This window comes from Chiloscyllium plagiosum, unplaced genomic scaffold (assembly GCF_037043375.1).
Source record: "Chiloscyllium plagiosum isolate Xiang-an unplaced genomic scaffold, Cpla_swu_hap1 HiC_scaffold_37, whole genome shotgun sequence".
Classification (NCBI taxonomy): domain Eukaryota; kingdom Metazoa; phylum Chordata; class Chondrichthyes; order Orectolobiformes; family Hemiscylliidae; genus Chiloscyllium; species Chiloscyllium plagiosum.
Window position 1 is genome coordinate 62,791,429 of NW_028270175.1, and position 70,513 is coordinate 62,861,941.

Here is a 70,513-nt window from a genome sequence, read left to right on the forward strand (position 1 = left end):
GATGTATCGTATTTTCATCCTTTACATTTGACTCAAGCATTTTTCCCATCACTGAGGTCAGACTAACTGGTCTATGATTCTCTGTTTTCTCTCTCCCTCCTTTCTTAAAAAGTGGGACAACATTAGCCACTCTCCAATCCACAGGAACTGATCCTGAATCTATAGAACATTGGAAAATGATCACCAATGCATCCACGATTTCAAGAGTCACCTCCTTCAGTACCCTGGGATGCAGACCATCACTCTCTTCAACACCATTTCCAACCTAATATAAATTCCCTTCAGTTCAGGTTCTTCAGCCACTGTTACATCTGGGAGCTTGCTCGTGTCTTCCCCAGTGAATTCAACTCTTCTGCCATTTCTTTGTTCCACGTAATATATTCATCTGTTTCTGTCTTCAAGGGCCCAATTTTAGTCTTAACCATATTTTCGCCTTTCACGTACTTAAAAAAGCCTTTACTACCCTCCTTTATATTTTTGGCCAGTTTACCTTCGAACCTTATTTTTTCTTTGCGTATTTCCTTTTTAGTTATCCTCTGTTGCTCTTTAAAAGCGATGTTAAAAAGGTCTCCCGCCTGAGTCACCTTCACGTCTTTTGTTGCTGACGCAATCAGCAAGAAGGAGTTTCAGCAGAGCTGGTACACGTTAATATTAGTGACTCGATGATAGCATAAGTCCAGAGCTTCTTCTGAGAGTGTTAATTCGTTCATTCTTGTTGCTGGAGTGAGCTGCTGACATGTGAACTACTCCTAAACATGGTTCAGGTCTTCTGAATGCTGATTTTGACACGTTGAAAAACGGCAGACAGCTTCCAAATGAGACCTTTCAGAGACTGCTTTGGCATACATTTGATAGAGAGGCTACATTATGAATCCGTGGTGCACTCTGACACCAGCACATCAGCTTTCTCCTTGGCTTTGAACCGGGCCGCCGGGGCAAGGAATGCAAATGCGTTACTGCTTTTACGGAAGGACCAGAGCACGCGAACTACACTCTTCAACAGAATGACCATCGGTGGTGTACATATCGGCGCATATTCAGAACCAGGGAGGATAACAACTTAACAATGCTTCACACAGTAATTAAACAGAGTTGCATTCATTTTCAGCGCTATAGCAGACACAGGCGAACAAATTCAAAGGCAGGTTTGCTGATGAACGCAGCAAGCAAGAAGTGGCCACTCATGTCAATCTACCAGACTGCCATCAGGAAAAGACTGCTTCTGCTCGGTGTCAGGCCGGGGTCCTTTCGCATGTTAAGCGAACGTGAGAACCACTATACTACAGAAACACATTCCACACACAGCTGCCGCTGCACAAAATCGCCCACCACTGAATTTTGCAGCCGTTTAAAGCTTCACCTTTCCGTTTCCAGTAGGTCGTTGTTGTACAGCGTAATTGGCATCTTTGAAAAATTAAGGAAATCACGTGAAATTGCTCACAAAATACAGACAAGGATGTGGTGAGGGTTGCAAGGGTTGGACTGTAGGGCGAGGCTGAATAGGCTGGGACAATTTTCCTTCCGGCGTGGGGGCTGAGCCATGAGCTTATCAAAGATTGATAAAGTCATGAGTGTTATGAATAAACTAAATATTCAAGGTTGCTTTATTCCCAGAGTGGGGTGATTTCAAATTTCGAGAGCACAGGTTTAAGGTGAGACTTGCTGACACCGGCTTGAAGAGATTATTTTTGACGGGGCTTGCCATCCGTCTGTGTGGCGGTATAGTTGCAGTATTTCCACACGCTAATTCTCTCAGCACCATCCTCCCTGTGACATGGACATGCTGAGTAATATTCTGTTGTGCAGCTGTGTCCCGGCTTTGTCAACATAACAACTATCAAACACCCAACATTCTTTTGACTGGGATTTCCACAGTAAGGAAAAGTATCCCTCTCTTTGTCTCATTCTCTTGCCTTCTCCCTGTAACTCTGCACATTTCTACTTTCAACATAAACGTTGAATACCGTTTTCAATAACTCAGTAGAACCTGCCTCCACTTCCTATCTGTCCCCACACTCTCTGTCGCCATCTCTGTCCCGCTCTCTCTGCCCCCCTCTCTCTGACCCCTCGCTCTCTCTTCCCCCTCTCCCTGTCACCCTCGCTCATCCCCCCTTTCTCCCTCCTCTCTGTTCGCTGCTTTCTTTACGCCTCTGTCTCTCCCCCTCTCTCTGTCCCCTCTCTCTGTCCACCTCTCTCTGTTCCCCTTTCTCTGTTCCTCTGTCTCTGTCCCCCCTCTCTGTCCCCCCTCTCAGTCCCCACTCTCTGTCCCACTCTCTCTATCGCCCGCTCTCTGTCCCCCTCTCTTTGCTGCTTTCTCTGTACTCCCCTCTCTACCCACTCTAACTGTCCCCCGCTCTCTGTCTCCCGCTCTCTGTCCCTCTCTCTCTGTACCCGGTCTCTTCCCACCACTCTCTGTCCCCTCTATCTGTCCCCAAGTCACTCTGTTCTCCCTCTATCAACCCCTGTCTGCCTCTCTCTCTGCCCCCTCTCTCTTTCACCACTCTCTCTCCCCACCTTGCTCTGTCTGCCCCTTACTTTCTTTAATCCCTCTCTCTGTCCACCTATCTCTGTACCCCTGTCTCTCTCCCCCGTCTCCCTCTCCTTGTACCCTGTCTCTGTCCCCCTCTCTCACTCGCCTCTCTCTCTGTCCCACTCTCTCCATCCGCATGTCTCTTCTCCCCACTCTCTGTACCACTCTCTGTCCCCGTGTCACTCTGTGCCCCCTCTGTCAACCCCTCTCTGCCCCCTCTCTCTGCCCCTCTCTCTTTGTCCCCCACTCTCTCTCTCCCCTCTCTCTGCTATCTCTGTCCCTCGCTTTCTGTCTTCTCTGTCCCCCCATCTCTGTTCCCCCTTCTCTCTCTGCCCCCTCACTCTGTACCCTCTCTCTGTCCCCTGTCTCTATCCCCCTCTCCCTCTCGCCTCTCTCTCTGTCCACCTCTTTCAATCCCCCACACTCTCAACTCCACTCTCTGCCCCGCTGTCTCTGTCACCCGACTCTCTGTTCCCCCTCTCTGACTCCCCTCTTCCTGACCACCCCACTCTCTGCCTCCCACTCTCTGTCCCACTACCTGTGCCACACCCCTCTCTGTCCCCCTTTCTCTGTCCCCCCTCTCTCGACCCCCTCTCTCTGTCCCCTGCTCTCTGCCCCCTGCTCTCTGTCCCGTGCTCTCTGTCCCCTGCTCTAGATCCCCTGCTCTCTTTCCCCTGCTCTCTGTCCCCCTCTCTCTGTCCCCCTGTCTCTGACCCTCCACTCTCTGTCCCCTCTCTCTGTCCCCGTCACTCTGTCCCCCCTCTGTCACCCCCTACCTGACGATCCCTCTGACACGCTCTCTCTGTCCCCCACTATCTCTCTCTACCCCCTCTCTCTCCTTACTCTGTCCCTTGCTTTCTGTCCTCCCTCTCTCTGTCCCCCTCTCTCTGTCCCCTATCCCTGTCCCCCACTCGCTGCCCCCCCTCTCTGTTAGCCCTCTCTCGGACCTCCCTCTCTCTGACCACCCCACTCTCGCCCCCCACTGTGTCCCCTCTCTCTGCCCCCCTGTCTCTGTCCCCCACTTTCTGTCCCACACATTCTGCCCCACCGTCCAACCAATCCCTGTCCACCCCACTCACTGTCCCCCTCTCTCAGTCCCACCTCTCTCTTTACCCCTCTCTCTGTCCGCCTCTCTCTCTCTCTCTCCCTTTCTCTGTCCCCCTGTGTCTCTGTACCCCCGGCCTCAATTTCTGCCCACCGTCTCTGCTCCCCCTCTCTGTCCCCTCTCTGTGCCCCCCGCGCTCTCTTCCTCCCCCCGTCCGCCTCTCTCTTCCCCTTCTCTCTCACTCCTCTCTCTGTCCCCCACTCTCTGTCCCCCACTCTCTGACCCCTCCCTCTCTGATTCCCCTCTCACTCTGTCCTCCTGTCTCTCTGTCCCCCCCTCTCTCTCACCCCTCTCACGGTCCACTTCTTTCCATCCCCTCTCTCTGTCCCTCTCTCTCTGTCTCTGTCTGTCTGTTTCCCCTCTCTCTGTTGCTCCTCTCTCTGTTCCCTCTCTCTGTCCCTCTGTCTCTGCCCCCGTCTCTCTGCCCCATCTCTTTTCACCCTCTCTATGTCCCCCCTCTGTCTGTCTCTCCTCTCTCTGCCCCATTTGTCTGTTACCCTTCCTCCCTCAGTAATTTGCCTTCCCACTCTCTCACCCCGCTCTCTCTGTTCCTCCCGCTCTGATTACCTGTCTCTCTGTCCCCTCTCTCTGTCCCCGTCTCTCTATCTCCACTCTCTGTCCCCCGCTCTCTGTCCGCCCTCTCTGTTTCCCCTCTCTGTCTCTTCCCTCTCTCGCTGTCAGTCCCCATCTTTCTATACCTCTCTCCAAACCCCACTCTCTGTCCCCTCTCTCTTTCCCGCTCTCTGCCCCTCACTCTGCCCCCTCTCTCTCGCCCTATACTCTGTCCCCATCGTTCTGTCCCCCACTTTTGTCCGCTGCTCTCTGTACCCCTATCTCTGTCCCCGCTCTCACTCCCCCTCTCTCTCCATTCTGACCGCCTCTCACTGACTCCCACTCTCTGGCCCTCTCTCTCTCAGTCCCCTATCTCTCTGTCTCCACACTCACTGACAACCTCTCTGCCTCCCTCTGTGTCCCCTCTCTCTGCCCCCTCTCTCTGCCCCTCTCTCTGTACCCCCTCTCTCTCTTACCCCTCTCCCTGTCCCACTCTCTCTTACCTCTCTCTCTCCATCCTCTCTCTGTCCCCTGCTTTTTGCCCCCCGCTGTGTGTCCTCCCCTTTCACCCACTCTCTCTGTCCCCACTCTCCGTCTCCCACTCTCTGACCACCCACTTTCTGATCCCCTCTCTCTGTCCCATTCTGACGCTCTCCCCCATCTCATTCTCCTCTCTCTGTCCCCCTCCCTCTGTCCCCGTCTTTCTGTCCCTCTCTCTTTTCCTCACTCTCTGACGTCCCACTCTCTGTCCCCCTCTCTCTGTCACACTCTCTCTTTTCCCCTCTCTCTGTCCCTCTGACTCTGTCCCGTCTCTCTGTCGCCTCTCTCTGACCCACATCTCTGTCTCCCCTCTTTCTATCCCCACTCTCTCTGACCCCCTCTCTGTGTCCCCCTCTCTGCCCCCTCTCTCTGACCTCCACTCTCGTACCACCCTGCTCTCTGTCCCCCTCTCTGCCATCTCTCTCTGTCCCCCACTCTCTGTCTGCCCTCACTCTGTTCCCCCACTCGTTCTTCCCTGTCTCTGTCACACTCTTTCTGTCCCCCTCTCTCTATCCCCCTCTTTTGGTCTCCCTCTCCGTCCCCCTATCTCTGCCCCCACTCTCTCTGCCCCCTTCTCTCTGTACCCCTCACTTTGAGCCCAGCTCTCTGTCCCCTGCTTTCTGTTGCCCGCTCTATTTCTCCCGATCTCTGTCCCCCTCTCTCTGTACCCCTGTCCCCCCACTCTCTAACCTCTCTTTCTGTCCCCTACTCTCTGTCCCCCACTTTCTATTCTCCGCTCTCTGTCCCCCACTCTCTGTCCCCCTCTCTCTCTCCACCGTCACTCAGTACCCCCTCTCACTGTGCCCCTCTCTCTGTCCCCCGTTCTCACCACCCTCTCTTTCCTCTCTGTCCCCCTTCTATGACCCCCACTCTCTGTACCCTTCTCTCTGTACCCCCTCTCTGATGAGCACTTGCTCTGTCCCCCTCTCTCTGTCCCCTCACTCCCTGTCCACTTTCTCTCTGTCCGCACACTCTCTGTCCCCATCTCTGTCCCGCCTCAATGTCCCCCTCTCTCTGCCCCTCGCTCTCTCTTCCCCCTCTCCCTGTCACCCTCTCTCATCCCCCCTTTCTCCCTCCTCTCTGTTCGCTGCTTTCTTTACGCCTCTGTCTCTCCCCCTCTCTCTGTCCCCTCTTTGTTCACCCTCCCTGACCCCTCTCTCTGTCCCCTCTCTCCCTGTCCACTTTCTATCTGTCCCCACACTCTCTGTCGCCATCTCTGTCCCGCTCTCTCTGTGCCCCTCTCTCTGACCCCTCGCTCTCTCTTCCCCCTCTCCCTGTCACCCTCGCTCATCCCCCCTTTCTCCCTCCTCTCTGTTCGCTGCTTTCTTTACGCCTCTGTCTCTCCCCCTCTCTCTGTCCCCTCTCTCTGTACACCTCTCTCTGTTCCCCTTTCTCTGTTCCTCTGTCTCTGTCCCCCCTCTGTCCCCGCTCTCAGTCCCCTCTCTCTGTCCCACTCTCTCTATCGCCCGCTCTCTGTCCCCCTCTCTTTCCCGCTTTGTCTGTACTCCCCTCTCTGCCCACTCTAACTGTCCCCCGCTCTCTGTCTCCCACTCTCTGTCCCTCTCTCTGTACCCGGTCTCTTCCCACCACTCTCTGTCCCCTCTATCGGTCCCCAAGTCACTCTGTTCTCCCTCTATCAACTCCTGTCTGCCTCACTCTCTCCCCCTCTCTCTTTCACCACTCTCTCTCCCCACCTTGATCTGTCTGCCCCTTACTTTCTTTAATCCCTCTCTCTGTCCACCTATCTCTGTACCCCTGTCTCTCTCCCCGTCTCCCTCTCCTTGTACCCTGTCTCTGTCCCCCTCTCTCTCTCGCCTCTCTCTCTGTCCCTCTCTCTCTGTCCCACTCTCTCCATCCGCCTGTCTCTTCTCCCCTCTCTCTGTCCCACTCTCTGTCCCCGTGTCACTCTGTCCCCCCTCTGTCAACCCCTCTCTGCCCCCTCTCTCTGTCCCTCTCTCTTTGTCCCCCACTCTCTCTCTCCCCTCTCTCTGCTATCTCTGTCCCTCGCTTTCTGTCCTCTCTGTCCCCCCATCTCTGGTCCCCCTTCTCTCTCTGCCCCCTCACTCTGTCCCCTCTCTCTGTCCCCTGTCTCTATCCCCCTCTCTCTCTCGCCTCTCTGTCCACCTCTTTCAATCCCCCACACTCTCAACTCCACTCTCTGCCCCGCTGTCTCTGTCACCCGACTCTCTGTTCCCCCCTCTCTGACTCCCCTCTTCCTGACCACCCCACTCTCTGCCCCCCCACTCTCTGTCCCACTACCTGTGCCATACCCCTCTCTGTTCACCGTCTCTCTGTCCCCTTCTCTCTGTCCCGCGCTCCCTATCCCCCGCTCTCTGTTCACCTCTCTGTCCCCCTTTCTCTGTCCCCCCTCTCTCAACCCCCCTCTCTCTGTCCCCTGCTCTCTGTCCCCTGCTCTAGTTCCCCTGCTCTCTTTCCCCTGCTCTCTGTACCCCCCTCTCTGTCCCCCTGTCTCTGACCCTCCACTGTCTGTCCCCTCTCTCTGTCCCCGTCGCTCTGTCCCCTCTCTGTCACCCCCTACCTGACGGTCCCTCTGACACGCTCTCTCTTTCCCCCACTATCTCTCTCTACCCCCTCTCTCTCCTTACTCTGTCCCTTGCTTTCTGTCCTCCCTCTCTCTGTCCCCCTCTCTCTGTCCCCTATCCCTGTCCCCAACTCGCTGTCCCCCCTCTCTGTTAGCTCTCTCTCTGACCTCCCTCTCTCTGACCACCCCACTCTCGCCCCCCACTCTGTCCCCTCTCTCTGCCCCCCTGTCTCTGTCCCCCACTTTCTGTCCCACACATTCTGCCCCACCGTCCAACCAATCCCTGTCCCCCCACTCACTGTCCCCCTCTCTCAGTCCCACCTCTCTCTTTACCCCTCTCTCTGTCCGCCTATCTCTCTCTCTACCTTTCTCTGTCCCCCTGTGTCTCTGTACCCCCGGCCTAAATTTCTGCCCACCGTCTCTCTGTCGCCTCTCTGTGCCCCCCGCGCTCTCTTCCTCCCTCCGTGTCCGCCTCTCTCTTCCCCTTCTCTCTCACTCCTCTCTCTGTCCCCCACTCTCTGTCCCCCACTCTCTGACCCCTCCCTCTCTCTCACCCCTCTCACGGTCCACTTCTATCCATCCCCTCTCTCTGTCCCTCTCTCTCTGTCTCTGTCTGTCTGTTTCCCCTCTCTCTGTTGCTACTCTCTCTGTTCCCCTCTCTCTGTCCCTCTGTCTCTGCCCCGTCTCTCTGTCCCCATCTCTTTGTCCGCCTCTCTCTGCCCCTATCTCTTTTCACCCTCTCTATGTCCCCCCTCTGCCTGTCTCTCCTCTCTCTGCCCCATTTGTCTGTTCCCCTTCCTCCCTCAGTAATCTGCCTTCCCACTCTCTCACCCCGCTCTCTCTGTTCCTCCCGCTCTGATTACCTGTCTCTCTGTCCCCACTCTCCGTCCCCGTCTCTCTATCTCCACTCTCTGTCCCCCGCTCTCTGTCCCCCCTCTCTGTTTCCCCTCTCTGTCTCTTCCCTCTCTCGCTGTCAGTCCCCATCTTTCTGTACCTCTCTCCAAACCCCACTCTCTGTCCCCCTCTCTCTATCCCGCTCTCTGCCCCCTCACTCTGCCCCCTCTCTCTCGCCCTATACTCTGTCCCCATCGTTCTGTCCCCCACTTTTGTCCGCTGCTCTCTGTACCCCTATCTCTGTCCCCGCTCTCACTCCCCCTCTCTCTCCACTCTGACCGCCTCTCACTGACTCCCACTCTCTGGCCCTCTCTCTCTCAGTCCGCTATCTCTCTGTCTCCACACTCACTGACAACCTCTCTGCCTCCCTCTGTGTCCCCTCTCTCTGCCCCCTCTCTCTGCCCCTCTCTCTGTACCCCCTCTCTCTCTTACCCCTCTCCCTGTCCCACTCTCTCTTACCTCTCTCTCTCCATCCTCTCTCTGTCCCCTGCTTTTTGCCCCCCGCTGTGTGTTCTCCCCTTTCACCCACTCTCTCTGTCCCCACTCTCCGTCCCCCACTCTCTGACCACCCACTTTCTGATCCCCTCTCTCTGTCCCATTCTGACGCTCTCCCCCATCTCAGTCCCCCTCTCTCTGTCCCCCTCCCTCTGTCCCCGTCTTTCTGTCCCTCTCTCTTTTCCTCACTCTCTGACGTCCCACTCTCTGTCCCCCTCTCTCTGTCACACTCTCTCTGTTCCCCTCTCTCTGTCCCTCTGACTCTGTCCCGTCTCTCTGTCGCCTCTCTCTGACCCACATCTCTGTCTCCCCTCTTTCTATCCCCACTCTCTCTGACCCCCTCTCTGTGTCCCCCTCTCTGCCCCCTCTCTCTGACCTCCACTCTCGTACCACCCTGCTCTCTGTCCCCCTCTCTGCCATCTCTCTCTGTCCCCCACTCTCTGTCTGCCCTCACTCTGTTCCCCCACTCGTTCTTCCCTGTCTCTGTCACACTCTTTCTGTCCCCCTCTCTCTATCCCCCTCTCTTGGTCCCCCTCTCCGTCCCCCTATCTCTGCCCCCACTCTCTCTGCCCCCTTCTCTCTGTACCCCTCACTTTGAGCCCAGCTCTCTGTCCCCTGCTTTCTGTTGCCCGCTCTATTTCTCCCGATCTCTGTCCCCCTCTCTCTGTACCCCTGTCCCCCCACTCTCTAACCTCTCTTTCTGTCCCCTACTCTCTGTCCCCCACTTTCTATTCTCCGCTCTCTGTCCCCCACTCTCTGTCCCCCTCTCTCTCTCCACCGTCACTCAGTACCCCCTCTCACTGTGCCCCTCTCTCTGTCCCCCGTTCTCACCACCCTCTCTTTCCTCTCTGTCCCCCTTCTATGACCCCCACTCTCTGTACCCTTCTCTCTGTCCCCACACTCTCTGTCCCCATCTCTGTACCGCCTCAATGTCCCCCTCTCTCTGTCCCTCTCTCTGACCCCACGCAATCTTGTCACCCTCTCCATGTCACCCTCTCACATCCCCCATCCTCCCTCCTCTCTGTTCGCTGCTTTCTTTACACCTCTGTCTCTCCCCCTCTCTCTGTCCCACTCTCTGTATCGCCCGCTCTCTGTCCCCCTCTCTTTCCCGCTTTCTCTGTACTCCCCTCTCTGCCCCCTCTAATTGTCCCCGCTCTCTCTCTCCCTCTCTCACTCTGTCCCCCTCTCTGTACCCCGTCTCTTGCCCCCCCTTCCTGATCACACTACTCTCTGCCCCCACTCTCTGTCCCACTACCTGTGCCATATCCCTCTCTGTTCCCCGTCTCTCTGTTCCCCTCTCTCTGTCCCGCTCTCTACGCCCCGCTCTCTGTTCACCTCTCTGTCCCCCTTTCTCTGTCACCCATCTCTCGGTCCCCTCTGTCTGTACCCCTCTCTCTGCCCCCTGCTCTCTGTCCACTGCTCTCTGTCCCCTGCTCTCGTTCCCCTGCCCTCTTTCCCCCTCTCTCTGACCTCCCTCTCTCTGACCACCCCACTCTGTCCCTCCACTCTGTCCCCTCTCTCTGTCCCCCTGTCTCTGTTGCCCTGTCTCTGTCCCCCACTTTCTGTCCCACACTATCTGCCCCACCGTCCATCCTCTCCCTGTCCCCCTCTCACTGTCCCCCTCTCTCTGTCCCTCCTCTCTCTTTACCCCTCTCTCTGCCTGCCTCTCTCTCTCTCTTCCTTTCTGTGTCCCCCTGTGTCTCTGTACCCCCAGTCCCAATTTCTGCCCACCCTCTCTGCTCCCTCTCTCTGTCGCCTCTCTCTGTCCCCCCTCTCTCTTCCCACTCTGCCTGTCTGCCTCTCTCTTCCCCTTCTCTCTCCCTCCTCTGTCTGTCCCCCACTCTCTGTCCCCCACTCTCTGTTCCCTCATTCTCTGATTCCCCTCTCTCTCTGTCCCCCTCTCTCTGTCTCCCCCGCCCCCCCACTCCACCCCTCTCACGGTCCGTTCTTTCCATTCCCTCTCTGTGTCCTCCTCTCTCTGTCCCGCTCCCTCTGTCCCGCTCTCTCTGCCCCTCTCTCTGTATCCGTCTCTCTGTTCCCCCTCCCTCTGTCGCTCCTCTCTCTGTTCCCCTCTCTCTGACCCTCTGTTTCTGCCCTGATCTCTTTGTCCCCCTCTCTCTACCCCATCTCTTTTCCCCCTCTCTATGTCCCCCCTCTCTCTGTCTCTTCTCTCTCTGTACCCCCTCTCTATCCCCCACGTCCATCCTCTCTGTTCCCCCTTCTCTGTGACCGCTTCTCTGTACCCCTCTCTCTCTGTCCCCCACTCTCTGTCCCCCACTCTCCATCCACCACTCTCTGCCTCCCCATTCTCTGAACCCGCTCTCCCTGTTCCTCCCGCTCTGATCACCTGTCTCTCTGCCCCCTCTCTCTGTCCCCGTCTCTCTATCTCCAGTCTCTGTACCCCGCTCTCTGTCCCCCTCTCTCTGTTTCCCCTCTCTGTCTCTCCCCTCTCTCACTCTCTGTCCCCATCTTTTTGTCCCTCTCTCCATGCCCCACTCTCCGTCCCCCTCTCTCTATCCCGCTCTCTCTGCCCCCTCCCTCTCGTCCTATACTCTGTCCCCATCGTTCTATCTCCCTCTCTCTGTCCTGTCCTCTGCTCTCTGTACCCAAATCTCTGTCCCCGCTCTCACTCGCCCTCTCTCTCCATTCTGTCCGCCTCTCTCTGTCTCCCAGTCTCTGCCTCTCTCTCTCTCGGTCCCCTTTCTCTCTGTCTCCACACTCTCTGACAACCTCTCTGTCCCCCCTCTGTGTCTCCCTCTCGCTGTCCCCCTCTCTCTGCCCCTCTCTCTCTGTCCCCCACTCTCTGTATGCCCTCACTCTGTCCCCCACTCTGTCTTTCCTGTCTCTGTCCCCTTCTCTCTGTCCACCTCTCTTTGTTCCCCTGTCTCTTTCCCCCCTCTCTCTGATCCCCTCACTCTCTGACCCCTCTCTTTGTCACCCCTCTCTCTGTTCTCCTTTCCCTTTGTTGCCCTCTATGTCCGCTCTCTGTCCCCTCTCTGTCCACTCTCGCTTTCCCCCTCTCTCTGCCCCCCTCGGTCTTCCCTCTGACTGCCCCCTTTCTGTCCACTCTCTCTCTCTCCACCCCTCTCTCTTCCCCTATCTTCATAGTCCTCTCTCTGTACTCCTCTCTCCCTCCTCTCCCTGTCCCCTGCTTTCTGTTTCCCTCTATCTCCCTCTCTCTGGCCCCCTCTCTCTGCCCCCCTCTCTCCTCTGCTCTATGTCACCGCGCTCTCTGTCCCCCACTCTCTGTCCCCCGCTCTCCGTACCCTGCTGTCTGTCGCCCGCTCTCTGTCCACTGCTCTCTGACCCGCTTTCTGTCCCTCACTTTCTGTCCCCCTGTCCCTCTGTACCCATTCTGTCTGCCCCTCTCTGCCCCTTCTCTGTCCCCCTCTCTCTGTTCCCCACTATCTCTCTTCCCATCTCTCTGACCCAATCTATCCCCCCTCTGTCCCCCTCTCTCTGACCCCCGTCTCTGTCCCCCTCACTCTCCCCTCTCTTTCTCTCTCCCCTCTCTTTCTCTCTCCCCCATTTCTGTACCCCTCTCTCTGTCCTCCACTCTCTGTCCCCCTATCTGTGCCAACCCCCTCTCTGTTTCCCCGCTCTCTGGACCCCTCTCTGTGCCCACCCAACCCTTTGCCCCCCACTCTCTCTCTCACTCTCTCTGACCCCCTCTCTCTGTGCCCCTTTCTCTCTTCCCCTACCCTCTGTCCCCCTGTCTGTCCACTTTCTCTGTCCCCCCTCTGTCCCACCTCTCTGTATCCCCCTCGCTGTCCCCCTCTCTCAGTCCCACTCTGTCTGACCCACTCTCTCTGTCCCAATCCCTCAGTACTCCTCTTTCTCCCTCCTATCTCTGTCCCCTGCCTTTAGTCCCCCGCTCTCTGTCCCACCACTCTCTGTCCGTCTACTCTCTGTCCCCCCACTCTCTTTCCCCCTCTCTTTGTACCCTTCTCTCCCCATGTCTCTCTGTCTCCATCTCTCATTCCACACTCTCTCTCTGTCCCCCGCTCTATTTCCCCCGTCTCTCTGTCCCCTCTCTCTGTCCCCTGTCAGTCAGTACTCCCTCTGTCACCCCCTCTACGCCACCTCTCTCTGTCCCCCACTCTCTGTCCCCCACTCTCTCTGTCCCCCACTCTCTCTGTTCCCCACTCTCTGTCTGTCCGCCATATCTCTGCCCCCTCTCCCTGACTCCTGTCTCTGTCCCCCTCGCTCCCCCCTCTCTTTCTCTCTCCTCTCTCTTTCTCTGTGCTTTCTCTCTCCCTCCTCTCTCTGTCCCCTGCTTTCTGTTCCCCTCACTCTGTCCCAGTCTCTCTGCCCCCCATCCTGTGCTCTTTCCCCCCTCTCTTTGCCCCCCTCTCTGTGTCCTCCGCTCTCCGTAACCTGCTCTCTGTCGCCTGCTCTCTGTCCACAGCTCTCTGACCCCATTTCTGTCCCCCTCTCTCTGTCCCTCTGTCGCTGACCCTCCCCACTCACTGTCCCCCACTCTCTGTCCTCCTGTCCCTCTGTCCCCATTCTGACTGCCCCTCTCTGCCCCCTTCTCTGTCCCCCTCTCTCTGCCCCCCAATACCTCTCTCGCCCACTTTCTCTCTCCCCATCTCTCTGACCCCATCTATCCCTCTCTCTGTCCTCTCTCTCTGTCCCCCTCTCTCTGTTCCCCTCTCTCTGTCCCTCTGGCTCTGTCCCCCTCTCTCTGTCCCCTTCTCTCTTTCCCATCTCTCTGTTTCCATCATCTCTGTCGCCCCCTCTATATCCCCTCTCTCTGTCTCCCCTCTGTAACCCCTCTGTGTCCACTCTGTCCCCCTCTGTTTGCCCCACTATGTCCCCTCTCTCTGTACCCCTTCTGTCCCCCTCTCTCTGCCCCCCACTATCTCTCTCCCACTCTCTCTGTCCCCCCTCTCTCTGACCCCCTCCCTCTTTGTCCACACACACTGTCACCCCTCTCTCTGTTCTCCCTTCCCTCCGTTTCCCTCTCTATGTCCCCTGTCTCTGCCCCCTCTGTCCTAATCTCTCTGCAGCCCTCTCTGTGTCCCCCTGTCTCTCCCCCTCTCTTTGTCCCCCAGTCTCTGTCCCCTCTCTCTACCCTCTCTTTCTCTGTCCCCAATTTCTGTACACCTCTTTCAGTTCCCCCCATCTGTGCCACCCCCCTCTCTGTTTCCCCGCTCTCTGGACACCTGTCGCTGCCCAACCCATTCTCTGCCCCCACCCTCTGCCCCCCTCTCTCTGACCCCCTCTCTCTGTGCCTCCTCTCTCTGATCCCGCTTCCCTCTGTTCGCCCTCTCTGTTCCCCCTTTCACTATACCGCTCTGTCTGTGCCACTCTCTCTGTACTTGTTTTTCTCCCTCCGCTCACCTTCCCCCTCTCTCTGTCCCCATCTCTCTGTCCCACTCTCTCTATTTCCCGCTTTCTGTTCTGCTCCCTGTCCCCCTTTCTCTGTGCCCCTCTCTCAGCCCCCTCTCTCTGAACCCCCTCTCTCTGTCCACCTCTCTCTGTTCCCCTCTCTCTGTCCCTCTGTCTCTGTCCCCCTCTCTCTGTCCCCCTCTCTCTGTCCCCTCTCTCTGTTTCCACCCTCTTTGTCACGCCTCTCTCTGCCCAAACTCTCTGTTCCCCTCTGTTCACTTCCCTCTCTGACCCATCTCTTTGCCACCCCACTCTCTCTTCCCATTCACTCTGCCGCCCCCTCTATATCCCCTCTCTCTGTCGCCCCTCGGTGTCCACTCTCTCTGTCCCCCTCTGTCTGTCCCCCACTATCTCTCTCCCCCTCATTCTGTCCCCACTCTCTCTCACCCCCTCCCTCTCTGAGCACACTCTCTGTCACCCCTCACTCTGTTCCCCTTCCCTCCATCGCCCCCTCTATGTCCCCTCTCTCTGCCCCCCTCTGTCCCCCTCTCTGTCCACTCTCTCTGTCCCCCTCTCTCTGTCCCTCCTCTCCCTCCTGTCCCTTCTGTCTCTGAACCCATCTCTCCCCCCTATCTCTGTTACCCTCTCTCTGTACTCCTCGCTCTCCCTCCTCGCTGTGTCCCCTGCTTTCTGTCTCCCTCTCTCTGTCCCCCTCTCTCTGTCCCCCTGCTCTCTATCCTCCGCTCTCTGTACACCCCTCTCATTTCCCTCGCTCTGTCCCCGCTCTCTCTACCCCCTCTCTCTGTTCCCCGCTCTCTGTACCCCGCTCTCCGCCCCCGCCTTTCTGTCCCCGTCTCTCTGGCCCCCTCTCTCTGTCCCCATGACGCTGACTCCCCCACTCTCTGTCCTCCTGTCTCTCTGCCCCCCATTCTGACCGCCACTCTCTGCCCCCTCTGTCTGCCCCCTCTCTCTGTCCCCCACTATCGCTCTCCGACACTCTCTCTCCCACTCTCTCTGTCCCCCTCTCTCTCTTCCCCCTCTCCCTGTCCCCTCTCTCTTAAACTCATCTCTGTACCTCCTCGCTCTGTCGTCTGCTTTCTGCCCCCCTCTGTCTGTCCCCCTCTCTCTGTCCAATTCTCTCTTTCCCCCACTCTCTCGCCCCAACTCCCTGACCGCCCCCTCCATCTTTCCCCCTCTCTCTGTCCCCGCCCCTCTCTCTCCCCCTTCTTTCGGTTCCCTTCCTTCTGTCCCCCTCTCTCTGTCCCCCACTCTATGCTCCCTCTCTCTGTTCCCCTCAGTCTGTCTCACTCCCTCAGTAATCCTCTCTCTCCCTCCTATCCGTCCACTCTCTGTCCCCCACTCGCTTTCCCACCTCTCTTTGTCCGCCACTTTCTTTCCCCCTTTCTCTGTCCGCCTTTATCTGTCCCCGTCTCTCTGCCCACTCCCTGCCTCCTCTGTGTCCCCCCTCTCTGTGCCCTTACTCTGCCCCCTCTTTGTCCCCTTCTCTCCCTCTCTCTGCCCCCCTGCTCTCAGTCCCCCTCTCTCTGTACTCCTCTCTCTCCCCTCTCTCTGTCCTCCTCTCTCTGTTCCCCAGTCGTTGTCCCCCTCTCTCACTCCCCACTCTTTGTCTGTCCCCTATTTCTGTACCCCTCCCTCTGTCCCCTACTGTCTGTCCACCCCCCCCCCCACGTCTGTTCCAGCCCCCTCTCTGTTTCCCCGCTCTCTGGACCCCTCTCTCTACTCACCCCATTCTCTGCCCCCCACTCTCTGTCCCTCTCCCTCTGATCCCCTTTCTCTGTGCCTCCTCTCTCTGTTCCCCCTTCCCTCTGTTCCCCCTGTCTGTCCTCTCTCTGTCTCCCCTCTGTGTACCCTCGCTTGTCCCCTCTTTCTGCTCCGCTCTCTCTGTCCCCCTCTCTCTCTGCCCCCGTGCTCTGTCCCCCTCTCTCTGTCTCCTCTCTCTGCCCCCTCTTTCTGTCCCCTGTCACTCTGTACTCCCTCTGTCACACCCTCTCTGCCACTGACTCTCCCCCTCTCTATGTCTCCTCTCTCTGCCCTTTGCTTTCTGTCCCCCTTTTCTCTGTCCTCCATATGTCAGACCCCCCACTCCCCTTCTCTCTCCTCCTCCGTCTGTCCGCTTGTCTCAGTCCTCCTCTGTCTCTCGCCTCTCTCTCTGTCCCCTCTTTCTGTTCCTCACTCTCTGACCCCCACTCTCTGTCACCCTATCTCTGCCACACCACTCTCTGTTCCCCCTCTCTCTGGCCACCCCATTCTCTACCGCCCAACTCCCTGTCACTCTCTCTCTGTCCCCCTGTTTCTGTCACCCGTCTCTGTCCCCACTTTCTGTCCCACACTCTCTATTCCCCTCTCTCTGTTCCACCTCTCTCTGTCGCCCCACTCACTGTCTCCCTCTCTCTGTCCCACCTCTCTCTTTCCTCCCTCTCTGTCCGCCTCTCTGTCCCCATGAGTCTCCCTAGACCCCGGCCCCCTTCTCTGGCCCCCTCTCCCTGTCCCCTCTCTCTTACTCCATTCTCTCTCCCTCCTCTCTCTGTTGCCTGCTTTCTGTCCCCCTCTGTCTGTCCCCTTCTCTCTTTCCCCCACTCTCTGACACCCCTCTCTCTCTATCCCCCTCTCTGTCCCCGCCACTCTCTCTCTCCCCCCTCTTTCGGTCCCCTTCTTTCTTTCCCCATCTCTGTTCCCCTCTTTCTGTCCCTCTGTCTTTGTCCCCCTCTCCCAGTCCCCATTCTCTGACCCCCTATCTGTGCCAACCCCCGCTCTGTTCTCCCACTCTCTGAACCCCCTCTCTCTGACCACCCGACTCTGTGCCCCCCACTCTCTGACCCCTCTCTCTGACCCCTTATCCCTGTCACCCCTCTCTCTGTTCCCCTTTCCCTCTTGTTCCCCCACTTTGTCCTCTCTCTCTCGATCCCTCCTCTGTCCCAACTCTCTGCCCCCGCCTCACTGTCCCCCTCTTTCTGTGCCCCTATCTCTGTCCCCCACTCTCTCTGCCCCCTCTCTCTGTTCCCTTCACTCTGTCCTACTCCCTCAGTAATCCTCTCTCTCCCTCCTATCTCTGCCCCCTGTTTTCTGTCTCCAGCTCTCTGTCCCCCCAGGCTCTGTCCGTCCACTCTCTGCCACCCACTCTCTTTTCCCCTCTCTCTGTCCTCATCTCTCTTTCCGCCATTCTCTGCCCACCTTTATTTGCCCCCGTCTCTCTGTCCACCCTCTGCCCCCTCTCTGTCCCATTCCTCAGTACCACTCTCTCTGTCCCGCCTCTCTATCCCCTTCTCTCCCCCTCTCTGCCCCCGCTCTCAGTCCCAATCTCTCTACTCCTCTCTCTCCCCTCTCTCTGTCCCCCTCTCTCTGTACCCCTCTCTCTGTCCCCCACTTTCTGTCCTCCCCATCTGTGCCACCCCCTCTCTGTTTCCCCGCTCTCTGTACCCCTCTCTCTGCTCACCCCATTATCTGCCCCTACTCTCTGTCCTCCTCTCTGTGACCCCCTTTCTCTGTGCCTCCTCTCTTTGTTCACCATTCCCTCTGCCCCCCCTCTGTCCCCATCTGTGTCCCCCTCTATGTCCCCCTCTCTCTGTCCCCCTCTCTCTGCCCCTGTCCCCCTACTCTCTATCCCCTCTCCCTGTCCCCTGTCACTCTGTACCCCCTCTGCCACCTCTCTCTGTCCCCTCTCTCTGTCCCTGACTATCTCCACCTCTATATGTCCTCCTTCTCTCTGCCCGCAATATGTCAGCCCCCCCTCGCTCTCCCGCTTCTCTGTCCCCCCGCTCTGTCCGCTTGTCTCTGTCCTCCTCTCTCTCTCGCCTCTCTCTCTGTCCCCTCTTTCTGTCGCCCACTCTCTGACTACCCCACTCTCTGCCGCCCAACTCCCTGTCACCCTCTCTCTGTTCCCTGTCTCTGTTCCCTTGTCTCTGTCCCCATTTTCCGTCCCACACTCTCTGTTCCCCTCTCTCTGTCCCTCCTCTTTCTGTCCCCCACTCACTATCTCCCTCTCTCTGTCCCACCTCTCTCTTTCCCCCTTCTCTGTCCGCCTCTCTCTGTCCCCCTTTCTCTGTTCCCCTGTGTCTCTGTAGCCCCCGGTCCCATTCTCTGTCTCCCTCTCTCTGCCCCCCACTCTCTGCCCCCTCTCTTTGACCCCTTCTCTCTGTCACCCCTCTCTCTGTTCCCCCGTCCATCTTCTTCCCCCCTGTCCTCTCTCTCGATCTCCCTCTGTCCCAACTCTCTGCCCTTGTCTCTCTGTCCCTCTCTCACTGTCCCCCTCTCTCTGTTCCCCTCACTCTGTCCCACTCCCTCAGTAATCCTCTCTCTCCTTCCTATCTCTGTCCCCTGTTTCCTGTCCCCGCTCTCTGTCCCCCCACTCTCTGTCCGTCCACTCTCTCTCGCCCCACTGTTTCCCCCCTCTCTTTCCGCCTCTCTCTTTGCCCCTTTCTCTGTCCGCCTTTATCTGTCCCTGTCTCTCTGTCCACCCTCTCCCCCCTCTCTGTCCTCCCTCTCTGTACCCTCTCTCTGTCCTCCCTATTTCTGTAAACCTCTCTCTGTTCCCCAATTTCTGTACCCCCGCCATCTTTGACACCCCCCTCTCTGTTTGCCTACTCTCTGGACCCCTCTCTCTGCCCACCCCACTCTCTGTTCCCCCTTCCCTCTGTTCCGCGGTCTGTCCCCTCTCTCTGTCCCCCCTCTGTCCCACCTCTCTGTCACCCCTCTCTGTCCCTCTCTCTCTGTCGCCCTCTCTCTCTGCTCCTCTCTCTGTCCCACTCACTCTGTCGCACTCCCTCAGTACTCCTCTCTCTCCCTCCTATCTCTGTCCCCTGTTTTCTGTCCCCTGCTCTCTGTCCCCCCACTCTCTGTCCGTCCACTTACTATCCCCCTCTCTCTCTGTCCCCCTCTCTCTCTTCCCCCTCTCCCTGTCCCCTTTCTTTTACTCTCCTCTCTCTCCCTCCTATCTCTATCGTCTGCTTTCTGTCCCTCTCTGTCTATCACCTCTCTCTGTCCCCTCTCTTTCTCTGTCCCCTATTTCTGTCCCCCTCTATCTGTCCCCGCGCTCTCTGTCCCCCTCTCTCTGTCCCCCGCTCACTGTCCCCCTGACGCTGACCCCCCTTCTATCCCCCACTCTCTGTCCCCCTGTCTCTCTGTCCCCCATTCTGACCCCCCACTCTCTGCCCTCTCTCTCTGTCCCCTCTCCGTACCCCACTCTCACTTCCTCTCTCTCTCTGTCCCCCTCTCTCTGCCCCCCTCTCTCTCGGCCCTCTCTCTGTCCCCTCTCTCTGCCCCCCCTCTCTCTCCGCCCTCTCCCTGTCCCCCTCTCTCTGTCCCCCAGTCTCTGTCCCCGTCTCTCTCTCCCCACTATTTCTTTGTCCCCTATTTCTGTAAACCTCTCTCTGTTCCCCAATTTCTGTATGCCCGCCATCGGTGACACCCCCCTCTTTGTTTCCCCACTCTCTGGTCCCCTCTCTCTGCCCACCCCACTCTCTGATCCCCCTTCCCTCTGTTCCCCCTGTCTGTCCTCTCACTCTGTCCCCCCTCTGTCCCACGTCTCTGACCACCCTCTCTGTCCCGCTCTCTCTGTTGCCCTCTCTCTCTGCTCCTCTCTCTGTCCCACTCACTCTGTCGCACTCCCTCAGTACTCCTCTCTCTCCCTCCTATCTCTGTCCCCCTCTCTCTGTCCCCCACTCTCTGCCCCCCTATTTTGCCACTCCGCTCTGTTCCCCCACTCTCTGACCCCCCTCTGACCACCCCACTCTCTGCCCCCCTGTCTCTGACCCCTTCTCTCTGTCACCCCTCTCTCTGTTCCCCTTCCCTCTTTTTCCACTCTGTCCCCCTCTCTCCCGTTCCCCCTCTGTCCCAACTTTCTGTCCCTGCCTCTCTGTCCCCCTCTCACTGTCCCCCTCTCACTGTCACCTTTCTCTGTCCCACTCCCTCAGTAATCCTCTCTCTCCCTCCTAAATCTGTCCCCTGTTTTCTGTCCCCCGCTCTCTGTCCCCCAACTCTCTGTCCGTCCACTCTCTGTCCCTAACTCTCTTCCCCCCCTCTCTGTCCGCCCCTCTCTTTGCCACTTTCTCTGTCCGCCTTTATCTGTCCCCGTCTCTCTGTCCACCCTCTCTGTACTCCTCTCTCTGTCCCCCCTCTCTGTCCCCTTCCCTCCCCCCTCCCTGCCCCCCCCGCTCTCAGTCCCCCTCCTTCTGTACTCCTCTCTCTCCCCCCTCTCTATGTCCCCTTCCCTCTGTCCCCCAGTCTTTGTCCCCCTCTCTCTCCACTCTCTTTCTCTGTCCCCTGTTTCTGTACCACTCTCTCTGTCCCCCACTTTCTGTCCTCCCCATCTGTGCCACCCCCTCTCTGTTTTCCCCCTCTCTGGAACCCTCTCTCTGCCCCCCTCTCTCTGATTCCTTCTCTCTGTCACCCCTCTCTATGTTTCCCCTTCCCTCTGTTCCCCCTTTATCCTCTCTCTCTCTGTCCCCCCACTGTCCCAACTCTCTGTCCCGCCTCTCTGTCTCCCTCTCTTTGTCCCTCTCTCTACCCCCTCTCTCTGTCGCCCTCACGCTGTCCCACTCCCTCAGTACACCTCTCTCTCCCTCCTATCTCTGTCCCCTGTTTTCTGTACAACGCACGCTGTCCCCCAACTCTCTGTCTGCCTCTCTCTTCCCCGCTTTCTCTGTCCGCGTTTATCTGTCCCTGGTGTCTCTGTCCCTCCCGTCCCCCTCTCTGTCCCCACCTCTCTGTCCCCGCCTCTCTCAGTTCCCCACCCTCTGTACTCCTCTCTCTCCCTCCTTTCACTGACCCCCTCTCTCTGTCCCCCTCTCTCTGTCCCCCTCTCTCTTCCGCTCTCTGTCCTCTTCTCTCTTTCTCCTCTCTGTCTTTCCCCCCTCTCTGTCACCCCTCTCTCTGCCCGCACTCTCCGTTCCGCTGTCTCTGTCCCCCTCTCTCTGGCCACCCCCCTCTCTGACCCATGTCTCTGTCACCCCTCTCTCTGTTCTCCCTTCCCTCTGTCGCACCCTCTATGTCCCCCCTCTTTGTCCACTCTGTGTCCATTCTCTCTGTCACCCCTCTCTTTGTCCCGCACAATGTCCCCTCTCTCTGTCCCCCTCTTTCTGGCCGCCACTATCTCTCTCCCCTCTCTCTGTCCCCCGCTCTCTGACCCCCTCCCTCTCTGACCACACTCTCTGTCACCCCTCTCTCTATTCCCCCTTCCCTCCGTCGCCCCCTCTATGTCCCCTCTCTCTGTCCCCCCTCTGCCCCCTCTCTGTCGACTCTCTCTGTCCCACTCTCTCTGTCTCGCCTCTATATTCCCTCTCTCTGCCCCCCTCTGACCCCCTCTCTGTCTTCTCTCTTTGTCGCCCTAACTCTGTACTCCTCTCTCTCCCTCCTCTTTCTGTCCCCTGCTTTCTGTCCACCTCTCTCTGTCCCCCTCCCTCTATCCTCCGCTCTCTGTACACCCCTCTCTTTTCCCACTCTCTGTCCCCGCTCTCTCTGTCCCCCTCTCTCTGTCACCCACTCACTGTCCCCCTGACGCTGAGCCCCCTTCTATCCCCCTCTCTCTGCCCCCCTCTCTCTGTCCCCCTGACGCTGACCCCCCAATCTCTGTCCCTCTGTCCCCCATTCTGACCGTCACTCTCTGCCACCTCTCTCTGTCCCCCACTCTCTCTCCCTCTCTCTCTGTCCCCCTCTCTCCATCCCCTCTCTCTCTCCGCCCTCTCTCTGTGCCACTCTCTCTGCCCCAGTCTCAGTCCCTGTCTCTCTCTCTCTCCCCTCTCTTTCTCTGTCCCCTATTTCTGTAAACCTCTCTCTGTTCCCCAATTTCTGTACCCCCGACATCTGTGACACCCCCTCTCTGTTTCCCCACTCTCTGGACCCCTCTCTCTGCCCACCACACTCTCTGCCACCCCCACTCTCTGACCCTCTCTCTCTGTGCCCCTCTCTCTGTTCCCCCTTCCCTCTGTTCCCTCTGTCTGCCTTCTCTCTCTGTCCCTCCCTCTGTCCCACCTCTCTGTCCTCCCTCTCTGTCCCTCTCTCTCTGTTGCCCTCTCTCTCTGCTCCTCTCTCTTTCCCACTCACTCTGTCGCACTCCCTCAGTACTCCTCTCTCTCCCTCCTATCTCTGTCCACTGTTTTCTGTCCCCCGCTCTCTGTCCCCCCACTCTCTCTCCGTCCACTCTCTGTCCCCCCTCTCTCTGTTCCACTCTCTCTGTCCCCCCTTTCTCTCTTCCCCTCTCCCTGTCCCCTCTCTCTTACTCTCCTCTCTCTGCCTCCTCTCTGTCGTCTGCTTTCTGTACCCCTCTGTCTGTCCCCTCTCTTTCTCTGGCCCCTATTTCTGTACCCCTCTCTCTGTCCCACAATGTCTGTACCAACATCTGTGCCACCCCCTCTCTATTTCCCCGCGCTCTGTACCCCTTTCTCTGCTCACCCCATTCTCTGCTCCTCTCTCTGTCCCACTGACTCTGTCACACTCCATCAGTACTCCTCTCTCTCCCTCCTATCACTTTCCCCTGCTTTCTGTCCCCCGCTCTCTGTCCCCCCACTCTCTGTTCGTCCCCTCTCTGTCCCCTTCTCTATGATCCCCTTTCTATGTGCCCACTCTCTCTGTTCCCTTTCCCTCTGTACACCCTGTCTGTCCTCTCTCTCTCTGTCCCCCTCTCTCTGCCCCGCTCTCTGTCCCCCCTCTCTCTGCCCCCGCGCTCTGTCACCCTCTCTCTGTCCCCCTCTCTCTGTATCCCGTCTCTGTCCCCTTCTCTCCCCCCTCTCTGCCCACCCCTGCTCTCAATCCCCTCTCTCCACCCACTCTCTGCCCACCCCCCCGCTCTCAGATCCCCTCTCTCTGTACTCCTCTCTCCCCCTCTCTCTGTCCCCAATCTTTGTCCCACTCTCTCTCTTCTCTGTGTTCCCCCTTCCCTCCGTCGCACCCTCTATGTCCCCTCTCTCTGTCCCCCTTCTGTCGCCTTCTCTCTGTACTCCTCTCTGTCTCCTGATTTCTGTCCCCCTTTCGCTGTCCACCTCTCATTTCTCTCGCTCTGTCCCCGCTCTCTCTGCCCCCTCTCTCTGTCCCGCGCTCTCTTTGCCTCCTCTCTCTGCCCCCTCTCTCTGTCCCCCCACTCTCTGTTGCCCACTCTCTGTCCACCGCTCTCTGCCCCCTTTCTGTCTCCCCCTCTCTGTCCCCCTATCTCTGTCCCCCTTATGCTGAACCCCCACTCTCTGTCCCCCACTCTCTCTCCCCCTCTCTCGCTCCCCTCTCTTTCTCTGTCCCTATTTCTGTACACCTCTCTCTCTGTCCACCACTTTCTGTACCCACCATCTGTGCCACCCACCTCTCTGTTTCCCCACTCTCTGGACCCCGCTCTCTGCCCACCCCTCTCTCTATGCCCACTCTCACTGTCCCCCTCACTCTGTCGCACTCCCTCAGTACTCCTCTCTCTCCCTCCTATCTCTGTCCCCTGCTTTCTGTCAGCCGCGCTCTGTCCCCCCACTCTCTGACACCCACTCTCTTTCCCCCTCTCTCTGTCCGCCTCTGTCTTCCCCCTCTCTCTGTCCGCCTTTATCTGTCCCCGTCTCTCTGTCCACCCTCTACTCCCTCTCTGTACCCTCTCTCTGTACCCCTCTCTCTGTCTCCCGTCTCTGTCCCCTTCTCTGCCCACCCCTGCTCTCAATCACCTCTCTCTCCCCACTCTCTGCCCACCCCCCGCTCTCAGTCCCCCTCTCTCTGTACTCCTCTCTCTCCCCCCTCTGTCCCCAATCTTTGTCCCACTCTCTCTCCCCCCTCTCTTTCTCATATTTCTGTACCCCTCTCTCTGTCCCCCACTTTCTGTCCTCCCTATCTGTGCCACGCCCCCCTCTGTTTCCTCGCTCTCTGAACCCCTTCTCTCTGTCACCCTCTCCCTGTTCCCCCTTACCTCTGTTTCCCCACTCTCTGGACTCCGCTTTCTGCCCACCCCTCTCTCTATGCCCACTCTCTCTGCCCGCCTCACTCTGTCGCACTCCCTCAGTACTCCTCTCTCTCCCTCCTATCTCTGTCCCCTGCTTCCTGTCACTCGATCTCTGTCCCTCCTCTGTCCCACCTCTCTGTCCCCGCCTCTCTATCCCCGCCTCTCTGTCCCCCTCCCTTTGTCCCCCTCTCTCTGTCGCCCTCACTCTGTCCCTTTCCCTCAGTACTCCTCTCTCTTCCTCCTATCTCTGTCCCCTGTTTTCTGTACAACGCACTCTGTACCCCCACTCTCTGTCCCTCCACTCTCTGTCCCCCCACTCTCTTTCCCCCCTCTCTCTGTCTGCCCCTCTCTTTCCCTCTTTCTCTGTCCGCCTTTACCTGTCCCTGGTCTCTGCCCCCCCCATCCTCCTCTCTGTCTCCCTCTCATGTCCTCCTCTCTCTTTCCCCTTCTGTCCCCCTCACTGTCCCTGCCTCTCTCAGTCCCCCCTCTCTGTACTCCTCTCTTTGACCCCCTCTCTCTGCCCCCCTCTCTCTGTCCCCCCTCTCTGTCTCCCCCGCTCTGTCTCCCCCGCTCTCTCTGCTCCCGCCCTCTGTCCCCGCGCTCTCTGCCCCCTCTCTCTCTGTCCCCCCACTCTGTCCCCCGCACTCTGTCCACCGCTCTCTGCCCCCCCTTTCTGTCTCCCTCTCTCTCCCCCTCTCTCTCTCCCCTCTCTTTCTCTGTCCCTATTTCTGTACACCTCTCTCTCTGTTCCCCACTTTCTGTACCCCCCAACTGTGCCACCCCACTCTCTGTTTCCCCACTCTCTGGACCCCGCTCTCTGCCCACCCCTCTCTCTATGCCCACTCTCTCTGTCCCCCTCACTCTGTCGCACTCCCTCAGTACTCCTCTCTCTCCCTCCTATCTCTGTCCCCTGCTTTCTGTCACTCGATCTCTGTCCCCCTCTCTCTGTCCGTCCACTCTCTGTCCCCCCACACTCTGTCCCCCTCTCGCTGTCTCCTCTCTCTGTCTCACTTCCCCCTCTCCCTGTCCCCTCTGTCGTACTCCCCTCTCTCTCCCTCCCTCCTCTCTCTGTCGTCTGCTTTCTGTCCCCTTCTATCTGTCCCCCTCTCTCTGCTCCCTTCTCTCTTTCTCCCACTCTCTGGCCCCTACTCTCTGTCCCCCACTCTCTCTGCCCCATCTCTCTGTTCCCCTCACTCTGTCCCACTCCCTCACTAATCCTCTCTCTCCCTCCTATCTCTGTCCCCTGTTTTCTGTACCCCGCTCTCTGTCCCCCCACTCTCTGTGCGTCTACTCTCTGTACCCCACTCTCTGTCCGCCTCTCTCTTCCCCCCTTTCTCTGTCCGCCTTTATCTGTCCCGAACCTCCAACCACAAGGGATGAACTCAGATTTCTCCAGTTTCCTCATTTCCCCTCACCCCCACCTTGTCTTAGTCAAATCCCTCGAACTTAGCACCGCCTTCCGAACCTGCAATCCTCTTCCTGACCTCTCCGCCCCCACCCCCACTCCGGCCTATCACCCTCACCTTGACCTCCTTCCACCTATCGCATTTCCAACGCCCCTCCCCCAAGTCCCCCCTCCCTACCTTTTATCTTAGCCTGCTGGACACACTTTCCCCATTCCTGAAGAAGGGCTCATGCCCGAAACGTCGATTTTCCTGCTCCTTGGATGCTGCCTGACCTGCTGCGCTTTTCCAGCAACACATTATCGGCCCCGTCTCTCTGTCCCTCCTCTCTGTCCCCCTCTCTCTGTCCCTCCTCACTGTCCCCTTCACTCCCCCCTCTCTGACCCCCTCAGTTCCCCCTCTCTGTACTTCTCTCGCTCCCTCCTCTCACTGTCCCCCCCTCTCTGTCCCACACTCTCTGTCTGCCCCCTCTCTGTCCCCCCTCTCTCTGACCGCCTCTCTCTGTTCCCCTCTCTCTGTCCCTCTGTCTCTGTTCCCCTCTCTCAATCCCCCTTCTCTCTTTCCCCTCTCTCTGTGTTCCCCTTCTCTGTCTCCCCTCTCTCTGCCCACGCTCTCTGTCCCCCTCTCTCTGACCACCTCCTTCTCTGACCCATCTCTCTGTTACCCCTCTCTCTGTTCCGCCTTCCCTATGTTGCCCCTCTATGTTCCCCCTCTCTCCACCCCCCCCCCCCGTGTCCTCTCTCTCTGTCCGCCTCTCTCTGTCCCCCTTATGTGCCCTCTCTCTGTCCCCCACTAACTCACTCCCTTTTCTTTCTGTCCCCCCTCTCTCTGACGCCTTCTCTCTCTGACCACACACTCTGTCACCCCTCTCTCTGTTCCCTCTTCCCTCCGTCGCCCCCTCTAGGTCACCTCTCTGTCCCCCTCTATCCCCGCTCTCTATCCACTCACTCTGTCCCCTTTCTCTGTCCCCCTCTATGTCTGCTCTCTCTCTGTCATCCCTCTGTCCCCCCTCTCTGCCCCATCCCCTCTCTCTCTGCATACCACTCTCTGTCCCCCTTTCTCTGTCGCCTTCTCTCTGCACTCCTCTCTCTGTCCCTAGCTTTCTGTCCCCACTCTATGTCCCCCTCTCTCTGCCCCCTCTCTCTGTCCTCCGCACTCTGTACTCCCCACTCATTTCCCTCGCTCTGTCACTGCTCTCTCTGTCCCCCACTCTCTGTCCTCGATCTGTGTCCACCGCTCTCTGCCTCCCTTTCTGTCCCACTCTCTCTGTCCCCTCGCTCTTTCCCCTCTCTCTGTCCCCTCTCTGTCTGCCCCCTCTCTCAGTCCGCCTCTCTGTGTCCCCCTCTCTATCCTCCGTCCTCTGTACCCCCCACTCATTTCTCTCGCTCTGTCCCCGCTGTCTTTGTCCCCCTCTCTCTGTCCCCCGCTCTGTGTCCACCGATGTTTGCCCCCCTTTCTGTTCCCCTCTCTCTTTCCTCCTCTCTCTTTCCTCCTGACCCTGACCCCCCACTCTCTGTCCCCTGTCTCTCTGTACCCGTTCTGACCGCCCCTCTCTGTCCTCTCTCTCTGTCCCCCTCTCTCTATCCCCCAGTCTCTGTGCCCCTCTCTCTCTCCCCTCTCTTTCTCTGTCACCTATTCCTGTAACCCTCTCTTTGTCCCCCACTCTCTCTGTCCCCCCCCCCCCATCTTTGCCACCGCCCTCTTTGTTTCCCCACTCTTAGGACCCCTCTCTCTGCCCACTCCACTCTCTGCCACTCTCACTCTCTGTCCACTTCTCTCTGATCGCCTCACTCTGGGCCCCCTCTCTCTGTTCCCCCTTCCCTCTGTTCCCCCTGTCTGTCCTCTCTCTCTGTCCCCCGCCCGACCTCTCTGCCTCCCTCTGTCCCCCTCTCTCTGCCCCCCTCTCTGACCCACTCTCTGTCCCACTCACTCTGTACACCTCTCTCTCTCTCCTATCTCTGCTCCCTGCCTTCTGTCCCCTGCTCTCTGTCCCCTACTCTCTTTCCCCCGCTCTCTGTCCGCCTCTCTCTTTGCCCCTTTATCTATCCGCCTTTATCTCTCCCTGTCTCTCTGTCACCCCCTCAGATGCCCTCTCTCCCCCTTCTCTGCCCCCCTCTCTGTCCCCCTCTCTCTCCCCTTCTCTCCCCCGTCTCTCTGTCCCCCTCTATCAGTTCCTCTCTCTCACTGAACCTCCTCTCTGTGTCCCCCGGCCTCTGCACCTCTGTCTCTGACCCCCTTAATGTCTGTCCCATCTCTCTCTCTCAGCCCCATTCTCTGCCCCCCTCTCTCTGTCCCACCTCTATCTTTCCACCTTTCTCTGTCCGCCTCTCTCTATCCCCCTTTCTCTGTCGCCTTGTGTCTCTGTACACCCAGGCCCCCTTCTCTTTCCCCCTCTTTCTGCCCTCTCTCTCTGCCGCCTCTCTCTGTCCCACCTCTCTCTCTGCCCATCTCCCTGTTCCCTCTCTCTTACTCCCCTCTCTCCCTCCTCTCTCTGTCGCCTGCTTTCTGTCCCCCTCTGTCTGTCCCCCTCTCTCTGTCCCCTTCTCTCTTTCCCCCACTCTCTGGCCCGCACTCTCTGAACCCCTCTCTCTCTGTCCCCCTCTCTCTGTTCCCGCCTCTACCCCCCCCCTTTCGGTCCCCTTCCTTCTGTCCACCTCTCTGACCCCCTCTCTCTCTGTCCCACCTCTATCTTTCCCCCTTTCTCTGTCCGCCTCTCTCTGTCCCCCTCTCTCTGTCGCCCTGTGTCTCTGTACACCCAGGCCCCCTTCTCTGCCCCCCTCTTTCTGCCTTCTCTCTCTCTCTGCCCCTCTCTCTGTCCCACCTCTCTCTCTGCCCATCTCCCTGTTCCCTCTCTCTTACTCCCCTCTCTCTCTCCCTCCTCTCTCTGTCGCCTGCTTTCTGTCCCCTCTCTCTGTCCCCTTCTCTCTTTCCCCCACTCTCTGGCCGCCACTCTCTGACCCCCACTCTCTCTCTGGCCCCGCCTCTACACCCTGCCCCCCCCCCCCTTCGGTCCCCTTCTTTCTGTCCACCTCTCAGTTCCCTCTCCCTGTCCCTCTGTCTCTGTACCCCTCTCTCTGACCCCACTCTCTGTCCCTCCAATCTGTGCAGCCCCCTCTCCGTTTCCCCGCTCTCTGACCCCCCTCTATCTGACCCCTGTTCTCTGTCATCCCTCTCTCTGTTCACCCTTCCCTCTGTTCCCCCCTCTCTGCTCTCTCTCTCTCTGTCCCCCGTCCCATCTCTCTGCCCCCTCTCTCTCTGCCCCCTCTCTCTTTCCCCCTCACTCTGTCCCACTCCCTCAGTGCTCCGCTCTCTCCCCATCTCTGTCCCCTGCTTTCTGTCCCCCGCTCTCTGTATCCCCACTCTCTATCCATCCAATCTCTGTCGCCCCACTCTCATTCCTCCTTTCTCTGTGCGCCTTTATCTGTCCCCGTCTCTCTGTTCACTCTCTCTATCCCCCTCTCAGTCCCCCTCTCTCTGTGCTCTTCTCTCTCCCTCCTCTCACTGACCCCCTCTCTCTGTTCCCCTTTCTCTACCCCTCTGTCTCTGTCCCCCTCTCTCTGTCCCCTTCTCTCTTTCCCCTCTCTCATTGTCCCCTCTCTCTGTCTCCCCTCTTTCGGGCTGCACTCTGTCCACCTCTCTCTGTCCCCCTCTCTCTGACCACTCCCTCTCTGACCCATCTCTCTGTCACTCCTCTCTCTGTTCCCCCTTCCCTCTGTCGCCCCCTCTAAGTCCCTCTATCTGTCCCCCTCTGTCCCCTCTCTCTGTCTATTCTCTCTGCCTCACTCTCTGACACCCCACTCTCTGTCCACCGTCTGTCTGTCACCCTCTCTCTGTCCCCCCTCTCTCTGTCCCACTCTCTCTCTCACCCTCTCCCTATCCCACTCTTTCTGTCCCACCTCTCTCTTTTCCCCTCTCTCTAGCACTTCTCACTTTGTCTCCCCTCTCCCGGTCCCCCTCTCTCTGCCCCCCTCTCTCTGTCCCACTCTCTCCCCTCTCTCTGTCCTCCTATATCTGTTCCCCTGTCTCTGTCACTCACTTTCTGTCCCACACTCTCTGTCTCCCCTCTTTCTCTACCACCTCTCTCTGTCCCCCCTCATTGTCCCCCACTCACTGTCCCCCTCTCTCTGTCCCCCTCTCTCTGTCCCACGTCTATCTTTCCCCCTTTCTCTGTCCGCCTCTCTCTGTCCCCCTTTCTCTGTCGCCCTGTCTCTGTACACCCAGGCCCCCTTCTCTGTCCCCCCTTTTTCTGCCCTCTCTCTCTGCCCCCTCTCACTGTCCCACCTCTCTCTCTGCCCATCTCCCTGTTCCCTCTCTCTTACACCCCTCTCTCTCTCCCTCCTCTCTCTGTCGCCTGCTTTCTGTCCCCCTCTGTCTGTCCCCCTCTCTCTGTCCCCTTCTCTCTTTCCCCCACTCTCTGTCCCCGCCTCTAACCACCCCCCCCCCTTTCGGTCCCCTTCTTTCTGTCCACCTCTCTGTTTCCTCTCTCTGTCCCTCTGTCTCTGTACACCTCTCTCTGTCCCCTCTCACTCTAACCCCTCTCTCTTTACCCCTCACGCTGTTCCACTCCCTCAGTGCTCCGCTCTCTCCCCCATCTCTGTCCCCTGCTTTCTGTCCCCCACTCTCTGTCCCCCCACTCTCTATCCGTCCAATCTCTGTCCCCCCACTCTCATTCCTCCTTTCTCTGTCCGCCTTTATCTGACCCCCGTCTCTCTGTTCCCCCTCTCAGTCCACCTCTCTCTGTGCTCTTCTCTCTCTGTTCCCCTTTCTCTATCCCTCTGTCTCTGTCCCCTTCTCTCTTTCCCCTCTCTCTCTGTCCCCTCTCTCTCTCTCCCCTCTTTCGGGCCGCACTCTCTGTCCACCTCTCTCTGACCACTCCCTCTCTGACCCATCTCTCTGTCACTCCTCTCTCTGTTCCCCCTTCCCTCTGTCGCCCCCTCTATGTCCCTCTCTCTGTCCCCTCTCTCTGTCTACTCTCTCTGTCCCCCCTCTCTGTCCCCCATGTCACCTCTCTCTGTCCTCACTCTGTCCTCCCTCTGTCCCCTCTCTCTCTCCACACCTCTCTCTCTGTCCCCCTATCTCCGACGCCCTCTCTCTGTACTCCTCTCTCTCCCTCCTCTCTCTGTCCCCTGCTTTCTGTCCCCCTCTCTCTGTCCCCCCACTCATTGCCCCCCCTCTCTATTCTCTGTAGCCCCTTCTCATATCCCTCGCTCTGTCCCTGCTCTCTCTGCCCGCCTCTCTCTGTCCCCCAGTCTCTGTACCCCGGTCTGTGTCCCCCTGACGCTGACCCCGCACTCTCTGTCCCCTAATCTCTGTCCCCCTGTTTCTCTGTCCCCCATTCTGACCACCTCTCTTTCACCCTCTCTCTGGCCCCTCTCTGTCCCCTTCACTCTGTCCTTCTCTCACTGTCATCCTCTCTCTCTGCCCCCTCTATAGAACAAATAGAACATAGAAGAATACAGCGCAGTACAGGCCCTTCGGCCCTCGATGTTGCGCCGACCCAAGCCCACCTAACCTACACTAGCCCACTATCCTCCATATGCCTATCCAACGCCCGCTTAAATGCCCATAATGAAGGAGAGTCCACCACTGCTAATCTGGCAGGGCATTCCATGAACTCACGATTCGCTGAGTAAAGCACCTACCCCTAACATCTGTCCTATACCAACCCCCGCTTAATTTAAAGCTATGCCCCCTTGTAATAGCTGACTCCACACGTGGAAAAAGATTCTCACTGTCGACCCTATCTAAACCCCTAATCATCTTGTACACCTCTATCAAGTCACCCCAAAACCTTCTTTTCTCCAATGAAAACAACACCAAGTGCCTCAGCCTTTCCTCATACGATTTTTCTACCATACCAGGCAACATCCTGGTAAACCTCTTCTGCACCCGTTCCAGTGCCTCCACATCCTTCCTATAGTATGGCGACCAAAACTGCACACAATACTCCAGATGCGGCCGCACCAGAGTCTTATACAACTGCAACATGACCTCAGTACTCCGGAACTCAATTAATCTACCAATAAAAGCCAGTACGCCATATGCCTTCTTCACCGCACTATTTACCTGGGTGGCAACTTTCAAAGATCTGTGTACATGGACACCAAGATCCCTCTGCTCATCCACACTACCAAGTATCCGACCATTAGCCCAGTACCCCATCTTTTTGTTACTCTTACCAAAGTGAATCACCTCACACTTAGCTACATTGAACTCCATTTGCCACCTTTCTGCCCAGTTCTGCAGTTTATCTATATCCCGATGTAACCTGCCACATCCTTCCTCACTGTCTACAACTCCTCCGACTTTCGTATCATCCGCAAACGTGCTCACCCAACCTTCTAACCCCTCCTCCAGGTCATTTATAAAAATGAAAAACAGCAATGGTCCCAAAACAGATCCTTGCGGAACACCGCTAGTGACGGCACTCCAAGATGAACCTTTGCCATCAACTACTACCCTCTGTCTTCTTCCAGCCAGCCAACTCCTAATCCAAACCTCCAACTCACCCTCAATGTCATACCTCCGTATTTTTTGCAGTAGTCTACCATGGGGAACCTTATCAAACGCCTTACTAAAATCCATATATACCACATCTACCGCTTTCCCCTCGTCCACCTCCTTAGTCACCTTCTCAAAGAATTCAATAAGGTTTGTGAGGCACGACCTGCCCTTCACAAAACCATGCTGACTATCCTTGATCACATTATTCCTATCCAGATGTTCATAAATTCTATCCCTTACAATTCTCTCTAAGATTTTGCCCACAACGAAGTGAGACTCACCGGCCTGTAGTTACTAGGGTTATCCCTACTCCCCTTCTTGAACAAGGGAACCACATTTGCTCGCCTCCAATCTTCTGGCACTACTCCTGTAGACAACGAGGACATAAAAATCAAGGCCAATGGCTCTGCAATCTCCTCCCTCGCTTCCCAGAGAATCCTAGGATAAATGCCATCAGGCCCAAGGGACTTATCTATTTTCACCCTTTCCAGAATTTCCAACACCTCTTCTGTACATACCTCAAAACCATCCATTCTACTTAATTGTGACTCAGTATTCACATTGACAACAATGTCCTGTTCCTGATTGAATACTGACGAAAAGTATTCATTCAGTGTCTCCCCAATCTCTTCAGCCTCCACACGCAACTTCCAACTGTTATCCTTGACTGGACCTATTCCTACCCTAGTCATTCTTTTATTCCTGACATACCTATAGAAAGCCTGAGGGTTTTCCCTAATCCTACCAACTAAGGACCTTTCATGTCCCCTCCTTGTTGCTCTTAGCTCTCTCTTCAGGTCCTTCCTGGCTACCTTATAACTCTCAATCGCCCCAATTGAACCTTCACGCCTCATCTTTACATAGGCCGCCCTATTCCATTTAACAAGGGATTCCAATTCCTTATTAAACCACGGCTCCCTTACACGACCCTTTCCTCCTTGCCTGACGGGTACACACTTATCAAAGACACTCAATAGTTGCTCCCTGAACAAGCTCCACATATCAATTACGCCCTTGCCTTGAAGCCTACTTTTCCAATCCACACATCCTAAGTCATGCCTCACCGCATCATAATTTCCCTGCCCCCAGCTATAACTCTTGCCATGTAGTGCACACTTATCACTCTGCATCACTCGAGTAAAAGTCACCGAATTGTGGTCACAGTCCCCAAAGTGCTCACCTACCTCTATTTCTAACACCTGGCCTGGTTCATTACCCAGAACCAAATCCAGTATGGCCTCACCTCTATCTACATATTGTGTCAGGAAACCCTCCTGCACACATTGGACAGACACTGACCCTGAGAGGCGACAGATTGGTTCCTTTCCCAAAATGTTTCAAATTGAGAGACTTATAATTTGAGGCTTTCATTGAAGCTGAATGGAAATTTAAAGAGTATACCATTTACCGTTGTTTTTGACAATGTCAATAAAAACAAGCCGTTCACATTATCTGAAAGGAAATTGATCATGTTATGCAAATATAAGACTTTGGTTCAGATCGTCAGGGGGATTTGTTGGAAAATTTATATGCAGTGAGTGGTAATGACCGAGGATTCAACACTTACTCAAAGGTTAGTCATATTCAGTTTCACATGAAATGATCAATTTTGTCAGATTTTGATTAAATGTTTGTTTGGTGTTTCCTTTCTGTGAATCCTCTTTAAGTATTCAGACAAGTTTAATAAAGACAGTGTCAGTCCAAGTGAGAAATCAGACAGACAAATGATGCACTTTGATCGATGTTTTTGTCTGTATATCCATCCTTGCAAGCCTCAGTGAAAGAAGCCTCCAGAATCCATCGCTATCAGTGCAGAGAGGAAAGTGTAATAAAAAGAGAGTAAGAAACTATCTCAAAACACGAACATTACTTATCTCTCCCAAAAGCGAACAGTTCGATTTGGTTCCTCCAGCACTCTCTCTTTTGTGTCCGAAACTCACATTAGCCCTGTTCTTGTCCGAGGGTGACCAGGTATACTCACACAGAGATCATCACACATTGTGAAGGATGGGAGGAGCTTGAGGGGTAATAGGCTTATTCATTTCTCCCAGAGTTTCAGGCCTGAATGATACATGATACAATGGAGCAACTGGAGTTGAAGGGAGATGTGACTGAGCTTATAAGCTTTTGATTGATGTAGATAAGGTAGATGAAAACAAAATGTTCACATTAGCTGGGGGAAATGGATGATGAGATGCAAAGTTGAACATTTGGCCAGATTGACAGGGAGGATTTGACGAAGTGGTTACATAGAAGAGATTCTGTACGTGTGTATCTTAATTACAGTTGGACTGAGTGCCGTGAAGCGCTGTATTTAAGTTTCAGTTTCTGTCAAACCGTGGGTTTGAATTATCCCAGTACCAGAGCCACAAGTGATGTACTTCAGGCAGTGACATTGTAGGGCCTGGGTAACTTCCAGTTTGTGATGGTTCCTTTCCCTCTGGTGTTTGCAGTCCGCTCGAGCTCTCTGACACTCTCGGTGATGAAAGCAAGAAAATTGGTGACAGATTCTGAAAACAGTGAGAGATCCAGCTGTTCCACAGCCCTTCAGCTCCCTCCTAACTTTCCTGCGTAAGGGGAATCGGCACGCCTAATTCGACCATAGAACACACCAGATGGCCTCCTTCTTTAGAGACCGCAATTTCCCTTCCGACGTGGTTAAATATGCCCTCCAACGCATCTCGTCCCCATCCCGCACCTCCGCCCTCAGACCGAACCCCTCCACCCGCAACAACGACAGAACGCCCCTGGTGCTCACCTTCCACCCTACCAACCTTCGCATAAACCAAATCATCCGCCGACATTTCCGCCACCTCCAAACAGACCCTACCACCAGCGATATATTTCCCTCCCCACCCCTCTCCGCCTTCCGCAAAGACCGTTCCCTCCGTGACGACCTGGTCAGGTCCACGCCCCCCTACGACCCACCCTCCCATTCTGGCACTTTCCCCTGCCACCGCAGGAACTGTAAAACTTGTGCCCACACCTCCTCCCTCACCTCCATCCAAGGCCCTAAAGGAGCCTTCCACATCCATCAAAGTTTTACCTGCACATCCACTAATATCATTTATTGTATCTGTTGCTCCCGATGCGGTCTCCTCTACATTGGGGAGACCGGGCGCCTACTAGCAGAGCGCTTTAGGGAACATCTCCGAGGCGCCCGCACCAATCAACCAAACCGCCCCGTGGCCCAACTTTTCAACTCCCCCTCCCACTCTGCCGAGGATATGGAGGTGCTGGACCTCCTCCTCTGGCGCTTGCTCACCACCAGACGCATGGAAGAAGAAGACCTCATCTTCCGCCTCGGAACACTTCAACCCCAGGGCATCAATGTGGACTTCAACAGCTTCCTCATTTCCCCTTCCCCCACCTCATCCTAGTTTCTAACCTCCAGTTCAACACTGTCCCCTTGACTTGTCCGGACGTGTCCGACCTGCCCAGCTCCATTCCAACTATCCACTCCACCCTCTCCTCCCTGACCTATCACCTTCATCTCCTCCCCCACTGACCTATTGTACTCTATGCTACTCTATCCTCACCCCCACCCTCCTCTCGCTTATCTCTCCACGCTTCAGGCTCTCTGCCTTTATTCCTGATGAAGGGCTTTTGCCCGAAACGTCGATTTTGTCTGTCCTCGGAAGCTGCCTGAATTGCTGTGCTCTTCCAGCACCACTGATCCAGAATCTGGTTTCCAGCATCTGCAGTCATTGTTTTTACGCCTAATTCGCGTCAGTCTCTGTGGCTCAAATGGTCAGCACCAGACAGCAAGTTAAAATGCTGGTTCTTCAACATTATCCAGGTGTGCAGCTTTCGTTGTTTCAGATCAGAGTATAAGAGTGACCCTCACCTCTAGCTAAACCGGAAAATCCATGACAAGGTTGGATTGCAGCCCAAACCATCCATGGTTCTGTGATATGGGGCTCCACACCGAGGAAGACGGGACAAAGACCATTGTCTCCAGACCTCCACTGCCAGCAGAAAGCAGCCACTTCAGCTTCAATCAGTAGCTTCCTGTCCAACCCTGGGACGCAGCTTCTAGAAACTCTTTCCACATGAATGGCTCATTCCATGCGAAAGGGGTATAAATCTTTTTTTTTCAACGCAGTATAACGGCTGCGGGTGATACTCCCCCATTTTTCAGACCTTTGTAACCAAACCCCTGTCCTCAACATTAGAAGCTGGAGGATTTTGTGATGAGAGCAGTGTTATGAAGTTGAAGGCGTGCACTATACCTTAAAAAAAGTGAATGCTTTTCAGAACTGAGAGCTGACAAATACCTGTGATGACCAGCTAGCAGTCTCAGTGTGTCCTGCAAAATATAAAAACATGTATGCTTTGGTTATGAAATGGATGCCTGTGTTGGTTGCTGTATTGAAAACAATTCGAATTTAACCAATATGTTTAAATTATGCCTCAGAAAACTAAAATCCAATCGCGCTTGAATTTAGTGTTGTGAAACACTGCAGAAACGAAGGGTTTCCTTACTTTTGCCCCTACTGACCATACTCCATGAAATATTCCCAGATCCTCAGTTGCGGAATTTTGCTGTTGCAAGTTACCTCACAAACCGTGTTACCATGTGCTGCATTGAGCGAAACGCAAGATGGACAGCACTTAACGCGGAACACAAACAAAAGTGTCAAACCCAAACGCATTTTCAGATACACCGAATCACGAATGCTATTGGTGAGTCATTCTGAGGGCAATGAGGCATAAGCAACCTCCACAACTGACAACAGAGCAACTCCAAACTGCTTTTCCAAACATACTGGAGCCTTAGTGCATCGCCACTTCCCGGAAAGTGCTAAAATGAGAGAAAAGGAAGAACAGAATATGAATGAGTCACGAAAAGTGAAGATTACTAATCACAGTCTCGGTTAGATTAGTTTTCCCTCCGATCAACAATGCGGGAGGGCTGCAGCGTATCACCAATCTACGTTTCCAGGGCAGAACTGAAGGAAAATGAGAGAAATCCAAGACAATATGACTTCGCAATTAATTGGAATTATTTTCCCATTCGCCAGAACACCAAACAAGGACGCGTACAGTCACTACAACATTTTGTTTTACAACAGCGATGATATAACAATCTCCACTGGGTTTCAGTGAAAACAGTGAACAATACAACAAGCCTGGAACATGAAGCAGCAGTGGAGCAGCTGGAGCGCGGGACTTTTCGTGTGGGAGGCGCAAGTGGTCACTCCACTACGGACACTGACCTGATGGAGAGCCTGCACACTCCCACATCAGAGACAAGTTTCCAAGCAACAAACCAAGCTGCTCATGTTGGAATTTAAATGCAGCAGCCTTTAGCACGCAGCACGTGCATAAGGCAGCAGGGGACACGAATGTACGTTTCTGTTCAGGCACAAACCTTAAACCAGGGGATTAGACGGCACGGCCACGGCGCTAGGCACGCTGCGATGCTTTTCTCATACATTTTCAATTGTACTCTTGTGAAAAATTAGAAGCAAAGTCACAGGGAAAGGGTTGCACCATCCCAGTCCTGTTCGCACTGCTGCTGGGATACGCCCAGCTGCAATACCAGTTTTGCAGCAGATAATGATAGCCCATGAATCCAGACAAAAATCAATGGGAAGCTGAGTCTATCTTCTGAGACTCGTTTGAATCACAAATGGAATGTGTCTGTGAGAATGTACATTCGGTTATGATACGATAAAGAAACCATGAGCTGCATGACCATACCGCAGCTTAGATTCTTGCTTTGATAACTGATTTTGCCCATTGCTCGAAAGGGTACAACTATCGCGATTAAACGTAACATAAAACATACTGGACTGCAGGGAAAATGCAGAAATCTGAGCAGGCCGTGTATCAGATCATACAATGCAGCTAGACAATAGACATTAGGTGCAGGAGTAGACCATTCTGCCCTTCCAGCCAGCACCACCATTCATTATGATCATGGCTGATCATCCTCAATTACTATCCTGTTCCTGCCTTATCCCCATAACCCTTGATTCCACTATCCTTAAGAGCTCTATCCAACTCTTTCTTGAAAGTATCCAGAGACTTGTCCTCCACAGCCTTCTGGGGAAGAACATTCCAAACACCCACCACTCTCTGGGTGAAGATGTTTCTCCTCAACTCTGTTATAAGTGGCCTACCCCATATTTTTAAACTGTGTCCTCTGGTTCGGGACTCACCCATCAGCGGAAACATGCTTCTTGCCTCCAGAGTGTCCAATCCTTTAATAATCTTATATGTCTCAAACAGATCGGTCTCAACCTTCTGAACTCAAGTGTATACAAGCCCCGTCGCTCCAATATGTCAGCGTAAGATAGTCCCGCCATTCCGGGAATTGACCTCTTGACCCTACGCTACATACCCTCAATAGCCAGAATGTCTTTCCTCAAATTTGGAGAGAAAAGTGCGCACAATATTCCAGGTGCGATCTCACCAGGGCCCTGTACATCAGCAGAAGGACCACTTTGCTTCTGTACTCAATTCCTCTTGTTATGAAGGCCAGCATGCTATTAGCTTTCTTCACTTCCTGCTGTACCTGCATGCTTGCTTTCATTGACTGATGTACAAGAACACCTAGATCTCGTTGTACTGCCCCTTTACCTAACTTGACTCCATTTAGGTAGTAATCTGCCTTCCTGCTCTTGCCACCAAAGTTGATAACTACACATTTATCCACATTAAACTGTATTTGCCATTCATCCGTCCACTTACCTAGCCTGTCCAGGTCACGTTGTATTCTCCTAACATCCTCTTCACATTTCACCCTGCCACCCAGCTTTGTGTCGTCAGCAAATTTTCTAATATTACTTTCAATACCTTTATCTATAACATTAATGTACATTGAAAAACGCAGCGGTCCCAGTCCTGAACCCTGCGGCACACCACTGGTCACTGACTGCCATTCCGAAAGGGAGCCGTTTATCACTACTCTTTGTTTCATGTCAGCCAACCAATTTTCAATCCAAGTCAGTATTTTGCCCCTAATACCATCTGCCCTAATTTTGCACACTAACCTCCTATGTGGGACTTTATCAAAGGCTTTCTGAAAGTTCAGGTATACTACATCCATCGGATCTCCCTTGTCCATCATCAGAGTTACATCCTCAAATAATTCCAAAAGATTAGTCTAGCATGATTTCCCCTTCATGAATCCATGCAGACTCTGACCTATCCTGTTACTGCTTTCCAGATGTATCGTATTTTCATCCTTTACATTTGACTCAAGCATTTTTCCCATCACTGAGGTCAGACTAACTGGTTTATGATTCTCTGTTTTCTCTCTCCCTCCTTTCTTAAAAAGTGGGACAACATTAGCCACTCTCCAATCCACAGGAACTGATCCTGAATCTATAGAGCATTGGAAAATGATCACCAATGCATCCACGATTTCAAGAGTCACCTCCTTCAGTACCCTGGGATGCAGACCATCACTCTCTTCAACACCATTTCCAACCTAATATAAATTCCCTTCAGTTCAGGTTCTTCAGCCACTGTTACATCTGGGAGCTTGCTCGTGTCTTCCCCAGTGAATTCAACTCTTCTGCCATTTCTTTGTTCCACGTAATATATTCATCTGTTTCTGTCTTCAAGGGCCCAATTTTAGTCTTAACCATATTTTCGCCTTTCACGTACCTAAAAAAGCCTTTACTACCCTCCTTTATATTTTTGGCCAGTTTACCTTCGAACCTTATGTTTTCTTTGCGTATTTCCTTTTTAGTTATCCTCTGTAGCTCTTTAAAAGCGATGTTAAAAAGGTCTCCCGCCTGAGTCACCTTCACGTCTTTTGTTGCTGACGCAATCAGCAAGGAGTTTCAGCAGAGCTGCACGTGCCTCGCTGTGTTATTCCCCCCCCCCCCCCCCCCCCACACACACACACCGCTTACATTTTTCTACTCCTCTGTGATGTAAAGAAAACTAAATGTAGACAATAACATTCGGCAGCCTTTCTATCATTTCCTCGGTTTCAGTTCCAACATGGCAGGGATTTCAGGGGTACACGTTAATATTAGTGACTCGATGATAGCATAAGACCAGAGCTTCATCTGAGAGTGTTAATTCATTCATTCCTGTTGCTGGAGTGAGCTGCTGACATGTGAACTACTCCTAAACATGGTTCAGGTCTTCTGAATGCTGATTTTGACACGTTGATAAACGGCAGACAGCTTCCAAATGAGACCTTTCAGAGACTGCTTTGGCATACATTTGATAGAGAGGCTACATTATGAATCCGTGGTGCACTCTGACACCAGCACATCAACTTTCTCCTTGGCTTTGAACCGGGCCACCGGGGCAAGGAATGCAAATGCATTACTGCTTTTACGGAATGACCAGAGCACGCGAACTACACTCTTCAACAGAATGACCATCGGTGGTGTACATATCGGCACATATTCAGAACCAGGGAGGATAACAACTTAACAATGCTTCACACAGTAATTAAACAGAGTTGCATTCCTTTTCAGCGCTACAGCAGACACAGGCGAACAAATTCAAAGGCAGGTTTGCTGATGAACGCAGCAAGCAAGAAGTGGCCACTCATGTCAATCTACCAGACTGCCATCAGGAAAAGACTGCTTCTGCTCGGTGTCAGGCCGGGGTCCTTTCGCATGTTAAGCGAACGTGAGAACCACTATACGACAGAAACACATTCCACACACAGCTGCCGCTGCACAAAATCGCCCACCACTGAAATTTGAAGCCGTTTAAAGCTTCACCTTTCCGTTTCCAGTAGGTCGTTGTTGTACAGCGTAATTGGCTTCTTTGAAAAATTGAGGAAAATCACGTGAAATTGCTCACAAAATACAGACAAGGATGTGGTGAGGGTTGCAAGTGTTGGACTGTAGGGCGAGGCTGAATAGGCTGGGACAACTTTCCTTCCGGCCTGGGGGCTGAGCCATGAGCTTATCAAAGATTGATAAAGTCATGAGGGTTATGAATAAACTAAATATTCAAGGTTGCTTTATTCCCAGAGTGGGGTGATTTGAAATTTAGAGAGCATAGGTTTAAGGTGAGACTTGCTGACACCGGCTTGAAGAGATTATTTTTGACGGGGCTTGCCATCCGTCTGTGTGGCGGTATAGTTGCAGTATTTCCACACGCTAATTCTCTCAGCACAATCCTCCCTGTGACATGGACATGCTGTGTAATATTCTGTTGTGCAGATGTGTCCCGGCCTTGTCAACATCACAACTATCAAACACCCAACATTCTGTTGACTGGGATTTCCACAGTAAGGAAAAGTATCCCTCTCTTTGTCTCATTCTCTTGCCTTCTCCCTGTAACTCTGCACATTTCTACTTTCAACATAAACGTTGAATACCGTTTTCAATAACTCAGTAGAACCTGCCTCTTTGTCACATTCAGACAGTGACTTGCAGAACCTAACCACTCCTTGTGTGAAAAGCTTCCTCCTCATGTTACTTTTACTTCTGTTCCGAATGACTTGAAATCTGTGCCGAATCGTTCTCGATCCTTTCAGGCGGAGGAGCACTTTCACTGTTTTATTTCCGCTGTCTAAACCCTTCATCACTTGTAAAGCTTCAACCAAGCGATTTATCAGCCCTCGGTTCTCCATGGAGTGCTGCCCCAACTTTCCAATCCACCTTTATTGCTGACATTCCTCATACACCGCACCATTCCCATCAACCTGTTCTGCACCGTCTCCACTACCCCACTCTCTGTACCCTTCTCTCTGTACCCCCTCTCTGATGAGCACTTGCTCTGTCCCCCTCTCTCGGTCCCCTCGCTCCCTGTCCACTTTCTCTCTGACCCTCCACTGTCTGTCCCCATCTCTGTCCCGCCTCAATGTCCCCCTCTCTCTGCCCCTCGCTCTCTCTTCCCCCTCTCCCTGTCACCCTCTCTCATCCCCCCTTTCTCCATCCTCTCTGTTCGCTGCTTTCTTTATGCCTCTGTCTCTCCCCCTCTCTCTGTCCCTTCTCTCTCCACCCTCTCTGTCCCCCTCTCTCTGTCCCGCTCTCTCTGAACCCCTCTCTCTGACCCCTCTCCCTGTCACCCTCGCTCATCCCCCCTTTCTCCCTCCTCTCTGTTCGCTGCTTTCTTTACGCCTCTGTCTCGTCCCCTCTCTCTGTCCCCAGCTCTCTGTCCCCCGCTCTCTGTCCCCCGCTCTCTCTGTACTCCCCTCTCTGCCAAATCTAACTGTCCCCCGCTCTCTGTCCATCTCTCTCTGTACCGGGTCTCTTCCCACCACTCTCTGTCCCCTCTCTCTGTCCCCAAGTCACTGTGTTCTCCCTCTATCAACCCCTGTCTGCCCCTATCTCTGCCCCCTCTCTCTTTCCCCACTCTCTCTCCCCACCCTGCTCGGTCTGCCCCTTACTTTCTTTCCTCCCTCTCTCTGTCCACCTATCTCTGTACCCCTGTCTCTCTCCCCCGTCTCCCTCTCTCTGTACCCTGTCTCTGTCCCCCTCTCTCTCTCGCCTCTCTCTCTGTCCCTCTTTCTCTGTCCCACTCTCTCCGTCCCCCTGTCTCTTCTCCCAGCTCTCTGTTCCCCTCTCTGTCCCCGTGTCACTCTGTCCCCCCTCTGTACCCCCTCTCTCTGTCCCTCTCTCTTTGTCCCCCACTCTCTCTCTCCCCTCTCTCTGCTATCTCTGTCCCTCGCTTTCTGTCCTCTCTGTCCGCTCATCTCTGTTCCCCCTTCTCTCTCTGCCCCCTCACTCTGTACCCCTCTCTCTGTCCCCTCTCTCTCTCGCCTCTCTCTCTGTCCAACTCTTTCAATCCCCCCACACTCTCAACTCCACTCTCTGCCCCGCTGTCTCTGTCACCCGACTCTCTGACTCCCCTCTTCCTGACCACCCCACTCTCTGCCCCCACTCTCTGTCCCACTAACTGTGCCATACCCCGCTCTGTTCCCCGTCTCGCTGTCCCCTTCTCTCTATCCCCCGCTCTCTGTTCACCTCTCTGTCCCCCTTTCTCTGTCCCCCCTCTCTCGACCCCCGCTCTCTGTCCCCTGCTCTCTGTCCCCTGCTCTCGTTCCCCGCTCTCGTTCCCCTGCTCTCGTTCCCCTGTTCTCGTTCCCCTGCTCTCTGTCCCCCTCTCTCTGACCCTCCACTCTCTGTCCCCTCTTCTGTCCCCTGTCACTCTGTCCCCCCTCTGTCATCTCCTACCTAACGGTCCCTCTGACACCCTCTCTCTGTCCCCCACTATCTCTCTCTACCCCCTCTCTCCTTCCTCTGTCCCTTGCTTTCTGTCCTCCCTCTCTCTGTCCCCTCTCTCTGTCCCCTATCCCTGTCCCCCACTCGCTGTCCCCCTTCTCTGTTAGCCCTCTCTCTGACCTCCCTCTCTCTGGCCACCCCACTCTCGCCCCCCACTCTGTCCCCTCTCTCTGCCCCCTGTCTCTGTCCCCCACTTTCTGTCCCACACATTCTGCCCCACCGTCCAACCACTCCCTGTCCCCCCCACTCAATTTCCCCCTCTCTCTGTCCCACCTCTCTCTTTACCCCTCTCTCTATCCGCCTCTCTTTCTCTCTCTCTCTCCCTTTCTCTGTCCCCCTGTGTCTCTGTAACCCCAGCCTCAATTTCTGCCCACTGGCCCTGCTCCCCCTCTCTGCCCCCCGCTCTCTCTTCCTCCCTCGCTGTCCGCCTCTCTCTTCCCCTTCTCTCTCCCTCCTCTCTCTGTCCCCCACTCTCTGTCCCCCACTCTCTGTCCCCTCCCTCTCTGATTCCCCTCTCTCTCTGTCCCCCCCTCTCTCTGTCCCCCTCTCTCCCTGTCAACCCTCTCACGGTCCGCTTCTTTCCATCCCCTCTCTCTGTCCCTCTCTCTCTGTCTCCGTCTCTGTTTCCCCTCTCTCTGTTGCTCCTCTCTCTGTTCCCCTCTCTCTGTCCCTCTGCCTCTGCCCCCCTCTCTCTGTCCCCATCTCTTTGACCCCTTCTCTCTGCCCCCATCTCTTTTCACCCTCTCTATGTCCCCCCTCTGTCTGTCTCTCCTCTCTCTGTCCCCTTTGTCTGACCCCTTCCTCCCTCTCTGTTCCCCCTTCTCTGTGACCCTTTCTCTATCCCCCTCTCTCTGTCCCCACTCTCCATCCACCACTCTCTGCCTCCCCACTCTCTCACCCCGCTCTCTCTGTTCCTCCCGCTCTGATTACCTGTCTCTCTGCCCCCTCTCTCTGTCCTCGTCTCTCTATCTCCACTCTCTGTCCCCCGCTCTCCGTCCCCCCTCTCTGTTTCCCCTCTCTGTCTCTTCCCTCTCTCACTCTCTGTCCTCATCTTTCTGTCCCTCTCTCCAAACCTCACTCTCTGTCCCCCTCTCTCTTTCCCGCTCTCTGCCCCCTCACTCTGCCCCCTCTCTCTCACCCTATACTCTGTCCCCATCGTTCTGTCCCCCACTCTTTGTCATCTGCTCTCTATACCCCAATCTCTGTCCCCGCTCTCACTCCCCCTCTCTCTCCACTCTGACCGCCTCTCTCTGACTCCCACTCTCTGGCCCTCTCTCTCAGTCCCCTATCTCTCTGTCTCCACACTCACTGACAACCTTTCTGCCTCCCTCTGTGGCCCCCTCTCTCTGCCCCTCTCTCTGTACCCCCTCTCTCTCTTACCCCTCTTCCTGTCCCACTCTCTCTGACCTCTCTCTCTCTCCATCCTCTCTCTGTCCCCTGCTTTATGTCCCCCGCTCTATGTCCTCCCCTTTCACCCACTCTCTCTGTCCACCCCTCTTTCACCCACTCTCTCTGTCCCCACTCTCCGTCCCCCACTCTATGACCACCCACTCTCTGCCCCCCTCCCTCTGTCCCCGTCTTTCTGTCCCTCTCTCTTTTCCCCACTCTCTGACGTCCCTCTCTCTGTCCCTCTGACTCTGCCCCCCTCTCTCTGACCTCCACTCTCGTACCACCTTGCTCTGTGTTCCCCTCTCTGCCCTCTCTCTCTGTCCCCCTCTCTCTGTCTGCCCTCACTCTGTACCCCCACACTGTCTTCCCTGTCTCTGTCACACTCTTTCTGTCCCCCTCTCTCTATCCCCCTCTCTTGGTCCCCCTCTCCGTCCCCCTTTCTCTGCCCCCACTCTCTCTGCCCCCTTCTCTCTGTACCCCTCTCTTTGAGCCCAGCTCTCTGTCCCCCACTTCCTGTTGCCCGCTCTCTTTCTCCTGATCTCTGTCCCCCTCTCTCTGTCCCCCACTCTCTAACCCCTCTCTCTGTCACCCACTCTCTGTCGCCCAGTCTCTCTACACCGTCACTCTGTACCCCCTCTCACTGTGCCCCTCTCACTGTCCCCCGTTCTCACCACCTTCTCTTTCCTCTCTGTCCCCCTTCTATGAACCCCACTCTCTGTACCCTTCTCTCCGTACCCCCTCTCTGTGTCCCCTCTCTCCCAATCCACGTTCTCCTGGTCCCCACACTCTCTGCCCCCATCTCTGTCCCGCCTCTCTGTCCCCCTTTCTCTGTACCCCCTCTCTCGGCCCCCTCTCTCTGTACCCTGCTCTCTGTCCACTGCTCTCTGTCCCCTACTCTCGTTACCCTGCTCTCGTTCCCCCTCTCTCTGACCTCCCTCTCTCTGACCACCCCACTCTGTCCCTCCACTCTGTCCCCTCTCTCTGTCCCCTGTCTCTGTTGCCCTGTTTCTGTTGCCCTGTCTCTGTCCCCCACTTTCTGTCCCACACTATCTGCCCCACCGTCCAACCTCTCCCTGTCCCCCACTCACTGTCCCCCTCTCTCTGTCCCACCTCTCTCTTTACCCCTCTCTCTGTCCACCTCTCTCTCTCTCTCCCCGTGTCCCCCTGTGTCTCTGTACCCCCAGTCCCAATTTCTGCCCACCCTCTCTGCTCCCTCTCTCTGTCCCCTCTCTCTGTCCCTCCTCTCTCTTCCCCCTCTACCTGTCTGCCTCTCTCTTCCCCTTCTCTCTCCCTCCTCTGTCTGTCCCCCACTCTCTGTCCCCCACTCTCTGAACCCTCATTCTCTGATTCCCCTCTCTCTGTCTCCCCCCCACTCCACCCTCTCACGGTCCGCTTCTTTCCATCCCCTCTCTGTGTCCCCCTCGCTCTGTCCCGCTCTCTCTGTCCCGCTCTCTCTGCCCCTCTCTCTGTCTCCGTCTCTCTGTTCCCCCTCTCTCTGTCACTCCTCTCTCTGTTCCCCTCTCTCTGTCCCTCTGTTTCTGCCCTGATCTCTTTGTCCCCCTCGCTCTGCCCCATCTCTTTTCCTCCTCTCTCTGTCCCCCTCTCTCTATCTCTTCTCTCTCTGTCCCCTTTCTCTATCCCCCACGTCCACCCTCTCTGTTCCCCCTTCTCTGTGACCCCTTCTCTGTACCCCTCTCTCTGTCCCCCACTCTCCATCCACCACCCTCTGCCTCCCCATTCTCTGAACACGCTCTCCCTGTTCCTCCCGCTCTGATCACCTGTCTCTCTGCCCCCTCTCTCTGTCCCCGTCTCTCTATCTCCAGTCTCTGTACCCCGCTCTCTGTCCCTCTCTCTCTGTTTCCGCTCTCTGTCTCTCCCCTCTCTCACTGTCTGTTCCCATCTTTCTGTCCCTCTCTCCATGCCGCAGTCACTGTCCCCCTCTCTCTATCCCGCTCTCGCTGCCCCCTCTCTCTCGTCCTGTACTCTGTCCCCATCGTTCTATCTCCCTCTCTCTGTCCTGTCCTCTGCTCTCTGTACCCAAATCTCTGTCCCCGCTCTCACTCCCCCTCTCTCTCCATTCTGTCCGCCTCTCTCTGACTCCCACTCTCTGCCCCTCTTTCTCTCTCGGTCCCCTTTCTCTCTGTCTCCACACTCTCTGACAACCTCTCTGTCCCCCCTCTGTGTCTCCCTCTCGCTGTCCCCCTCTCTCTGTCCCCCACTCTCTGTATGCCCTCACTCTGTCCCCCACTCTGTCTTTCTGTTCTCTGTCCCCTTCTCTCTGTCCACCTCTCTTTGTTCCCCTGTCTCTGTCACCCTCACTCTCTTCCCATCTCTCTTCCCATCTCTCTGACCCAATCTATCCACCCTCTGTCCCCCTCTCTCTGACCCCCGTCTCTGTCCCCCTCTCTCTCCCCTCTCTTTCTCTCTCCCCTCTCTTTCTCTCTCCCCCATTTCTGTACCCCTCTCTCTGTCCTCCACTCTCTGTCCCCCTATCTGTGCCAACCCCCTCTCTGTTTCCCCGCTCTCTGGACCCCTCTCTGTGCCCACCCCACACTTTGCACCCCACTCTCTCTCTCTCACTCTCTCTGACCCTCTCTCTCTGTGTCCCCTTTCTCTGTTCCCCTACCCTCTGTCCCCCCTGTCTGTCCACTCTCTCTGTCCCCCCTCTGTCCCACCTCTCTGTATACCCCTCGCTGTCCCCCTCTCTCAGTCCCACTCTGTCTGACCCACTCTCTCTGTCCCAATCCCTCAGTACTCCTCTCTCTCCCTCCTATCTCTGTCCCCTGCCTTTAGTCCCCTGAACTCTGTCCCACCACTCTCTGTCCGTCTACTCTCTGTCCCCCCACTCTCTTTCCACCTCTCTTTGTACCCTTCTCTCCCCACGTCTCTCTGTCTCCATCTCTCATTCCACACTCTCTCTCTGTCCCCCGCTCTCCGTCCCCCGCTCTATTTCCGCCTATTCTCTGTCCCCTGTCACTCAGGACTCCCTCTGTCACCCCCTCTACGCCACCACTCTCTGTCCCCCACTCTCTGTCCCCCACTCTCTCTGTCCCCCACTCTCTCTGTCCCCCACTCTCTCTGTCCTCCTTCTGTCTATCCTCCTTCTGTCTGTCCGCAATATCTCTGCCCCCCTCTCTCTGACCCCTGTCTCTGCCCCCTTTCTTTCTCTCTCCCCTCTCTTTCTCTGTTCTTTCTCTCTCTCTCCTCTCTCTGTCCCCTGCTTTCTATTCCTCTCTCTCTGTCCCCCATCCTCTGCTCTGTCCCCGCTCTCTCTGCACCCCTCTCTCTGTCCCCCGCTCTCCGTACCCTGCTCTCTGTCGCCTGCTCTCTGTCCACAGCTCTCTGACCCCATTTCTGTCTGCTTCTCTCTGTTCCCCTGTCGCTGACACCCCCCACTCACTGTCCCCCACTCTCTGTCCTCCTGTCCCTCTGTCCCCATTTTGACTGCCCCTCTCTGCCCACTTCTCTGTCCCCCTCTCTCTGTCCCCCAATATCTCTCTCGCCCACTATCTCTCTCCCCATCTCTCTGTCCCCATCTACCCCTCTCTCTGTCCTCCCTCTCTGTCCCCCTCTCTCTGTTTCCCTCTCTGACCCTCTGGCTCTGTCCCCCTCTCTCTGTCCCTCTGGCTCTGTCCCGTCTCTGTGTTTCCATCCTCTCTGTCGCCCCCTCTATATCCCCTCTCTCTGTCTCCCCTCTGTACCCCCTCTGTGTCCACTCTGTCCCACTCTCTTTGCCCCACCACGTCCCCTCTCTGTCCCCCTCTCTCTATCCCCCACTATCTCTCTCCCACTCTCTCTGTCCCCCCTCTCTCTGACCCCCTCCCTCTTTGACCACACACACTGTCACCCCTCTCTCTGTTCCCCTTCCCTCCGTCGCCCCCTCTATGTCCCCTGTCTCTGCCCCCTCTGTCCCCATCTCTCTGCAGCCCTCTGTGTCCCCCTGTCTCTCCCCCTCTCTTTGTCCCCCAGTCTTTGTCCCCCTCTCTCTTCCCTCTCTTTCTCTGTCCCCTATTTCTGTACACCTCTCTCTGTCCCCCACTTTCTGTTCCCACCATCTGTACCACCCCCCTCTCTGTTTCCCCGCTCTCTGGACACCTGTCGCTGCCCAACCCATTCTCTGCCTCCCACCCTCTGCTCCCCTCTCTCTGACCCCCTCTCTCTGATCCCGCTTCCCTCTGTTCGCCCTCTCTGTTCCCCCTTTCACTGTCCCGCTCTGTCTGTGCCCCTCTCTCTGTACTTCTTTTTCTCCCCCCTCTCTCTCTGTCCCCATATCTCTATTTCCGGCTTTCTGTTCTTCTCTCTGTCCCCCTTTCTCTGTCCCCCTCTCTCAGCCCCCTCTCTCTGAACCCCCTCTCTCTGTCCCTCTGTATCTGTCCCCCTCTCTCTGTCCCTTTCTCTCTTTCCCCTTCTCTCTTTCCCCTTCTCTCTTTCCCCTTCTCTCTTCCCCCCTCTCTGTTTCCACCCTCTCTGTCACACCTCTCTCTGCCCAAACTCTGTTCCCCTCTGTTCACTTCCCTCTCTGACCCATCTCTTTGCCACCCCACTCTCTCTTCCCCTTCACTCTGCCGCCCCCTCTATATCCCCTCTCTCTGTCGCCCCTCTGTGTCCACTCTCTCTGTCTCCCCTCTGTCTGTCCCCCACTATCTCTCTCCCCCTCATTCTGTCCCCACTCTCTCTCACCCCCTCCCTCTCTGACCACACTCTCTGTCACCCCTCTCTCTGTTCTCCTTCCCTCAATCACCCCCTCTATGTCCCCTCTCTCTGCCCCCCTCTGTCCCCCTCTCTGTCCACTCTCTCTGTCCCCCTCTCTCTGTACCTCCTCTCCCTCCTGTCTCTGAACCCCTCTCTCTTCCCCTATCTCTGTTACCCTCTCTCTGTACTCCTCGCTCTCTATCCTCCGCTCTCTATACACCCCTCTCATTTCCCTCGCTCTGTCCCCGCGCTCTCTACCCCCTCTCTCTGTTCCCCGCTCTCTGTACCCCGCTCTCTGCCCGCCTTTCAGTCCCTGTCTCTTTGCCCCCCTCTCTCTGTCCCCATGACGCTGACTCCCCCACTCTCTGTCCTCCTGTCTCTCTGCCCCCCATTCTGACCGCCACTCTCTGTCCCCACTGTCTGCCCCCTCTCTCTGTACACCTCTCTCTCCCCTCTCTCTGTCCCCCTGTCGTTGTTCCCCTCTCTCACTCCCCTCTCTTCGTCTGTCCCCTATTTCTGTACCCCTCCCTCTCTCCCCTACTGTCTGCCTCCCCCATCTGTTCCAGCCCCCTCTCTGTTTCCCCGCTCTCTGGACCCCTCTCTCTGCTCACCCCATTCTCTGCCCCCACACACTCTGTCCCTCTCCCTCTGATCCCCATTCTATGTGCCTCCTCTCTCTGTTCCCCCTTCCCTCTGTTCCCCCTCTGTCCTCTCTCTCTGTCTCCCGTCTGTGCCCCCTCTGTGTCCCCTCTCTCTGCCCCGCTCTCTCTGTCCCCCTCTCTCTCTGCCCCCGCGCTCTGTCCCCCTCTCTCTGTCTCCTCTCTCTGCCCCCTCTTTCTGTCCCCTGTCACTTTGTACTCCCTCTGTCACCCCCTCTCTGCCACTGACTCCCCCCCCCTCTCTATGTCTCCTTTCTCTGTCCTTTGCTTTCTGTCCCCCTTTTCTCTGTCCTCCATATGTCAGACCCCCCACTCCCCTTCTCTCTCCTCCTCCGTCTGTCCGCTTGTCTCTGTCCTCCTCCATCTCTCGCCTCTCTCTCGGTCCCCTCTTTCTGTCCCCCACTCTCTGACCCCCACTCTCTGTCGCCCCTATCTCTGCCACACCACTCTCTGTTCCCCCTCTCTCTGGCCACCCCATTCTCTACCGCCCAACTCCCTGTCACTCTCTCTCTGTCCCCCTGTCTCTGTCACCCGTCTCTGTCCCCACTTTCTGTCCCACACTCTCTATTCCCCTCTCTCTGTTCCACCTCTCTCTGTCGCCCCACTCACTGTCTCCCTCTCTCTGTCCCACATATCTCTTTCCTCCCTCTCTCTCCGCCTCTCTCTGTCCCCATGTGTCTCCGTAGACCCCGGCCCACTTCTCTGGCCCCCTCTCCCTATCCCCTCTCTCTTATTCCATTCTCTCTGCCTCCTCTCTCTGTCGCCTGCTTTCTGTCCGCCTCTGTCTGTCCCCTTCTCTCTTTCCCCCACTCTTTGACCCCCTCTCTCTCTGACCCCCTCTCTGTCCCCGCCACTCTCTCTCTCTCCCCTCTTTCGGTCCCCTTGCTTCTTTCCCCATCTCTGTTCCCGTCTTTCTGTCCCTCTGTCTTTGTCCCCCTCTCCCAGTCCCGATTCTCTGTCCCCCCTATCTGGGCCAACCCCCACTCTGTTCTCCCACTCTCTGAGCCCCCTCTCTCTGACCACCCGACTCTGTGACCACCACCCTCTGACCCCCTCTCTCTGACCCCTTCTCTCTGTCACCCCTCTCTCTGTTCCCCTTTCCCTCTGTTCCCCCACTTTGTCCTCTCTCTCTCGATCCCTCCTCTGTCCCAACTCTCTGCCCCCGCCTCTCTGTCCCCCTCTTACTGTGCCCCTTTCTCTGTCCCCCACTCTCTCTGTTCCCTTCACTCTGTCCTACTCCCTCAGTAATCCTCTCTCTCCCTCCTATCTCTGCCCCCTGTTTTCTGTCTCCAGCTCTCTGTCTCCCCAGGCTCTGTCCGTCCACTCTCTGCCCCCCACTCTCCTTTCCCCTCTCTCTGTCCTCCTCTCTCTTTCCCCCATTCTCTGCCCATCTTTATTTGCCCCCGTCTCTCTATCCACCCTCTGCTCCCTCTCTGTCCCTTCCCTCTGAACCCCTCTCTCTGTCCCGCGTCTCTATCCCCTTCTCTCCCCCCTCTCTGCCCTCGCGCTCAGTCCCAATCTCTCTACTCCTCCCTCTCCCCCTCTCTCTGTCCCCCTCTCTCTGTACCCCACTTTCTGTCCTCCCCATCTGTGCCACCCCCTCTCTGTTTCCCCGCTCTCTGTACCCCTCTCTCTGCTCACCCCATTATCTGCCCCCACACTCTGTCCTCCTCTCTGTGACCCCCTTTCTCTGTGCCCCCCTCTTTGTTCCCTATTCCCTCTGTCCCCCCCTCTATCCCCCATCTGTGTCCCCCTCTATGTCCCCCTCTCTCTGCCCCTGTCACTGTCCCCCTACTCTCTGTCCCCTCTCCCTGTCCCCTGTCACTCTGTACCCCCTCTTCCACCTCTCTGACCCCGCTCTCTGTCCCTGACTCTCTCCACCTCTACATGTCCCCCTCTCTCTGTCCACCTCTCTCTCTCCTCTCTCTGTCTTTTGCTTTCTGTCCTCCTTCTCTCTGCCCGCCATATGTCAGCCCCCCCCCCCCCCCCCCGTCGCTCTCCCGCTTCTCTGTCCCCCCGCTCTGTCCGCTTGTCTCTGTACTCCTCTCTCTCTCTCGCCTCTCTCTCTGTCCCCTCTTTCTGTCGCCCACTCTCTGACTACCCCATTCTCTGCCGCCCAACTCCCTGTCACCCTCTCTCTGTTCCCTGTCTCTGTTCCCTTGTCTCTGTCCCCATTTTCCGTCCCACACTCTCTGTTCCCCTCTCTCTGTCCCTCCTCTTTCTGTCCCCCACTCACTATATCCCTCTCTCTGTCCCACCTCTCTCTTTCCCCCCTCTGTCCGCCTCTCTCTGTCCCCCTTTCTCTGTTCCCCAGTGTCTCTGTGACCCCCGGCCCCATTCTCTGTCTCCCTCTCTCTGCCCCCCACTCTCTGCCCCCTCTCTCTGACCCCTTCTCTTCTGTTCCCCCTTCCATCTTCTTCCCCCTCTGTCCTCTCTCTCTCGATCTCCCTCTGTCCCAACTCTCTGTCCTTGTCGCTCTGTCTTGTCGCTCTGTCCTTGTCGCTCTGTCCCCCTCTCTCTGTCCCCCTCTCTCTGTCCCCCTCTCTCTCCTTCCTATCTCTGTCCCCCGTTTCCTGTCCCCCGCTCTCTGTCCCCCCACTCTCTGTCCGTCCACTCTCTCTCGCCCCACTGTTTCTCCCCTTTCTTTCCGCCTCTCTCTTTGCCCCTTTCTCTGTCCGCCTTTATCTCTCCCCGTCTCTCTGTCCACCCTCTGCCCACTCTCTGTCCTCCTTCTCTGTACCCTCTCTCTGTCTTCCCTATTTCTGGAAACCTCTCTCTGTTCCCCAATTTCTGTACCCTCGCCATCTGTGACACCCCCTCTCTGTTTACCTACTCTCTGGACCCCTCTCTCTCCCCACCCCACTCTCTGTTCCCCCTTCACTCTGTTCCGCGGTCTGTCCCCTCTCTCTGTTCCCCCTCTGTCCCACCTCTCTGTCACCCCTCTCTGTCCCTCTCTCTCTGTTGCCCTCTCTCTCGGCTCCTCTCTCTGTCACACTCCCTCAGTACTCCTCTCTCTCCCTCCTATCTCTGTCCCCTGTTTTCTGTCCCCCACTCTCTGCCCCCCCTATTTTGCCACTCCGCTCTGTTCCCCCGCTCTCTGACCCTCCTCTGACCACCCCACTCTCTGCCCCACTGTCTCTGACCCCATCTCTCTGTCACCCCTCTCTCTGTTCCCCTTCCCTCTTTTTCCACTCTTTCTCCCTCTCTCCTGTTCCCCCTCTGTCCCAACTTTCTGTCCCTGCCTCTCTGTCCTCCTCTCACTGTCCCCTCTCTCTGTCCCACTCCCTCAGTAATCCTCTCTCTCCCTCCTAAATCTGTCCCCTGTTTTCTGTCCCCCGCTCTCTGTCCCCCAACTCTCTGTCCGTCCACTCTCTGTCCCCAACTCTCTTCCCCCCTCTCTGTCCGCCTCTTTGCCACTTTCTCTGTCCGCCTTTATCTGTCCTCGTCTCTCTGTCCACCCTCTACTATCTGTCCCCGTCTCTCTGTACACCCTCTGTCCCCTCTCTGTACCCCTCTCTCTGTCCCCTTCCCTCCCCCCTCCCTGCCCCCCCGTTCTCCCTTCCCTCTGTCGCACCCTCTATGACCACCTTCTTTGTCCACTCTGTGTCCATTCTCTCTGTCACCCCTCTCTTTGTCCCCCACAATGTCCCCTCTCTCTGTCCCCCTCTCTCTGACCCCCTCCCTCTCTGACCACACTTTCTGTCACCCCTCTCTCTATTCCCCCTTCCCTCCGTCGCCCCCTTTATGTCCCCTCTCTCTGTCCTCCCTCTGCCCCTCTCTCTGTCCACTCTCTCTGTCTCCATCTCTCTGTCTCGCCTCTATGTTCCCTCTTTCTGCCGCCCCCCCCGACCCCCTCTCTGTCTTCTCTCTTTGTCGCTCTAACTCTGTACTCCTCTTTCTCCCTCCTCTCTCTGTCCCCTGATTTCTGTCCCCCTCTCTCTGTCCCCCTCCCTATATCCTCCGCTCTCTGCACACCCCTCTCTTTTCCCACTCTCTGTCCCTGCTCTCTCTGTCCCCCGCTCACTGTCCCCCTGACGCTGACCCCACTTCTATCCCCCTCACTCTGCACCCCTCTCTCTGTCCACCTGACGCTGACCCCCCACTCTCTGTCCCTCTGTCCCCCATTCTGACCGCCACTCTCTGCCCCCACTCTCTGCCACCTCTCTCTGTCCCCCACTCTCTCTCCCTCTCTCTCTGTCCCCCTCTCTCCATCCCCCCCTCACTCCGCCCTCTCTCTGCCCAGTCTCAGTCCCTGTCTCTATCTCCCCTCTCTTTCTCTGTCCCCTATTTCTGTAAACCTCTCTCTGTTCCCCAATTTCTGTACCCCAGACATCTGTGACACCCCCTCTCTGTTTCCCCACTCTCTGGACCCCTCTCTCTGCCCACAACACTCTCTGCCACCCCCACCCTCTGATCCACTCTCTCTGTGCCCCTCTCTCTGTTCCCCCTTCCCTCTGTTTCCCCTGTCTGGCCTCTCTCTCTGTCCCTCCCTCTGTCCCAACTCTCTGTCCTCCCTCTGTCCCTCTCTCTCTGTTGCCCTCTCTCTCTGCCCCACTCACTCTGTCGCACTCCCTCAGTATTCCTCTCTCTCCCTCCTTTCTCTGTCCCCTGTTTTCTGTCCCCCACTCTCGGTCCCCTCACTCTCCGTCCCCCCACTCTCTGTCCCCCTCTCTCTCTGTCCCCTCTCTCTCTGTCCCCCTCTCTCTCTGTCCCCCACTCTCTCTGTCCCCCTCTCTGTCTGCCCCCCTGCTCTCTGTCCCCTGCTCTCTGTCCCCCTCTCTCTCTGCCCCCTCTCTCTCTGCGCACTCTCTCTCTGCACCACTGCTCTCTGTCCCCCTCTCTCTCTGCCCCCCTGCTCTCTGTCCGTCTCTCTGTCTGCCCCCCTGCTCTCTGCCCCCTCTCTCTCTGTCCCCCTCTCTTTCTGCCCCCCTGCTCTTTGTCCCCCCTCTCTCTCTGTCCCCCATCTCTCTGTCCCCCTCGCTCTCTCCCCCCCCCTCGCTCTCTGCCCCCTCGCTCTTTGCAACACCACTGCTCTCTGTCCCCCTCTCTCTCTGTCCCCCTCTCTCTCTGCCCCCCTGCTCTCTGTCCGTCTCTCTGTCTGCCCCCCTGCTCTCTGCCCCCCTCTCTCTCTGTCCCCCTCTCTTTCTGCCCCCCTGCTCTTTGTCCCCCCTCTCTCTCTGTCCCCCACTCTCTCTGTCCCCCTACTCTCTCTGTCCCCCGACTCTCTCTGTTCCCCCACTCTCTCTGTCCCCTCTCTCTCTGCCCCACACTCTCTGTTCCCCTCTCTCTGTCCCCCTGTCTCTGTTCCCCTCTCTCAGTCCCCCTTCTCTCTCTTTCCCCTCTCTCTCTGTGTCCTCCCTCTCTGTGTCCCCTCTCTCTGCCCACGTTCTCTGTCCCCCTCTCTCTGATCACCTCCTTCTCTGACCCATCTCTCTGTTACCCCTCTCTCTGCTCCGCCTTCCCTCTGTTGCCCCTCTATGTTCCCCCTCTCTCCCCCCACCTCTGTGTCCGCCTCTCTCTGTCCCCCTTATGTGCCCTCTCTCTGTCCCACCTCGGTCGCCCTCTCTCTGTCCCCCAATAACTGTCTCACCTTTCTTTCTGTCACCCTGTCTCTGACCCCTCCTCTCTCTGACCACACACTCTGCCACCCCTCTCTCTGTTCCCCCTTCCCTCCGTCGCCCTCTCTAGGTCACCTCTCTCTGTCCCCCTCTATCCCCGCTCTCTATCCACTCACTCTGTCCTCTCTCTCAGTCCCCCTCTATGTCTGCGCTCTCTGTCATCCCTCTGTCCCCCCTCTCTGCCCCCGTCCCCTCTCTCTGCATACCACTCTCTGTCCCCCTTTCTCTGTCGCATTCTCTCTGCACTCCTCTCTCTCCTCTCTCTGTCCCTAGCTTTCTGTCCCCACTCTCTGTCCCCCTCTCTCTGCCCCCTCTCTCTGTCCCCCACTCTCTGTCCCCGATCTGTGTCCACCGTTCTCTGCCCCCCCCCACTCTCTGTTCGTCCCCTCTCTGTCCCCCTCTCTCTGACCCCCTTTCTATGCTCCCACTCTCTCTGATCCCTTTCTCTCTGTACACCCTGTCTGCCCTCTCTCTCTGTCCCCCATTCTGTGTCCACCGATGTCTGCCACCCTTTCTGTTCCCTTCTCTCTTTCCTCCTCTCTCTTTCCCCCTGACTCTGACCCCCCCACTCTCTGTCCCCGTTCTGACCGCCCCTCTCTGTCCCCTCTCTCTGTCCCCCTCTCTCTATCCGCCACTATCTCTCTCCCCCTCTCTCAATCCCCCATTCTCTGTGCCCCACTCTTAGGACCCCTCTCTCTGCCCACTCCACTCTCTGCCACTCCCACTCTCTGTCCACTTCTCTCTGATCGCCTCACTCTGTGCCCCCTCTCTCTGTTCCCCCTTCCCTCTGTTCCCCCTGTCTGTCCTCTGTCTCTGTCCCCCGTCCTACCTCTCTGTCCCCCCTCTGTCCCCCTCTCCCTGTCCCCCTCTCTCTCTGCCCCCTCTCTGACCCACTCTCTGTCCCACTCACTCTGTATACCTCTCTCTCTCCTATCTCTGCTCCCTGCCTTCTGTCACCTGCTCTCTGTCCCCCTACTCCCTTTCCCCCGCTCTCTGTCCCCCTCTCTCTTTGTCCCTTTATCTATCCGCCTTTATCTCTCCCTGTCTCTCTGTCACCCCCTCAGATGCCCTCTCTCCCCCTTCTCTGTCCCCCCTCTCTGTCCCCCTCTCTCTCTCCCCTTCTCTCCCCCCGTCTCTCTGTCCCCCTCTATCAGTCCCTCTCTCTCACTGAACCCCCTCTCTGCACCTCTGTCTCTGTCCCCTTACTGTCTGTCCCATCTCTCTCTCTCACCCCCATTCCCTGTCCCCCTCTCTCTGTCCCACCTCTATCTTTCCCCCTTTCTCTGTCCGCGTCTCTCTGTCCCCCTTTCTCTGTCGCCCTGTGTCTCTGTACACCCAGGCCCCCTTCTCTGTCCCCCTCGTTCTGCCCTCTCTCTCTGGCCCCTCTCTCTGCCCATCTCCCTGTTCCATCTCTCTTACTCCCCTCTATCTCTCCCTCCTCTCTCTGTCGCCTGCTTTCTGTCCCCCTCTGTCTGTCTCCCTGTCTCTGTCCCCTTCTCTCTTTCCCCCACTCTCTGGCACCCCTCTCTCTCTGTCCCCCTCTCTACACCCCCTTTCGGTCCACTTCTTTCTGTCCACCTCTCTGTCCCCCTCTCTCTGTCCCACCTCTAACTTTCCCCCTTTCTCTGTCCCCCTTTCTCTGTCGCCCTGTGTCTCTGTACACCCACGCCCCCTTCTCTGTCCTCCTCTTTCTGCCCTCTCTCTCTGCCCCCTCTCGCTGTCCCACCTGTCTCTCTCTCTACCCATCTACCTGTTCCATCTCTCTTACTCCCCTCTCTCTCCCTCCTCTCTCTGTCGCCTGCATTCTGTCCCCCTCTGTCTGTCCCCTTCTCTCTTTCCCCCACTCTCTCTCTGGCCCCCTCTCTCTGGCCCCGCCTCTACCCCACCCACTTTCGGTCCCCTTCTTTCTGTCCACCTCTCTGTTCCCTCTCTCTGTCCCTCTGTCTCTATACCCCTCTCTCTGCCCTCCTCTCTCCACCTCCTCTCTCTTTCCCCCTCACTCTGTCCCACTCTCTCAGTGCTCCGCTCTCTCCCCCCAACTCTGTCCCCTGCTTTCTGTCCCCCGCTCTCTGTCCCCCCACTCTCTATCCGTCCAATCTCTGTCCCCCCACTCTCATTCCTCCTTTCTCTGTCCGCATTTATCTGTCCCCCGTCTCTCTGTTCCCCCTCTCAGTCACCCTCTCTCTGTGCTCTTCTCTCTCCCTCCTCACTGAGCCCCTCTCTCTGTCCCCCTCTCTCTGTCCCTCTGTCTCTGCCCCCCTCTCTCTGTCCCCTTCTCTCTGTCCCCTTCTCTCTGTGTCCCCTCTCTCTGTCTCCCCTCTTTCGGTCCGCACTCTCTGTCCACCTCTCTCTGTCCCCCTCTCTCTGACCACTCCCTCTCTGACGCATCTCTCTGTCACTCCTCTCTCTGTTCTACCTTCCCTCTGTCGCCCCCTCTATGTCCCTCTCTCTGTCCCCCCTCTCTGTCTACTCTCTCTGTTCCCCACTCTGTCCCCCATGTAACCTCTCTCTGTCCTCACTCTGTCCCCCCTCTGTCCCCTCTCTCTCTGCACACCTCTCTCTGTGTCCCCTATCTTCGTCGCCCTCTCTCTGTACTCCTCTCTCTCCCTCCTCTCTCTGTCCCCTGCTTTCTGTCCCCCTCTCTCTGTCTCCCTCTCTCTCTCCCCCCCTCTCTGTCCCCCCTCTCTATTCTCTGTAACCCCATCTCATATCCCTCGCTCTGTCCCGCCTCTCTCTGTCCCCCAGTCTCTGTACCCCGCTCTGTGTCCCCCGATCTGTGTCCCCCTGACGCTGACCCCCCCCCACTCTCTGTCCCCCAATCTCAGTCCCCCTGTTTCTCTGTCCCCCATTCTGACCACCTCTCTTTCACCCTCTCTCTATCACCTCTCTGTCCCCGTCACTCTGTCCTTCTCTCTCTGTCATCCTGTCTCTCTGCCCCCTCGATAGAACATATCGAACATCGAAGAATACAGCGCGGTACAGGCCCTTCGGCCCTCGATGTTGCGCCGATCCAAGCCCACCTAACCTACACTAGCCCACTATCCTCCATATGCCTGTCCAATGCCCGGTTAAATGCCCATAATGAGGGAGAGTCCACCACTGCTACTGGCAGGGCATTCCATGAACTCCCGACTCGCTGAGTAAAGAACCTACCCCTAACATCTATCCTATACCTATCCCCCCCTTAATTTAAAGCTATGCCCCCTTGTAATAGCTGACTCCACACATGGAAAAAGATTCTCACTGTCGACCCTATCTAAACCCCTAATCATCTTGTACACCTCTATCAAGTCACCCCTAATCCTTCTTTTCTCCAATGAAAACAACCCCAAGTGCCTCAGCCTTTCCTCATACGATTTTCCGACCATACCAGGCATCATCCTGGTAAACCTCCTCTGCACCCGTTCCAGTGCCTCCACATCCTTCCTATAGTATGGCGACCAAAACTGCACACAATACTCCAGATGCGGCCGCACCAGAGTCTTATACAACTGCAACATGACCTCAGTACTCCGGAACTCAATTAATCTACCAATAAAAGCCAGTACGCCATATGCCTTCTTCACCGCACTATTTACCTGGGTGGCAACTTTCAAAGATCTGTGTACATGGACACCAAGATCCCTCTGCTCATCCACACTACCAAGTATCCGACCATTAGCCCAGTACCCCATCTTTTTTTTACTCTTACCAAAGTGAATCACCTCACACTTAGCTACATTGAACTCCATTTTCCACCTTTCTGCCCAGTTCTGCAGCTTATCCATATCCCGCTGTAACCTGCCACATCCTTCCTCACTGTCTACAACTCCTCCGACTTTCGTATCATCCGCAAACTTGCTCACCCAACTTTCTAACCCCTCTTCCTGGTCATTTATAAAAATGACAAACAGCATTGGTCCCAAGACAGATCCTTGCGGAACACCGCTAGTGACGGCACTCCAAGATGAACCTTTGCCATCAGCTACTACCCTCTGTCTTCTTCCAGCCAGCCAACTCCTAATCCAAACCTCCAACTCACCCTCAATGCCATACCTACGTATTGTTTGCAGTAGTCTACCATGGGGAACCTTATCAAACGCCTTACTAAAATCCATATACACCACATCTACCGCTTTCCCCTCGTCCACCTCCTTAGTCACCTTCTCAAAGAATTCAAAAAGGTTTGTGAGGCACGACCTGCCCTTCACAAAACCATGCTGACTATCCTTGATCACATTATTCCTATCCAGATGTTCATAAATCCTATCCCTTACAATTCTCTCTAAGATTTTGCCCACAACAGAAGTGAGACTCACCGGCCTATAGTTACTAGGGTTATCCCTACTCCCCTTCTTGAACAACGGAACCACATTTGCTAGCCTCCAATCTTCTGGCACTACTCCTGGAGACAACGAGGACATAAAAATCAAGGCCAATGGCTCTGCAATCTCCTCCCTCGCTTCCTAGAGAATCCTAGGATAAATGCCATCAGGCCCAGGGGACTTATCTATTTTCACCCTTTCCAGAATTTCCAACACCTCTTCTGTACATACCTCAAAGCCATCCATTCTACTTAATTGTGACTCAGTATTCACATTGACAACAATGTCCTGTTCCTGATTGAATACTGACGAAAAGTATTCATTCAGCGTCTCCCCAATCTCTTCAGCCTCCACACGCAACTTCCCACTACTATCCTTGACTGGACCTATTCCTACCCTAGTCATTCTTTTATTCCTGACATACCTATGGAAAGCCTTCGGTTTTTCCCTAATCCGACCAACTAAGGACCTTTCATGACCCCTCCTTGCTGCTCTTAGCTCTCTCTTCAGGTACTTCCTGGCTACCTTATAACTCTCAATCGCCCCAATTGAACCTTCACGCCTCATCTTTATACAGGCCGCCCTCTTCCATTTAACAAGGGGTTCCAATTCCTTATTAAACCACGGCTCCCTCACACGACCCTTTCCTCCTTGCCTGACGGGTACATACTTATCAAGGACACTCAATAGTTGCTCCCTGAACAAGCTCCACATATCAATTACGCCCTTGCCTTGAAGCCTACTTTTCCAAGCCACACATCCTAAGTCATGCCTCACCGCATCATAATTTCCCTGCCCCCAGCTATAACTCTTGCCCTGTAGTGCACACTTATCCCTCTCCATCACTAGAGTAAAAGTCATCGAATTGTGGTCACTGTCCCCAAAGTGCTCACCTACCTCTAATTCTAACACCTGGCCTGGTTCATTACCCAAAACCAAATCCAGTATGGCCTCACCTCTTGTTGGCCTGTCCACATATTGTGTCAGGAAACCCTCCTGCACACATTGGGCAAACACTGACCCATCTAACGAACTTGAGCTATAGCTTTCCCAATCAACATCAGGAAAGTTAAAGTCCCCCATAACAACCACCCTATTACATTCACTCTTCTCTTGAATCATCCTCGCAATCCTTTCTTCTACGTTTCTAGGACTATTAGGAGGCCTGTAAAAAAACTCCTAACAGGGTGAACAGGGTGAGCTCACCTTTCCTATTCCTAACCTCAACCCAAACTACCTCAGATGGCGAGTCTTCATCCATCGTCCTTTGCACATCTGTAATACTATCTTTGACAAGTAATGCCACACCTCCCCTTCTTTTACCCCCACCTCTGACCCTACTAAAAGATTTAAACCCTGGGACCTGCAACAGCCAATCCTGTCCCTGTTCTACCCATGTCTCCGTAATAGCCACAACATCGAAGTCCCAGGTACCAACCCACGCTGCAAGTTCACCTACCTTATTTCGTATACTTCTTGCATTGAAGTATACACACTTCAAGCCACTTTCCTGTTTACAGGCACCCTCGTTTGAAATTAATGCCATGTTCCTAACCTTCCTACACTCCAGGTCCTGCACCCTAAAGCTACAGTCTGGGTTCCCATGCCCCTGCAGAGTTAGTTTAACCCCCCCCACCCCCCCCACCCCCACCCCAAGAGCACAAGCAAACCTCCCACCAAGGATACTGGTGCCCCTCAGTTTCAGGTGCAGACCATCCTGTTTATAGAGGTCCCACCTTCCCCAGAAAGAACCTCAGTTATCCAAATACCGGAATCCCTCCCTCCTGCACCATCCCTGTAACCACGCATTTAACTGTTCTCTCTCCCTATTCCTCGACTCTTTATCACGTGGCACGGGTAACAAACCAGAGACAACAACTCTGTTCGTTCTAACTCTGAGCTTCCAACCGAGCTCCCTGAAAGCCTGCCTAACATCCTCAGCGCTCCTCCTACCTATGTCATTGGTGCCAATGTGGACCACTACTTAGGGCTGCTTCCTTAAGGACTCGGAAAACACGATCAGAGACATCACGTACCCTTGCACCTGGGAGGCAACATACCAAACGTGAGTCTCTCTCGTTCCCACAAAACCGCCTATCTGTGCCCCGAACTATCGAGTCCCCAGTTACTATTGCTCTGCTCTTCTCCACCCTTCCCTTCTGAGTAACGGGGACAGGCTCCGTGCCAAAGGCCTGAGCCCCGTTACTTACCCCTGGTAAGTCGTCCCCCCACAAGTATCCAAAACGGTACACTTGTTCTTGAGGGGAACGGCCGCAGGGGGTCCCTGCACTGGCTGCTTCCTCCCAGTCCCCCTCACTGTCACCCATCTGTCTGCCATCTTTGGAGTTACTACTTCCCTAAAGCTCCGATCTATGACCCCCTCTGTCTCCCGAATGATCCTTAGTCCATCCAACTCCAGCTCCAGTTCCCTAACACCGTCTTGGAGGAGCTGGAGATGGGTGCATTTCCTGCAAGTGTAATCAGCAGGGACGACCATGGCACCCCTCACCTCAAACATGTTGCAAGAGGAACATTGCACTGCCTTCACTGCCATCCCTCTGAAAGTAGCCTTTTATAAAAAAAACTGGGTCCAAAGAATACAAGAAGCAAAATGCAGCACTTACCTACTTACCACAACGGGTCTTATTATTTAGGCTAGAGGAGGAGGGCGGGTGGGAGACACTACCTCTGTAGTGCCTCGGGCTCTTCTTCTGCGTGCTTTTAAAGGAAAAAAAAACCTACCCGGCTGCCGCTCCGGTCTTCGTCACTTCCCCCTGCTGCTCCCGCTCTTTCTGTAAAGAGAGAAAAAACACCGCTGCCCGCTACCGGTAAGTAATTTTAAAACAAACTGTCTTACCTTAGCTGCTGCTCGCACTCAAAGTGACCGTTGGCGTCGAAGGGTGAGTATTTATACTCACTGCTTTCCTTCCCGGCTGGAAAAATGTCTCTGCAATAAGGTGGATGGACTGTCGCACAGAAATAAATTAGATTTAGTGGTGAAACTGTGAACAAAAGGTGGAACATGAATATTCTATTGTACACCTTATTGAGGGGTCTCAGGGAGTGCAGGATTGGTAACCCTGACAGTAATGGGTAACAAAGGCAGTACAGAGAAAGCATTTGGCCTCAGATGATGCAGCTGAATCAGCCTGAATGCAAATTCTGGATAACATGTGTCAAAAACACAAGCAGGAGAACAGTGTTTAGGCTGCCTAACAGCATTTCATTGCTCAGCCCTGTTACACATTCGAATGAATTCCTGTGTAATGCAAAGGCAGTGTGATAGTTTTGGGAGACTTCAGTCTATGTATAATCTGGGATGGTCACATTGGTAAAAGTGATGTTCTCCGAATTCTTCTTTGAATGTTTCTGTCAGTGTTTCTTTGAATAACAGATTGTGCAAATGGCCAGGGACATGGCTATCTCAGATCGACCGTTGGGTGATGAAGCTGAGTGAAGGAGTAATGTCACACTCCTCTGGGAAATTGTAGTGAAGTGGAATTCAGCGAGATGATGGATTTTTAAAATGAACATAAAGCACACCCTACAATCACAACCAAAGCCATTGACATGTGTTTGAGGGGAGAACTGACCAAGGTAAACAGGGGAAACAGTGAAGTGTATGGTTGGTAATGGACAGTGGTAAACATTTACAGTCATAGAGTCGTACAACACAGAAACAGACCCTTCGGTCCAACTCATCCACGCCACCCACATATCGTAATATAATCTTGTCACATTTGCCAACACTTCGACCAAATCCCTTTCAACCCTTCCTGTTTGTATACCCATCCAGATGCCTTTTAGATTGACAGGGGAGAGGCCATTCCAGACTTGGTGCTCAGAAACGAGCCGGAGCAGGTATGAGATCTTGTGGTGGGAGAGCATTTTGCTGATAGTGACCACAACTGCCTCACTTTCTACATAGCTGTGGAGAACGAGAGGATTATGCAAAATGGGAGGATATTTAATTGGGGAAGAAAAAAACTATGATGCGATTAGACATGAGTTAGGAAGCATGGATTGGGAGCAATTGTTCCATGGTAAAGGCACTATAGACATTTGGAGACTGTTTAAGGAACAGTTGTTGCCAGTGATGAATAAATATGTCCTTGTGAGACAGGCAAGAAGGGGTGAGATAAAGGGACCTTGGATGACGAGAGCAGAGGAGCTTCTCGTCAAAAGGAAGAAGGTAGCTTACATAAGGTGGAGGAAGGGTCAAGCTCAACTCTAGAGGATTACAGGCAGGCGAGGAAGGAGCTCAAAAATGGTCTGAGGAGAGGCAGGAGGGGGCAAGAAAAAGGCTTGGCAGAACGGACTAGGGAGAACACAAAGGCATTTTACACTTATGTGAGGAATAAGAGAATAGTCAAAGAAAGAGTGGGGCCGATCAGGGATAGCATAGGGAATTTGTGTGTGGAGTCTGAGGAGGTAGGGGAAGCCCTAAATGAGCTTTTTTTTTTGCTTCTGTTTTTACGAAAGAAACGAACTTTGTCGTGAATGAAACCTTTGAAGAGCAGGTGTGCATGCTGGAATGAATAGAGATAGAGGAAGCTGATGTGCTGAAAATTTTGTCAAACATAAAGATTGACAAGTTGCCAGACCCGGACCAGATTTGTCCTCGGCTGCTTTGGGAAACGAGAAATGCAATTGCTTCGTCACTTGCGAAGATCTTTGCATCCTCGCTCTCCACTGGAGTCGTACCTGAGGACTGGAGGGAGGCAAATGTAATTCCTCTCTTCAAGAAAGGAAATAGGGAAATCACCGGTAATGACAGACCAGTCAGTCTCACGCCTGTCGTCTGCAAGGTGTTAGAAAGGATTCTGAGGGATAGGATTTATGACCATCTGGAAGAGCATGGCTTGATTAACTGCAGTCAACACGGCTTTGTGAGGGGCAGGTCATGCCTCACAAACCTTATCGAGCTCTTTGAGGATGTGACTAGAAAGGTTTAAGAGGGTCGAGCACTTGATGTGGTGTATATGGACTTCAGCAAGGCATTTGATAAGGTTTCCCATGGTAGGCTCATTCAGAAGGTCAGGAGGAATGGGATTCAGGCAACTTAGCTGTCTGGATACAGAATTGGCTGGCCAACAGAAGACAGCGAGTGGTAGTAGAAGGAAAATGTTCTGCCTGGAAGTCTGTGGTGAGTGGTGTTTCACAGGGCTCTGTCCTTGGGCCTTTACTGTTTGTAATTTTTATTAATGATTTGGATGAGGGGATTGAAGGATGGGTCAGCAAGTTTGCAGACGGCACAAAGGTTGGAGGTGTCGTTGACAGTATAGAGGGCTGTTGTAGGCTGCAGCGGGACATTAACAGGATGCAGAGACGGGATGAGAGGTGACAGATGGAGATCAACCTGGATAAATGCGAGGTGATGCATTTTGGAAGGTCAAATTTGAAAGCTGAGAACAGGATTAAGGATAGGAGTCTTGGCAGTGTGGAGGAACAGAGGGATCTTGGTGTACAGGTACATAGATCCCTTAAAATGGCCACCCATGTGGACAGGGTTGTTAAGAAAGCATATGGCATTTTAGCTTTCATTAACAGGGGTGTTGAGTTTAAGAGTCGTGAGATCTTGTTGCAGCTCTATAAAACTTTGGTTAGACTGCACTTGGAATACCTCGTCCATTTTTGGTCGCCCTATTATAGGAAAGATGTGCATGCTTTGGAGAGGGTTCAGAGGAGGTTTACCAGGATGCTGTCTGGCCTGGAGGGCTTATCTTATGAGGAGAGGTTGACTGAGCTCGGACCTTTTTCCTTGGAGAAAATGAGGAGTAAAAGGGGACCTAATTGAGGTATACAAGATAATGAGCGGCATAGATAGAGTTGATAGGCAGCGACTCTTTCCCAGGGCAGAAATGACTAGCACGAGGGGTCATAGTTTTAAGCTGGTTGGAGGAAAGTAGAGAGGGTATGTCAGAGGCGGGTTCTTTACACAGAGAGTTGTGAGAGCATGGAATGAAGCCAGCAATCGACATACAATCCTCCTTTCAAGGAACAATAAACCTGCACTCCAAGGTCCATTTGATCAGAAATACGCCCTGGGACATTAACATTAAGTGTATCAGTCCTGCAAAGAGTTGCTTTTCCAAATTCAGCACCTCCTATTTATCTAAATTAAACTTCATCTGCCACCCCTCAGCCCTTTGGCCCATCAGTTCATGATCCCGTTGTAATGTGAAGTAACATTCTTCACTGTCCACTACACCTCCAATTTTCGTGTCATCTGCAAACGTACTAACTATACGGGTTATGTTCACATCCAAATCATTTATATAATTAATGGAAAGTAAGGGATGCAGCAAAGATCCTTGCGGCACAAGACTGGTCACAGGCCTCCAGTCTGAGAAGCAACCCTCCACAACCACCATCTGTCTTCTACGTTCGAGCCAGTTCTGTATCCAAATGGTTGTATTCCATGATATTTAACATTGCTTACCAATCTCCCATGTGGAAACGTTGCGAACACATTATTGAAGTCCATATCGCTCACATTGACCGCTCTGCACTCATCAATCCTTTTTGTTACTACTTCAAAAAAATCAATATCTTGAGACATGATTTCCCACACACAAAGCAATGCTGACTATCCCCAAATAGCCATTGCCTTTCGAAATCCTGTCCCTCATGTATCCATCCTTCTACATGCCCACGACTGACGTCAGGTGAACCAGTCTGTAGTTCCCTGGCTTTTCTTTACCACCTTTCCTAAATAGTGGCACCACGTTTAGCAACTTCCCTCTTCTGGCACCTCACCTGTGTCTATTAACACTGTAATCTTCCCCTCCCTGACTGATCATTACCCAACACTGCAATCTCACTCTCAATGACTGATCCCTGCCCAACACAGCACTCATCCCCTCTCTGACTGATCCCTACACAACACTGTAATCACCCCTACCTGACTGATCCCTGCCCACCACTGCAATCACCCGCTTCCTGACTGATCCCCACGCAACACTGTACTTACACCCTCCCTGACCGATCGCTACACAACACTGCACCCACCCCCTCCCTCATTGATCCCTATCCAACACTGCAATCTCCCCCTTTTTGATTGATCCCCACGCAACACTGTACTCACCCCAGTCCCTGATTAATCCGGAATCAACACACTAATCGGCTCCTCCCTTACTGATATCTACCACACAATGAAATCTCCTTCTCCCTGACTGACCGCAAGCCAACAATGCAATCTGCACTTTACTGACTGATCCCTGCACAACACTGCAATCAACCCGTCCCTCAGAGATCCCTACCCAACACTGTCATCACCAAATTCCCGACTGTTCTCGGCACGAAACTCCAATCAAATCATCCCTTCCTGATCTCTACCAAAAACTGTAATCATCCCCTCTCTGACTGATCCCTATCCAACTGTGCGATCTCGCCCTCCCTGACTATTCCCGATCCAACTCTGCAATCACCCCCTTCCTGACTGTTCTCTACACAACACTGCAATCACCCCCTCCCTGACTGATCCCTACCCAACACTGCACTCACCCTCTCCCTGACTGATCCCTACCTAACACTGCACTCACCCCTCCCTGACTGATCACAACCCAACACTGCACGCACCCCCTCCCTGACTGATCCCTACCCAACACTGCACTCACCCCCTCCCTGACTGATCCCTACTCAACACTGCAATCTCCAGCTACTTACTGATCCCTGCGCAACACTATGTTCACCCCGCTCCCTGACTGATCCCTACGCAACACTGTACTCACCCACCTCCCTGATTAATCCGGAACCAAAACAGTAATCGGCTCCTCCCTGACTGATATCTACCACACAAAGTCATATCCTTCTCCCTGACTGACCCTAAACCAACAATGTAATCTGCAACTTCCTGACTGATCCCTGCACAAGACTGCAATCAACCACTCCCTCACAGATCCCTATCCAACACTGTCATCACCAAATTCCCGACTGAACCCGACACATAACTTCTATCAAATGAACCCTACCTGATCTTTACCAAAAACTGTAATCATCCGCTTCATGACTGATCCCTAACCAACACAGCAATCTCCCATTCCCTGACTTAAAACTACCCAACAATGCAATCTCCCCCTCCCGGACTGATCCTTACGCAACACAGAACGCACCCCCTCCCTGACTGATCCCTATACAAAATTGCAATCTCCCCAACCTTAACCGATTCCTACCCAACACTGCAATCTTCCCCTCCCTTACTGATCCCTACCCAACATTGCAATCTCCCCCTCCCTGACTGATCCCTACCCAACACTGCACTCACCCCCTCCCTGACTGATCCCTACCCAACACTGCACTCACCCCCTCCCTGACTAATCACTACCCCACACTGCAATCTCCCCCTCCCTGACTGATCCCTACCCAACACTGCACTCACCCCCTCCCTGACTAATCACTACCCCACACTGCAATCTCCAAATCCCTGACTGATTCTTACCCCACACTGCACTCAACCCCTCCCTGACTGATACCTACCCCACACTGCAATAACCCCCTCCCTGACTGATCACTACCCCACACGGCAATCACTGTAAAAACCCTATTCACTGTAATCTCCCTCTCCCTTACTCATCCCCCATCAACACTTAAATCTCACCATCTCCAAATGATCCCTACACAACACTGCAATCTCCCTCTCCATGAATGATCGCTCCCCAAAACTGCAATCTTCCCCTCCCTGACTGATCCCCACGCAACACTGTACTCACCCCCCTCCCTGATTAGTCCGGAACCAACACTGTAATCGGCTCCTCCCTTACTGATATCTACCACAAAATGAAATCTTCTTCTCCCTGACTGACCCCAAGCCAACAATGCAATCTGCACTTTACTGACTGATCCCTTCACAACACTGCAATCAACCCGTCCCTCAGAGATCCCTACCCAACACTGTCATCACCAAATTCCCGACTGTTCTCGACACGAAACTCCAATCAAATCCTCCCTTCCTGATCTCTACCAAAAACTGTAATCATCCCCTCCCTGACTGTTCCCTATCCAACTGTGCGATCTAGCCCTCCCTGACTGTTCCCTACCCAACACTGGAATCTCCCCTCCCTGACAGATCACTACCCCACACTGCAATCACTCTCTCCCTATTCACTGTAATCTCCCTCTCCCTTACCGAACACCCATCAACAGTTCACCATCTCCAAATAATCCCTACCCAACATTGCAATTACCCGGTCCCTGACTGATCCCAACCCAACACTGCAGTCTCCCGCTCCCTGAATGATCCCAACCCAAAACTACAATCTCCCGCTCCCTGACTGATCCCAATCCAACACTACAATCTCCCGCTCCCTGACTGATCCCAATCCAACACTGCAATCACCCCCTCCCTGACTGATCCCAACCCAACACTGCAATCTCCAGCTCCCTGACTGATCCCTACGCAACACTGTACTCACCCACCTCCCTGATTAATCCGGAACCAAAACAGTAATCGGCTCCTCCCTGACTGATATCTACCACACAAAGACATATCCTTCTATCTGACTGACCCCAAGCCAACAATGTAATCTGCAACTTCCTGACTGATCCCTGCACAAGACTGCAATCAACCACTCTCTCACAGATCGCTATCCAACACTGTCATCACCAAATTCCCGCCTGAACCCGACACATAACTTCTATCAAATGCTCCCTACCTGATCCTTACCAAAAACTGTAATCATCCGCTTCATGACTGATCCCTACCCAACACAGCAATCTCCCATTCCCTGACTTATCACTACCCAACACTGCAATCTCTCCCTCCTGGAAAGATCTTTACCCAACACTGCACGCACTCCCTCCATGACTGATCCCTATACAAAATTGCAATCTCCCCGTCCTTAAACGATTCCTACCCAACACTGCAATCTTCCCCTCACTGACTGATCCCTACCCATCACTGCACTCACCCCCTCTCTGACTAATCCCTACCCAAAACTGCAATCTCCCCGAGACTGACTGATCCCTACCCACCACTACAATTAACCCTCCCTGACTGATCCCGATCCAACACTGTAATCTCCCCCTCCCTGATTGATCCCTATCCAACACTGCAATCTCCATCTCCCTCAACTGATCACTACCCCACACCGCAATCTCCCCTCCCTAACTGATCACTACCCCACACTGCAATCTCTTCCTCCCTGACTGATCCCTACTCAACACTGCAATCTCCCCCTCCCTGACTGAACACTACCCCACAGTGCAATCTCCCCATCCCTCACTGATCCCTACCCAACACTGCAATCACCCCTACCTGACTGATCCCTACCCAACACCGCAATCACTACCGCCCTGACTGATCCGCTACCCACCCTGCAATCCCCCCTTTCCTGATTCTTCCCTACACAACACTGCAATCTCCCCCATCCCTGACTGATCCCTACACAACACAGCAATCTGCCCGTCTCTGACTGATCCCTGCCCAACACTGCACTCACCCCCTGTCTGACCGATCCCTGACAGAACACGGCAATCAACCCCTCCTGACAGATCACTACCCCACACTGAAATTACCCTGTCCCTATTCACTGTAATCTCCCTCTCCCTTACACATCCCCCATTAACACTTAAATCTCACCAACTCCAAATGATGTCTACACAACATTGCACTCAGTCCTTCCATGACTGATCCCTACCCAACACTGCACTCTCCCCCTTATTGACTGATCCCTATCCATCACTGCACTCACCCTGTCCCTGACTCATCCATATCCCATGCTGTAAACACCCCCTACCTGACTAATCCCTACACAACACTGAACTCACCCCCTCCTAGCTGATCCCTACGCAAAACTGTACTCACTCCCCCTCCATGATTAATCCAGAAACAAGACAGTAATCGGCTCCTCCCTGACTGATTTCTACCACACAAAGAA